General features: G+C 39.5%; 1 protein-coding gene across 1 annotated transcript; it reads left to right on the plus strand.

Moving 5' to 3' along the window:
- The first annotated feature begins 14092 nt into the window (after positions 1-14092).
- On the plus strand, positions 14093-55791 carry LOC143272064 (uncharacterized). Its single transcript, XM_076565657.1, has 21 exons — positions 14093-14540; positions 18155-18269; positions 19014-19187; positions 19908-20014; positions 22057-22118; positions 24566-24602; positions 26297-26358; positions 29408-29441; positions 31291-31357; positions 32963-33049; positions 35442-35527; positions 37526-37592; positions 39211-39297; positions 41697-41782; positions 43775-43841; positions 45458-45544; positions 47935-48020; positions 50016-50082; positions 51699-51785; positions 54191-54276; positions 55612-55791. The coding sequence occupies exons 1-21, from the start codon at positions 14284-14286 to the stop codon at positions 55619-55621; spliced, it is 1818 nt and encodes a 605-aa protein (XP_076421772.1). The 5' UTR covers positions 14093-14283; the 3' UTR covers positions 55622-55791.
- Positions 55792-72089: the final 16298 nt, after the last annotated feature.

Here is a 72089-nt window from a genome sequence, read left to right on the forward strand (position 1 = left end):
AGAAACAAGATCAGTTGAGGACTTGACAAATGAACAAAACGTGACCTGGGAACACAGAAGAAGGTGCTACCCAGCCACCAAACCAGATCACCAGAATCATAAGTATATAATTCACCGATTGAAATCTGCTGCCCCTGAAGAAATAGCCCAATAGCACCAATTTAACCAAGAACCCCCACTAAACCAAGACTAAAAATTAGAACAAGAGAGGCACTCTCAGACACAGACACCATCTGCACTGCACAGAGGAAGAGATGAGTAGACGCCAGTGCAAAAATACAGGCAACAACATAAAGACCTATATGGCAACATCAGAACCTAGTGATTCTACACCTGCAAGACCTAAACATACCATGACAGAAGAAACAGAAGAAATCAACCCTAAAAATGACTTTAAGAAGATGATAGAGGCCCTTAAAGAAGAAATAAAACATTCCCTCAAAGAGGAAATAAAAGCTTTCCTTAAAGAGGAAATGAAAACCTACCTTAAAGAGGAAATAAAAACTTCCCTTAAAGAGGAAATGAAAAACTCCATTAAAGAGGAAATAAAAAACTCCCTTAAAGAAATGGAAGAAAAAACGAACCAAAAATGGGAAGAAATCAAATCAAGCCAAGAAAAAGCAATTAAACAGATGAAAGAAACATTCCAAGACCTGAAAAATGAATTTGAGACAATAAAGAAAACACAGGGTGAGGGAATACTGGAAATAGAAATCCAAACTAAATGAACAGGAACTACAGAAACAAGCATAACCAACCGATTGCAAGAGATGGAACAGAGAATCTCTGACACTGAAGACACGATAGAGAAAATAGATTCGTCAGTCAAAGAAAACACTAAAGACAAAAAAGTCGTAACACAAAATGTCCAGGAAATTTGGGACACCATGAAAAGACCAAACCTAAGAATAATAGGGATAGAAGAAGGAGAAGAATACCAACTCAAAGGCACAGAAAGTATATTCAACAAAATCATAGAAGAAAACTTTCCTAACCTAAAGAAAGAAATACCTATGAAGATACAAGAAGCTTACAGAACACTGAATAGGCTGGATCCAAAAAAAAGTCCCCTTGCCACATAATAATCAAAACACTAAACACACAGAACAAAGAAAAAATATTAAGAGCCGCAAAGGAAAAAGACCAAGTAACATATAAAGGCAAACCCATCAGAATAACACCAGACTACTCAATAGAGACTATGAAAGCTAGAAGATCATGGACAAATCTCATGCAGACACTAAGAGACCACGGATGCCAACCCAGACTATTATACCCAGCAAAACTCTCAATCACCATAGGCGGAGTAAACAAAATATTCCAGGATAAAACCAGATTTAATCAATACCTGTCCACAAACCCAGCCCTACAGAAAGCACTAGAAGGGAAAATTCAACCCAAAGAAGCTAAACACATCCATGAAAAATCAAGCAATAGATAATCCCACACCAACAAACACCACAGAAGGACAACACAACACAACCAAAAAAAAAATAACAGGAATTAACAATCACTGGTCATTAATATCCATCAATATCAATGGTCTCAACTCACCTATAAAAAGACACAGGCTAACAGAATGGATAAGAAAACAGGACCCATCCATTTGCTGCATACAAGAAACATACCTTAACTCCAAAGATAGACACTACCTCCAAGTAAAGGGCTGGGAAAAGGTTTTCCAAGCAAATGGACCTAAGAAACAAGCTGGTATAGCTATGCTAATATCTAATAAAATAGACTTCAAACTAAAATCAATCAAAAGAGACCAGGATGGACATTACATATTCATCACGGGAAAAATCCACCAAGATGAAGTCTCGATTCTAAACATTTATGCTCCAAATACAAAAGCACCCACATTCATAAAAGAAACACTACTAAAGTTTAAAACGCACATCAAACCCCACACATTAGTAGTGGGAGATTTTAACACACCACTCTCACCAAAAGATAGATCTAGCAGACTGAAGCTTAACAAAGAAATAAAGGACCTAACAGATGTTATGACTCAAATGGACCTAATAGATATCTACAGAATATTCCATCCTAACACAAAAGAATATACCTTCTTCTCAGCGCCCCATGGAACCTTCTCAAAAATTGACCACATGCTTGGACACAAAACAAATCTCAACAGATACAAAAAAATTGGAATAACCTCCTGTATCTTATCAGACCACCATGCCTTAAAGTTAGACCTCAATAACAACAAAAATTATAGAAAACCCACAAACTCATGGAAACTGAATAATGCCCACCTGAAACATCAATGGGTCAAGGAAGAAATAAAGACAGAAATTAAAGAGTTCCTAGAATTCAATGAAAATGAAAGTACAACATACCCAAACTTATGGGACACTATGAAAGCAGTGCTAAGAGGAAAATTCATAGCTCTAAATGCACACATAAAGAAAATGGAGCAATCCTATACCAATGAATTAACAGCACAACTGAAAGCTCTATAACAAAAAGAAACAAACTCACCCAGGAGAAACAGACGCCAGGAAATAATTAAATTGAGGGCTGAAATCAACGAAATAGAAAACAAGAGAACAATACAAAAAAATCAATGAAACAAAGAGTTGGTTCTTTGAAAAAATCAACAAGATAGACAAACCCCTAGCCAAATTAACCAAAAGGCAAAGAGAGAGCACCCAAATTCACAAAATCAGAATTGAAAAGGGAGACATAACAACAGACAACGAGGAAATCCAGAGAATCATCAGATCATACTTTAAAAACCTGTACTCCACAAAAATGGAAAACCAGGAAAAATGGACAATTTTCTGGATAAATACCACATACCAAAATTAAATCAAGACCAGATAAACCATTTAAATAGACCAATAACCCCTAAAGAAATAGAAACAGTCATCAAAAGTCTCCCAACCAAAAAAAGCCCAGGACCAGATGGTTTCAGTGCAGAATTCTACCAGACTTTCAAAGAAGAACTAATACCAATCCTCTTCAAAGTGTTCCACACAATAGAAACAGAAGGAACACCACCAAACTCTTTTTATGAGGCTACAATTACCCTGATACCCAAACCACACAAAGATGCAACAAAGAAAGAGAACTACAGACCAATTTCCCTCATGAACATTGATGCAAAAATACTCAACAAAATATTGGCAAACCGAATCCAAGAATACATCAAAACAATCATCCATCACGACCAAGTAGGATTCATCCCAGGGATGCAAGAATGGTTCAACATATGAAAATCAGTCAATGTAATACACCATCTAAACAAACTGAAAGAAAAAACCACATGATCATCTCCTTAGATGCTGAAAAAGCCTTTGACAAAATCCAACACCCCTTCATGATAAAGGTCTTAGAAAGATTAGGAATACAAGGAACATTTCTAAACATAATAAAAGCAATTTATAGCAAGCCAACAGCAAACATCAAATTAAATGGAGAGAAACTCAACACGATACCACTAAATTCAGGAACAAGACAAGGCTGTCCACTCTCCCCATATTTATTCAAAGGGATACAAATTGGCAAGGAAGAAGTCAAACTTTCACTATTTGCAGATGATATGATAGTATACATAAGTGACCCCAAAAACTCTACCAGGGAACTCCTACAGCTGATAAACTCCTTCAGTAAAGTGGCAGGATACAAGATCAACTCAAAAAAATCAGTAGCCCTCCTATACACAAATGATAAAAGGGCTGAGAAAGAAGTCAGAGAAACATCACCCTTTACAATAGCCACAAATAATATAAAATACCTTGGGATAACACTAACTAAACAAGTGAAAGACCTTTTTGATAAGAACTTTAAATCTCTAAAGAAAGAAATTGAAGAAGATATCAGAAAATGGAAGGATCTCCCATGCTCATGGATAGGTAGGATTAACATAGTAAAAATGGCAATCTTACCAAAAGCAATCTACAGATTCAATGCAATCCCCATCAAAATCCCAACACAATTCTTCACAGACTTGGAAAGAAAAATACTCAACTTTATATGGAAAAACAAAAGACCCAGGATAGCTAAAAGAATCCAATACGATAAAGCAAATGTTGGAGGCATCACCATCCCTGACCTCATACTCTACTATAGAGCTATAGTAAAAAAAACAGCTTGGTACTAGTATAAAAACCGACATACGGACCAATGGAATCGAAGTGAAGACCCTGACATTAATCCATGCACATATGAACACCTGGTTTTTGACAAAGGAGCCAAAACTATACAATGGAACAAAGAAAGTATCTTCAACAAATGGTGCTGGCATAACTGGATCTCAATATGCAAAAGATTACAAATAGATCCATATCTGTCACCATGCACAAAACTCAAGTCCAAGTGGATCAAAGACCTAAACATAAATCCAGTTACACTAAACTTAATAGAAAAGAAAATAGGAAGCACTCTTGAACGCATTGGCACCGGAGACCATTTCCTAAATAAAACACCAATAGCACAGACCCTGAACACAGCAATTAATAAATGGGACCTCTCGAAACTGAGAAGCTTTTGCAGGGCAAAAGACACAGTCAATAAGACAAAAAGACAACCAACAGATTGGGAAAAGATCTTCACCAACCCCACATCTGACAGAGGATTGATATCCAGAATATATAAAGAACTCAAGAAACTAGACATCAAAGTACTGAACAGTCCAATTAAAAAATGGGCTAAAGAGCTAAACAGAGAATTCACAAAACAAGAACTACAAATGGCTGAAAGACATTTAAAGAAATGCTCAACATCCTTAATCAGCAGAGAAATGCAAATCAAAATGACTCTGACATACCACCTTACACCTGTTAGAATGGCTATGATCAAAAACACCAATGACAACCAATGTTGGAGAGGATGTGGAGCAAAGGGAACACTCCTCCACTGTTGGTGGGAATGTAAACTTGTACAACCACTACGGAAATCAGTATGGCGGTTTCTCAGAAAATTAGGAATCGAACTACCTCAAGACCCAGCCATCCCACTCTTGGGCATATACCCAAGGAATGCTGATTCATACCATAAAGATACATGCTCAGCTATGTTCATAGCAGCACTATTTGTAATAGCCAGAACCTGGAAACAACCTAGATGCCCATCAACGGAAGAATGGATGAAAAAAATGTGGTACATATACACAATGGAGTACTACTCAGCAGAGAAAAACAATGAAAGCATGAAATTTGCAGGCAAATGGATGGAACTAGAAAAAAATCATCCTGAGTGAGGTAACCGAAACCCAGAAAGACAGTTATGGTATGTACTCACTCATAGGTGGATTCTAGATATAAAATAAAGAACAATCAGACCACAACCCATAGAACCATAGAGGCTATATATATAGCATGGAGGTCCCTAGGACGACTGTGGCATATAATAAATTTCAGTTTTACTCAATTATTAAAAAAATAGCCAAATGAATGGAAACACATAAACTCTGAACCAAAGGCTGAGGGGCCCCCAACTGGATCAGGCCCTCTGAATAGGTGAGACAGTTGATTGGCTTGATCTGTTTGGGAGGCAAGTAGGCAGTGGGACCAAGTCCTGTGCTCATTGCATGAGTTGGCTGTTTGAAACCTGGAACTTATGCAGGGACACTTGGCTCAGTCTGGGAGGAAGGGGCTGGACCTCCCTGGACTGAGTCTACCAAATTGATCGCAATCCTCTGGGGAGGACTTGTCCTGGAGGAGGTGGGAATGGAGGGTGGGCTGGGGGTAAGGGGAGGGGGTGGGAGGGGGGAGAATAGGGGAACCCATGGCTGATATGTAGAACTGAATGGTATTGTAAAATAAAAAAATATATATATATATAAAGAAGGAAATGCCGATGAAGATACAAGGAGCCTATAGAACATCAAACAGACTAAACCCCCGAAAAAGTCCCCTCAACACATAATAATTAAACAACTAAATGTACAGAATAAAGAAAGAATATTAAGAGCAGCAAAGGAAAAAGGCCAAGTGACTTATAAAGGCAAATCCATCAGAATGACACCCGATTTCTCAATGGAGACTTTGAAAGCCAGAAGGACCTGGACAGATGTAATGCAGACACCAAGAGCCCATAGATGTCAGCCCAGACTAATATACCCAGCAAAACTTTCAATCATCATAGATGGAATGAACAAAACATTACCAGTCAAAGCCAGATTTAAACAATACTTATCCACAAACCCAGCCCTACAGAAAGCACTAGAAGGAAAATTCCAACCTAAGGAAGTCATATACACACTCGAAAACCCAGGCAATAGATAAAGCCATAGCAGTAAACCCCAAAGAAGAGGAGTACACATAAACTACCACCAAAAATAACAGGGATGAACAATCACTGGTCATTAATATCTCTTAATATCAACAGACTTAATTCACCTATAAAAAGACACAGGCTTACAGAATGGATATGAAAGCAGGACCCATTTTTCTGCTGCATACAAGAAACACATCTCAAATTCAAAGATAGACACTACCTAAGTATAAAAGGCTGGGAAAAGACTTTCCAATCAAATGGTCTTAAGAAACAAGTGAGTGTAGCCATCCTGATATCCAACAAAATAGACTTCAAACTAAAATCAATCAAAAGAGATCAAGAAGGGCATTACATACTCATCACAGGAAAGAGCCACCAAGATGAAGTTTCAATTCTGAACATTTATGCCCCAAACACAAGGGCACCCACATATGTAAAAGAAGCATTACTAAAGCTTAAACCACAAATAAAACCCCACACATTAATAGTGGGAGATCTCAACACCCCACTTTCACCACTGGACAGATCACCCAAATCGAAACTTAACAGAGAAATAAAGGACTTAACTGATGTTATGACTCAAATGGACTTAATTGATAACTACAGAACATTCCATCCTAACAAAAAAGAATATACCTTCTCAGCACCCCATGGAACTTTCTCTAAAATCGACCACATACTTGGCTACAAAGCAAATCTTAACAGATACAAAACAATTGGAATAACCTCCTGTGTTCTATCAGACCACCATGGTTTAAAGTTAGATTTCAACAACAAAAACTACAATCAGAAAACTACACAGAAAACCTACAATCTCATAGAAACTGAATAATGCTCAACTGAATCACCAATGGACTAAGGAAGAAATAAAGAAAACAATTAAAGACTTCCTAGAGATCAGCAAAAATGAAGACACCACACACCCAAACTTATGGGACGCTATGAAAGCAGTGCTAAGAGGGAAATTCATAGCACTAAATGCCCACATAAAGAAGTTGGAGAAATCTCACACTCGTGACTTAACAGCACACCTAAAAGCTCTAGAACAAGAAGAAGCAAAGTCTTCCAGGAAGAATAGACGCCAAGAAATTATCAAAGTGAGAGGTGAAATTAATAAAATAGAAACTAAGAGAATAATACAAAAAATTAATGAAACAGAGAGTTGTTTCTTTGAGAAAATCAACAAGATAGACAAGCCCTTATCCAAACTAACCAAAAGACAGAGAGAGAGAGAATCCAAATTAACAAAATCAGAAATGAAAATGGGGACAATAACAACAGACATTGAGGAAATCCAGAGAATTATCAGGTCATATGTCAAAAACCTCTACTCCACAAAACTGCAAAACCTAAAAGAAATGGATAATTTTCTAGATAGGTACCACATACCTAAGTTAAATCAAGACCAGATGAACTATTTAAATAGTCCAATAACCCCTAAGGAAATAGAAACGGTCATTAAAAGTCTCCCAACCAAAAAAAGCCCAGGACCAGATGGTTTCAGCGCCGAATTCAACCAGATCTTCAAAGAAGAGTTAATACCAATACTCTCTATATTGTTCCACATAATAGAAACAGAAGGAACATTACCAAACTCCTTCTATGAGGCTACAATTACCCTGATTCCTAAACCAAACAAGGATACAACAAAGAAAGAGAACTACAGACCGATCTCCCTCATGAACATTGATGCAAAAATACTCAATAAAATGCTGGCAAATAGACTCCAAGAACACATCAACACAATTATCCACCATGATCAAGTAGGCTACATCCCAGGGATGCAAGGGCGGTTCAACATATGTAAGTCCATCAATGTAATACACCATATAAACAAACTCAAAGAAAAAAAACCACCTGATCATCTCACTAGATGCAGAAAAGGCATTTGACAAAATCAAACACCCCTTCATGATAAAAGTCTTGGAACAATCCGGAATACAGGGAACATACCTAAACATAATAAAGGCAATTTACAGCAAGCCAACAGCCAACATCAAATTAAATGGAGAGAAACTCAAAGCAATTCCACTAAAATCAGGAACGAGGCAAGGCTGTCCACTCTCCCCATACTTATTCAATATAGTACTTGAAGTTCTAGCCAGAGCAATAAGACAACATAAGGAGATTAAGGGGATACAAATTGGAAAGGAAGAAGTCAAGCTTTCCCTATTTGCAGATGACATAATAGTATACTTGAGTGACCCCAAAGATTCCACCCAGGAACTGATAAAGCTTATAAACACCTTCAGCAATATAGCAGGATACAAAATCAACTCAAAAATATCAGTAGCCCTCTTCTATACAATGGACAAAGAAGCTGAGAAGGAAATCAGAGATACATCACCCTTTACAACAGCCAAAAATGACATAAAATACCTTGGAGTAACACTAACCAAGCAAGTTAAGGACCTATATGACAAGAACTTTAAGTCCCTGAAAAAAGAAATTGAAGAAGATGTCAGAAAATGGAAAGATCTCCCATGTTCATGGATAGGCAGGACCAACATAGTAGAAATGGCAATTTTACCAAAAGCAATCTACAGATTCAATGCAATCCCCATCAAAATACCAACACAATTCTTCACAGACCTGGAAAGAATAATACTCAACTTCATATGGAAAAACAAAAAACCCAGGATAGCCAAAAGAATCCTGTACAATAAAACAACCTCTGGAGGCATCACAATCCCTGACTTCAAGCTCTACTATAGAGCTACAGTAATAAAAACAGCTTGGCATAAAAACCGACATGGGGACCAATAGAATCGAATTGAAGACCCTGACATTAATCCACACACATATAAACATGTGATTTTTTACAAAGAAGCCAAAATTGTACAATGGAAAAAAGAAAGCATCTTCAACAAATGGTGCTGGCATAACTGGATATCAACATGTAGAAGACTGCAAATAGATCCATATCTGTCACTGTGCACAAAACTTAAGTCCAAGTGGATCAAGGACCTCAACATAAATCCAGCTACTCTGAACCTGCTAGAAGAGAAAGTAGGAAGTGGTCTTGAACGCATTGGCATAGAAGATCGCTTCCTAAATATAACACCAGTAGCACAGGCACTGAGAGAAACAATCAATCAATGGGACCTCTTGAAACTGAGAAGCTTTTGTAGAGCAAAGTGCTGTAGGATGGTCTGTATATCAAATCTGTTGCTCTGATTGGTCAATAAATAAAACACTGAATGGCCAGTGGCCAGGCAGGAAGTAGGTGGGACAAGGAGAGAGGAGAATTCTGGGAAGCAGAAGGCTGAGGCGGAGAGACACTGCCAGCCACAGCCATGACCAGCAGCATGTGAAGATGCCGGTAAGCCACCAGCCATGTGGCAAGGTCTAGATTTATAGAAATGGATTAATTTAAGCTATAAGAACAGTTAGCAAGAAGCCTGCCACGGCCATACAGTTTGTAAGCAATATAAGTCTCTGTGTTTACTTGGTTGGGTCTGAGCGGCTGTGGGACTGGCGGGTGACAAAGATTTGTCCTGACTGTGGGCAAGGCAGGAAAACTCTAGCTACAGCAAAGGATACGGTCAACAAGGCAAAGCGACAGCCTACAGAATGGGAAAAGATCTTCACCAACCCCACATCTGACAGAGGACTGATATCCAGAATATATAAGGAACTCAAGAAATTAGACATTAAAACGACCAACAGTCCAATTAAGAAATGGGCTATAGAACTAAAGAGAGAATTCTCAACAGAGGAAACTCAAATGGCTGAAAGACATTTAAGGAATTGCTCAACATCCCTAATCATCAGGAAAATGCAAATCAAAACAACTCTGAGATACCACCTTATACCTGTCAGAATGGCTCTAAGATCAAAAACACTGAAGACACTTTATGCTGGAGAGGATGTGGAACTAGGGGAACTCTCCTCCACTGTTGGTGGGAATGCAAGCTTGTACAACCACTTTGGAAATCAATATGGCGCTTTCTTAGAAAATTGGGAATCAATCTCCCCCAAGATCCAGCTATACCACTCTTGGGCATATCCCCAAGAAATGCTCAATCATACCACAAGAGAACTTGCTTAGCTATGTTCATATCAGCATTGTTTGTAATAGCCAAAACCTGGAAACAACCTAGATGCCCTTCAACTGAAGAATGGATAAATAAATTGTGGCACATATACACAATGGAATACTACTCAGCAGAGAAAAACAATGACATCATGAGGTTTGCAGACAAATGGATGGATCTAGAGAAAATCATCCTGAGTGAGGTAACCCAGACTCAGAAAGACAAATATGGTATGTACTCACTCATAGGAAGATGCTAGATGTGGAACAAGAATGACTGGACTGCTACTCACATCACCAGTGAGGCTACCTGGAAAATGGGACCCCAAGAAAGACATGGAGAAATGGATGAGATCTAAATGAAAAGCCTGGACATGAGTGGGAGCAATGAAGGGCGAGAGTCGAGGGAAAGAGATCGGGAGATCCTAGCTGGATCAAGAAAAGAGAGGGAGAACAACGAATAGGAGACCATGGTAAATGAAGACCACATGAGAAAAGGAAGAAACAAAGAGCAAAAGAGGCCCACAAAAATCCACAAGGATACCCCCACAAAAGACTGCTGGCAATGGTCGAGAGACAGCTGGGACTGACCTACTCTGGTGATGGGATGGCCAAACACCCTAATAGGTGTGCCATAAAACCCATCCAAGGACTGAGGAATCTGGATGCAGACATCCATGGCTAGGCCCCTGGTGGAGCGCTGGGAGTCTAATTAGTGAGAAAGAGGAGGGTTTATATGAGCGAGAATTGTTGAAACCAAGGTTGGATAAAGCACAGGGACAAATAAACAAATGAATGGAAACACATGAACTATGAACCAAAGGCTGAGGGTCCCCAACTGGATCAGGCCCTCTGAACAGGTGAGACAGTTGATTGGCTTGATCTGTTTGGGAGGCATCTAGGCAGTGGTACCAGGCCCTGGGCTCGTTGCATGAGTTAGCTGTTTGAAACCTGGGACTTATGCAGGGACGCTTGGCTCAATCTGGGAGGAGGGGACTGGACCTGCCTGGACTGAGTCTATCAGGTTGATCCCAGTCCGCAGGGGAGACCTTGATCTGGAGCAGGTGGGAATTGGGGTTGGGCTGGGGGGGAAGGGGAAGGGGACAGGAAGGGAGAGAACAAGGGAATCTGTGGCTATTATGTAGAACTGAATAGTATTGTAAAATAAAAAAATAATATAAAATAAAAAAACAAAAACAAAACAAACAAACAAACAAACAAAAAAAAAGAAGACTAAAAAAAAAAAAAATCCCAGCACTCAGGAGGCAGAGCCAGGCGGATCTCTGTAAGTTCGAGGCCAGCCTGGTCTACATAGCGAGTTCCAGGAAAGGCACAAAGCTACACAGAGAAACCTTGTCTTGAAAAAACAAAACAAAACAAAAAACAAAAAAAAGAAAATCTGTAATTAACACTCAACACACTTCAAAATTGTTTTAGTTCCCTTGCAATATAACATTCTTAGTGGATTCCTAAATCACTTTTTCCACCTTACATGCACCCTGCAAATTCCTTGTTATTTATGAACACAAAATGCTTTCTAAATGCATGTATCCCTGACTGGGATAAATCTCAAATTTAAGTGAAGATGGTCTTGAACAGATGATGCTCCTGCCTCTACCCGCTGCGTGCTAGGATTACAGGAAATGTACCACCACTTCTGGCTGCATATTCTGAATTTTAAATATCTTTATAAATTACAGTAAATGTAAAACTAAGCAAGTGAAATTAATTTTGCTAGTATTTTACTTTCATTTAATGTAATTGTCACTTCAATATGTAATCATTGTAAAATAATGGGGAAAAAAGAAAAATTGAAATGTACATGTTGCATGCTGAGGATATAGGTGAGGGGTAGAGCACTTGTCTAGCATGTACAGGTGCTGGGGCACATGTGAGAGTGTAAAGGAACCGAGATACAGGAACCTGCTACATTACTGCTGGAACTGTAGCCATAAAATGATGCAGCCACTAGCACCAGAGTATGCACAGCATTTATAATAGAGAAAAGGTAGAAACCCCAAATACCTACTGCTTGATGAATGGGTGAACAAAGTGTGCAGTGTTAATACAATGGTCAAGTGTCTAGCCATGAAAAGGGGTAGAGTACTGCTACATCCTACAACATGAAAAAACATGACAGACATTAAACTCAGTGAAAGAAGCAAAATGACAGAAGCATAGGACAGTTCTCAATGAGATGGCTTGATTTCTTTTAAACACCCAGAATGAGAAACCTGAAGCAGAAAGTTAGATTGGTAGCTGATAGGGGGTGGGGTCTGGAGGAACGAAGAATAACTACTAATAAATAAATGGTTTCTTTTCAAATAACAAAAATATTTTAAAATCAAATAGAGTGATGGTTGCATAATTTTAAGAACATACTAAGAAAACCCTACTGGATTGTATGCTTTAATAGAGAGAACCTACTACATAAGTGTCTTACATTATTATCTAAAGATTACACTTAGTTCATGTGTATTATGTTTTGCCTACATGTATGTAGTACATTGTACGCATGTCTGGTGCCTGTGAAGATACAAGAGGGTGCTGGATCCCCTAGAACTGCATTTACAGATGGTTGTGAGCTTCCATGTGGGTGCTGTTGTGGGTCACATGGTTTGTAGCTGAGAGATATTGAGGATTACCTTTCTCCTCCAGTAGTGCACAGACTGCCTTCCAGTACCATGAACTCTGGTTAGTAGGTGAAGAATCTAGTTAGACATCAGTTCAACTTCTCAGTGTTCAATGATAGAAATGTCACCTTCAGAAAAAAGACCTTAACATCAGCTTTGCAGAGCCCCCAACAGCCTTGGAAATAGCCTGTGCTATTTGGGGGTTCTGTGGGTCCCTTTGGTTAGGGACTCAAGAGGCTGTACCCTGTTCCTGGCACAGGAGGTTTAAGATGGTGGCATAAGATGTCTAATTGGAGCCTTGTCAAACCTGTTATGTTTTGAGCCCGTTTAGATCCCTTTCACAAATGTATGGTAAGCTTCTGGGGTAGTCAGTTTCCATATAGTTATTCAAAGGGTTTGCAGTGTTGACTGTCCCTGCCCATATTTCTCCTTTACCTTTCTATCCCATCCTTCTCTCATTAAATCCTTCTAATCTAGTGTTCATTTATATCTTCATAACACTATACACTCTCCCCTTCCTTGAGAGATACTCTTCTCCCTTCTGGTCCTTTACCAGGTACCAAACATCTGTGGTTATTCAGATTGTAGTTCCCATTGCAGAACCTTTAAAGAAAACAAAACAAAAACAAACAAACAAACAAACAAACCAAGCCGGGCAGTGGTGGCACATGCCTTTAATTCCAGCACTGGGGAGTCAGAGGCAAGCAGATTTTTGTGAGTTTGAGGCCAGCCTGTGCTACAGAGTGAGTTCTAGGAAAAGATGAAAGCTACACAGAGAAACCCTGTCTCGAAAGACAAAAAAAAAAAAAAAAGAAAAAGAAAAAGAAAAAAAAAGAAAAAAAAAAACCAATATTTGTCTTTTTGGGTCTGGCTTGGCCCCATCAGGATGAATTTTTTTCTAGCTCCATCAGGCCAGTCTTAGGGAGGTATTTTCTCATGGCTGCAGGACTGTAAGGACCCAACCCATTCCCCAGTGTTTTGTTATGGAGGCCCTGCAGGTAGCTCTACCCCAAAATTCCGTTTGACAGTGCTTTGCACAGGGGCTGGGCATGGTAGGCTTTTGCCACTGGAGTCTGACATGGGCATGGGCGGAGCACGCGCACACGGTTCACAGCTGCTGAGCACCATTGTGTGCTCACAGCACATCACAATGCCAGGGCAGCTGTGTTGCTAAGGGTGAAGCAGAGTTTTGCTCACACTGAACCAAGGACCTGCGCTAGCAGGACGGTCCTGTGTGTCAGTGGCGAGACTTTAACCGAATTTCAAAATTTTAGTGTACCAGTGTTCTATTTTTTACTTTAGGGTTTGGGAGGGAGTGGGTGGCTAAAGGGGAGGGTGGGTAGGGCAGGGAGGGCGGGGAGGGCCTGCGGAGCCTTAAGGCTCAACATGCAGGAGGACATAGACTACGATGCCCCTGCTATTCAAGCCCCAAAGAGGGCTCGCTGGTACAGCCGCCTGTGGCCCTCATGCCTGGGTCATGGGTGCTCGTGTCGGAAACGACAACCGAAATTTACCCTCTACTCCATCGGGTACGACCCTGTTGGGGAACTCCAAAGGGCGGCCAGCGTGGGGGACGTGACATCAATAGAGCGATTTATCGACTGCCACCAACACTATGTGAATGAACAGGACACAAGGCGCAGGTAATGGGGCCCGGGGGAGAGAGAGGGCCAGGAGGGACAGGAAGTGTTGGCGACAGTCAGGGCCAACTAAGGAGAAACACACCTTCCAGGACTGAGCCCAGTGGGGTTTGTGCCTGCTTTAGGCTTCTAGGCATCTGGGACCAGCACACCTTGGAAGGACAGCACAGGCCTTCTTTAAGAGAAGCAAAAGAAAGAATTTCAGTTAATTTACAAATCCTTTTACATTGTCTCTTTTAGAGCACTTTATTGGGCGCTTTAAAGCGATTTAGCTAATGAAACTACATACATTTTATTTTTATGTGTATATTTAAATTTGTTTTAGATTTATGTATATAATCTTTTTGCCTGCATGTATTTCCAAAGCACTACATGCATCAGAAGGTGTTGGGTCTCCTGGAACTGGAGTTACTGACAGCCGTGTGTGCTAGAAATCTAACTCAGGTCCTCTACAGGTGAAACTGGAGCTTGTAAACACCAAGCCATCTCTCCAGCCGTTAATGTTTATGTTTTTAGTACTATGTTATATACAACACAGAAAATGGTAACATGAGATAAATTTTCACATAAAATGTCAACTTTGAGCCAAAGAAAGAATCACCAAGAAATCTTACATCATTGGGACACATGTTTGCTGAGGGATCTTATAAGGACATTTTTAACTGGAACTATGTGTACATGGTGTGTGTGTATGTGTGTGTGTGTGTGTGTGTGTGTGTGTGTGTGTGTGTGTGTGTTTATATATATGTGAAGGCTACAGGTTGACATTATCTTCCTCAATTGCTTTTCACCTTATTAAAAAATTGTAGGGGTGTGTGTGTGTGTGTGTTTGTGTGTGTGTGTGTGTGTGCACATGTACCCCACATACCTGCAGGTAAGTGTATGAAGGTCAGAAGAAAGCTATATTTGAGAGTTGTGTGTTCTGCCATATTGTGGGTTCTGGGGGGTTGAACCCAGGCCATGATGTCTGCTGGCAGGTCCCACCACCTGATGAACCACCTTGTGGTCCCTACACCTCATTTTTTGAGGCTGTTTCTCTCACCCAAATCTCTACTAGATTGTCAAGGTGCTGGGGGTTCTGAACTCAGGCCCTCAGGCTTGCATGGCAAGTGCTTTACCAACTGAGCTCTTCCAGCCACCCCAGCCCTTCTTTCCTATTTCTTATTTCACACTGTGTTCTAAAGGGGAACCAATGACACTCAACAGTAGAATTTCCATAGCCATAACGCATATGCTTCTTGATAATTTCTGTAGTTCTGAGTGGTTATTTAGTCTTCTAAATGAGAGCTTTCTACAAATAATGAAAATAAAGTATATTTTCAAAGTATTCTTTGCTTAACAAACGCATTCTTTAAAAACACTGAATTTTCAACTGTATTTGTCCATTCTGTCAATCCATTTATTCCCCACATGGAACTTAGTTATTATCTACTATACAGAAAACACATCCTACTACCTCTCAAGATTCTCTCATTCTTAAAATCTTTGTTTCTCTGCCCAGTTAGCTTTCCTTACATTCTATAAATTTAAATATTGAATACAATGAACCATGCTCATTTGAATCTCAGGTTTCTTTTGGTTTAAAGCTTTTTGAAAATCAAAGCAAGGGAGCTATGATGCAATGGGTTATCTCCTTATAGAGACATTTGCCCAATTTTGGTGTGAGTCCATGGACACACTGGGGGTGCAAGGCAAAGCACAATGGCCTGCTTTGCTACCATTTGGTGTCTGAATTATCATGGGCACTCTATTTTCTGAAGACTAGGTTGTGTCCCTGTTGGCAGCAATATAGAAATATTACTTTTGGGTATTGAGAAATGAAAAAAAAATTCAAAGTACTGATAACTGAGGATTTAGATTTTTGTTTGTTGTTACTGCTATTTTAAACCTATTTGCCTTTCATAGTCTTTTTTTTTTTTATTTTTCGAGACAGGGTTTCTCTGTGTAGCTTTGCGCCTTTCCTGGGACTCACTTGGTAGCCCAGGCTGGCCTCGAACTCACAGAGATCCGCCTGGCTCTGCCTCCCGAGTGCTGGGATTAAAGGCGTGTGCCACTACCGCCCGGCTTTCATAGTCTTAAGAGCTAAAATTTACATAGATACAAGTGGCCTGTAGAATTGCCATGGGTCTGTGGATTGTATCATATTTCACTTAATGTAAGCTACAGTGGAATGCATGATAACCTTTTATTTTGTATAGTAGCAAAGTTAAAAATATTGTTGTTAGCATCCTGCCCTCACTCCTCTACATGTGCAGCTTGGGGTCTTGTGTCTTATGTCATCGAGACATTGGCGACTACGTGCATGCCTTAAAACGCCAGATGTAGACCCCATGCTGCTTCTTTGCTCTCTCTCTGTTCTCCACTCTCCTCCTGCCATCTCTCTCTCTCTCTCTCTCTCTCTCTCTCTCTCTCTCTCTCTCTCTCTCTCCCCTCTAGACCTGGCTATCCTCTTTCCTATCCCCTTCCTCCTTCCAATAAAGCTCTCTGTAACTCTGGTAGTTGTGGCCCTGGCTCGTGACTTTTCCACTGGCAATCAGCTGCACCAACAGTGCCATTGATCCTTTCATTTGGTGCTGTTACTTGGATCCTCCTGCCTCTGCCTTCTTCAGCAAATCCTACTGGCGTGCACCACCCATGGGCCTGAGATCGTATCATATTTCATTTAATGTAAGGCACAGTGAACTACATGATAACCTTTTATGTTGTATAGTATCAAAGTTAAAAATATTGCCAATTATAGTCATAAAATATCATGGCATAGATTTTAGCAATGCTAAAATGTAAAATAAAGAGTAAGGTCGGCACAGTGGCACTGACCTGCAATCCTACCTACTGGGAGAATTACCAAGTTCAAGGTCATCTTGGGGAATATAGTTTTAAAATTTGGAAATATATTTGAATAAAAAAATTTTGTGTCTGCACATTAAGTAGAATTCTGTTATTTCTCTTCATTGAAATATTGTGTTTGTTATCAGTAGGAAGACTAATCATTATTGTATCCGCCAAACACTGACTGTCAGGTGCTAGAAGCACTTGTCCATCCTCTTGAAGACATGAATTGAAGCATCACAGTAGCACGATGTAAGATAGCTACAGTGTTGAACCTCTATCCTGTGAATGGGGAAATTGAGTTATGGAGCACATAGAAAGCCTAATATATAACATAATATTGCCAATTATAGTCATAAAGTATCATGAATTGTAAGTGGTAGAGATGTCAGTGATGCTAAAATGTAAAATAAAGAGCAAGATAGGCACAGCAGCACTGGCCTGCAATCCTACCTACAGGATACTAATAATATATACCTAGTTTATAACAGCAATTAGAGTAGGATTTAAATCCGAGCTGAGTTAAATCTATTGGGTGTTCTGTTATGCAGACGGGCTACTCTGAGGAAGGATGAAACTTGTGCTAGAGCACTTACCTGAAATGGGACGGCCATGCACTGTATCCCTAGCATATCAAATGAACACTTGAGTAGAAAAATAAGTACATAATAAAATCCCAGTTACTTCTCTTACATTAGAAGGAAATGAAGTTTGCTATCTAGTATTTAGAGTTGAATGTGCCTTCTATGATAATCTGTAATTTCCTAAAATGTCCTCTCAATTTGTAGGACGTCACTCCATTACGCGTGTGCCCACAACCACCCAGACGTGGTAAAACTGCTGTTAAGCAAAAAGGCCTTAATAGATGTCCGGGATGATGAAGGCTGCACACCTTTGATTAAGGTAGCTATAGGACAGCAGTTTGGGTATAAATTGGATTAGATCTTGTTCTTGTTTGTTTTTTTGTTGCTGTGATAAAACACTGACCAAAACCAACTTGGAAGAGGAAATGTTTATTTGGCCTACAATTCCACATCAAAGTCCAGTCCATCATGAAGGGAAAGCAGGGCAGGAGCTCAAATCAGGAACCAGAGGCAGGAACAGAAACAGAGATCATGGGGGGAATGCTGCTTTTCCATGGCTTTTTCCAAGGCTTGCTCAGCTTTCTTATACTACTCTGGACTACCTGCCCAGTTGTGCCACCACCTATAGGAAGATGTACCCTCCCACATGAGCCTCAATCAAGAAAATGTTCCACAGACTTTCCCACAGTCCAATCTGATAGAGGTAATTCCTCAAACAAGGATCCGTCTTTCCAGGAGTCTTCAGACTGTGTCAAGTTAGCAAAACAAATGAACAAGCAACCACCCTCACTACAACAATAACCAACTAGTACTAATGAGATACTTTAATATCTAGGTGTTGTGGCATAGCCCTGAAATTCTACCACTTGAAAAACTTTGGTGGGGAGATTATGAGTTTAGGCAAGCCTGGCGTTCTTAAGAAGACCTGTCTCAAAAACAGAGGGATAATATGCATAACCTAAGCAATTTGTCTGATCTAAGGGTTAATATTCAATGAAATTTTAGAAATATCTATCTTGACTTTCTTGAACTGAAGATCTCTTTCTTTATACAATACCCACAGGCCACACAGAGGGACAACGTGGAGTGTATGTCCATATTACTCTTTGAGGGTGCAGATCCCCACCTGCGTGATTCCAATGGGAACACAGCCCTGCACCACGCTGTTTCAAGGGGCAACAAGTCAAGTGTAAGAACACTTTTGGATTTCAAGTCAGACATAGAAGCAAAAACCGAGGTAAACATCATTCAACGACATCCCCAGTATGCTTCGAGCAATGACACTCAGATTCACCGATCACATGCCAAAGCTCAAGCAGTGTCAATGAATCTGTTCAGAGTAAAACATTTCTCCAAATATGTTTTTTATATTTTTATACGTAGTTTAAAGGAGCACAGCACAGCCTATTTTGTTTTAGAATAGGGCTTAATTTTAAAATCCTTTAAACAGATAAAGGATTTGGGCCCACACATACTACACACACACACACACACACACACACACACACACACACACACACACTAAAAATAAATTAATTTTAAAGAAAATGTCTGTAGAATAAACAGATAGTAATTCTCAGTTTAGGGAAGAAATAATTTGGAAAAACAGATTAACCAAGTGCTCCAGAGAGGCCACTTGTATCACTCATTGAACAAAGGCAAACCAAACCTAGATGCCACATGATGGGGTTGGGGCAATGGAGTCACATCTCCATGGAGCTAAGAATCTTGGAACCAGTGAGTGTTTGTGGAGAGTTCTGGAAAGAGGGGTACTCACAGGCAGTGTTGGACAGGGCAATGGTGTGTCAACAGGAAGAGGCCAGCGGTGTGTGTGTGTGTCAATGTGCAGCAAGGGATGAAGGAAAATCTGTCCTTTGTGACTGATTGTTTGCAGAATCTGTGATAAATTTTCAGTTGAGAAGCATGTTGATTTATAAAGTGTAATTTTTTTTTACAGTATGGCTTGACACCATTGAAAATAGCATTATTTGAACAACAAGAGGAAATGGCACAATTCTTAATACTGAATGGAGCAAATGAACCTTTGGAGCTTCAGTCATATAGGTAATGTTTCTTCTTGTTTACAATCTTAGTCCTGTTCTTGAGAGTGACAATTCTTTAAGTAAGGAATACTAAAGTGATAGGAGGAAGATTGGGTTCAACTCAGAGGCACATAGTGAGTGGGAGCTAGAAAAAGGGACTGTTCCAACTGAAACAAAAGAAGAGTGTGCATCAGGGCTCAGCTTCCCATTTAAAAACAACAGTTCATCATTCAAAATCTGATTTGATTGGTGATTTTCTATTAGTTAAGGAAACCACATTGATGTTGTTTATTTTGAAAAGTTTCACCTTTAATTATTTTTAACAGTGAAATTTGTCATCATTTTAGTATTTTCATTGTTTCTTATATATTTTCCTTTAAAATGTTTATGTTTAACATAGTTTTTGAAAATCATGTTGTCTCTTTGATCACTCACTCTGCTTTAAATGGCTTTTGAACAATCATGACAGTTAGATGCTATTACCCCATTCCATTCATTTTTTTTGTCCTGTCTGAAATGTCTTGAAACTGTGTTGGTCAGATGTGAATCTGTGAACCCACACTCCTGAAACAGCAGTCATGGTTAGGGACAGTTGTCCACAATGAGTATAAAGAAATAAGAATCAAGGTTGGCTCTGCTGGGGATCCCATCAGCAGTACCTTTGGACATGTTTCTGTAGAGAAGGTTCACACAACTGGGTGAGCCCAACATGGACGCAAGAAAAGCACAGCTATTGCATCAGAGTTCACCAACTACAAACCCCAGGTACCTAGATCTTAGCCTTAGCCAGGAAGGAAAGGAGACAGAGAGACTGTGCTCCCCTCCCATGAGTTTTGAAACAGGCTGTGACTTTACATTACACGGCAACATTTGGTGATGATTTGGCACCTACTAGCACACAGGTAACAACAACAACAACAATTACAAGGCCACCTATAACCTGTCAACCATATGTTGGCTTGTGAGAGTAAAGGCAAGAGTTGCTGTCCTGTTCCACCAAATCCATCTCTTGGGAGAACTGTGGTGGTATTGTATTCCCGAAAATATTGTGCCCACTAATAAACTTATCTGGGGTCAGAGAAGAGAACAGCCACAACATTAAACATAGAGGATAGGCAGTGGTAGCCCACGTCTTTAATCCTAGCATTCTAGAGGCAGAAATCCATGTGTTCAAGGATACAGCCAAGCATGGTGACTCACGCCTTTAATCCCAGAAAGTGAGCCTTTAATCCCAAGGAGTGATGGCAGAAAGCAGAAAGGTATATAAGGCGTGAGGACCAGAAACTAGAAGCTTTTAGCTGGTTAAGCTTCAGGCTTTTGTGCAGCAGTTCAGCTGAGATCCATTCGGATGAGGACTCAGAGGCTTCCAGTCTGAGGAAAAAGAATCAGCTGAGGAATTGGCAAGTTGAGGTGGCTGTGGTTTGTTCTGCTTCTCTGATCTTCCAGCTTTCACCCTAATAACTGGCCTCAGGTTTGATTTTATTACTAAGGCCTGTTAAGATTCATGCTACAGAGAACAGAGAAGGGACTGTGTGCTGTAGGTTCAGGAGAGGAGGGATGAACTAGGAGTAATAATTGAACTGGTCATGTACATATGGAACTATAAAATATACTTACTTACTGCCACCATTAGAACAAAGAATGTGGAAGAACCCCCTCTCCCTGTCCCTGTGTGCATGCCTGTGTGGTGGTGGTGATTTAATTGGGGCCCGAGTTTTTGCAAAAGAGAAAAGGTAGAAGGACAGCAGTCACTAATCATAATCAAGTGCTGAAGAATAAATTCAAAGTCATTTGGCTAGGCCTGTTTTCTCATGCCTTTAATTCCACAACTTGGGAGGCAGGAGACAGAGAGATCTCTGTTATTTCAAGGCCAACATAGTTCATATAGTAGGTGTAAAGTCAGCTGGGCTCCAGAGCGAGATCTTGTTTCAAAAAATAAAATGTTATTTGTAAATATCTAATGTAAGGTATCTTAGGAACTCAAAAATAAAGAATTTGGAAAACATGCTAAGTGTTCTTCATACAAACAATAAAATAATGATCGCTTTTAAACATATGTCACAGTGAACACGCATCTTCAGAGAGGGCAAAACACAATAAGAAAAAGCGCGTCAAGTTCAATCAAGGTAAGATTTGTGTAGTGAACTACTCTATCTGGTCCTGTCAACCCTGAATAAAATAAGTAAGAGTAAGGATTTTAGCTCCCCCAAATGAGTTAAGGAAATCAAGTATAAATGCGTTTACACGGTTTTCATATTCATTTCCTAATATTTGGGAAAGTGAGAATTAAGGAATTATTTCTCAGTACTTTTAACTGTGAAAATATATTGTCAAAACGTTGCTTATTTGATTTTAATATTGATCCATGTACTGTTTTTGGATAAATGAGAATAAAACTTATGAACCTGGCACATGTCCTCCATGTCACATTGTAGTAAATTGGAATGTCGGAAATATGGCTTTTCATTTTGTTTTTATAACAAAAAATGCCTTGTGTTTTCTACCTCACACGGTTCCATAGTTCAGTACCACTAACATGCAATTGTGCACAAACAAAACTTCAATAACCAATCACTTTCATTAATTAATTTCTGACCTAATGATGTAATTAAAACCGTCTGACTTTTTAAATTTCTTTGCAATTTCTTTCTCGATTTAGAGAGTTTTCACCTACCCCCTGTTGTTTTTTTTTTTTTTTTTTTTTTTTTAGTAATCTCCTGTTTTAGGATGGAAGTGTTGTGCTATAGTGAATGTAATACATTTTAGGAAAACTTGTCAATCCTGACATGTTTTTCTTTTCTTTCCCTTTCCTTCTTTCTCTTCTTTTCTTTTGTTTCTTTTCTTTTCTTTTTTGTTTGTTTTGTTGGTTGATGGTTTTAGTTTTCTGGGGTGGTAGGGGTTGAACACAAGGCTTTGTGAGCATTCTAGGCAAGCACCCTACCTATTAACTCTACCTCTAGTACTTTTTCCCTTTAGTTTTTGTTAAATAGATCTGAGTAAGATGATACATCACTTACCTGCTGCAACACATGGTTTCCAGAAAAAAACAATAGACACAAAAAGAGAGTTGAGAAAATGACATTGTTCTATATTTCAGAGAATTAGCTGCTCTTCCATGGAGTCTAGAGAGACTCTGTTGCAATGGAAGGGGCACTATGCTGAGTTTGTGCATCAGCAACTGTTTCATGCTGTCTTTTATACCTAACTTGCAATTGACAATCACACTAGGTACTGAATCCAAATGACCTTCTTCTCTCTAGAGGTAAGATGAAGAGAGTCGATATTATTGTAATGCAGGCAACATTTGTATCACTTTAGTATGAAATTTGACTTTCCTGTCATTTGTGGTGGTGAGGACTGACTGAGGGCTCCTGCCTGATAAGCATAGGCTTTACTACTGAGCCACAATTGCAGCCCACTAGTTGGTGGGACAAATGCCCTTCCTAAGTCATGGGGAATGCAAAGAAGATGCACTAAGTTTCTCTTAATTTAAACAAGACCAAAAAATGAAAGTTTTATTAAAATAAAAGCAAAGTGCAGGTGTACAGTGAGGGCATGAGTGAGTTCATAGTTCATGTATGTAAACATGCACAATGACTCCATGTCAGAAGATGACCCACGGAATCTGCTGCTCCAGCCCCACAGGTGCTTCTCTGCTGCCCTCTCACCTGAGGCAGAGCTCAGGATGCATAACTACCAAGGGAGGGATCTTTCCAATCATTCTTTTCAGGAGAGATGATGGATGTTTTCATGGGCATCCTTGAAGCTGCACATAAGGCTGAGAACACAACTAGATCTGAGGAGCTTCTTCTCTCAGAGGGTTGAGGAGAGTAAGGATGTTGTCCTCACTCATGCTGCTCCTTGAAGATCTTTGTCCATCTTCTGTTTCTTTCTGTGAGGTTTCATTATGATACAAAGGACAGTAGCCAACATCTAGTCCTAGTGGTAGGAATTTGCATCCTAACATGAACAGTTCCAACTAAAAAGCTGAACAAGATACTTTGTTTTCCTGAAGAAAAAGTATGTATAGGCTCATAGATATTTTTTCCTTTTTGGCTCTCTATTTTGTTTGTTGTTTTATTTTTGAGACACAATCTCACTATTACATTCTGGCTGTCCTGGAAGTCATAAGGATCCACCTGCCTTTGCCTCTCAAATGCTGGGATTAAAGTTGGGTGCCACCACACCCAGTCTAGACATTTTTTCTAGTATCATTAGCCCAAAGTCAAACAAGAACTCCAAGAAGCTATTTTGTGACACAGTCAATTGGTGATACTTTTACTGGTAAGGATGCTGCTCCCCATCAGTCTGAGAGAGCTCATTAAGATCATCACAGTTGTGTATGGGTGTTTATTTTTAGGTATTATGCTTGATGAATTTATGTCTTCTTTGATGTGAAATATACAGAAAATGGAAGAATTCTACCTGAAGTAATTGCCTAGAGATGAATATTTTCTCTAGAATAATCTCTAGATTGGTCTTGAAGAAATTGATGCTAACAATGAGTCTAATCATTTTTATATGCTATATTTTTCTAGAGTTGAAATAAAATGCATTTTGTTTTTATTTTTAGAAATACATTATAATACTGACCCACGGCCTCTTTGCAGGTAAGGTTTAACAATACACTAATCCTAGGGAAATCCAAAAATAACTAAGTTATTTCTTGGATGTACTCTCAGATAGACACAATTTTATATACTGAATTTTTGCTTTGTGTTACAGTACCCACAGTATTATCACTATATTTTAGACTAAAAAGTTGTTCTTTTTAGTTCATATGGCCATGAGGTTTATACTCAACCAGCATTTCCCAAGTAGCAACTCTGTGTATTAGAAAATGAGGCTCCTTGTGTTATCCATACACACTGATGTCCATTTGATGCCCCTTACCTTTTCAAAACCTTTCTGAAATCAACTTTTGAACTAGACCTTCATTAGGAGGTCTAGTTTGAGGCCTTTATCTTTTCTGAGAGCTTACAGAATTGGGGATCATTCTGAGTTTTCAGAAAGTATTACATGGAGCCCACAAATTACTTTCCTCTTTGGACACCATCTCCACGTGCAGAGGCACTTTTTGTCAGGTGTAGCACCCTTTCCCGGACGGCGGAAGACCCCAGGCCTTCCGTCTTCCAGAGTGCCCAGCAATGAAGTCTCTGAATCTCAAGAGATGATCTGAACGTAGAGAGCCACACCACAGATGACTGTTATTTATCTCTCTATAAAGGGGGTTTTGTCTTCCGTATCGGTTGGACATGAACATAGAGTTGAAAGCCCATTCCTGTTGATGATCTGCTGTCTCAGACACTTGGGTTTTGCAGACATTTAAAGGTTGTATTTCAAGCCAGTTCTCTGTTCCTTTTGATTGATTCCTTCCATACTAGAGGGCAATTATGTCATCTTCTTTAGTGGGGCTATGTATCAATAAAACATTTCCTACACATTATTGAATAGCTTGTTTACTCCAAGTTAAAAGATCCCCAATTGTCACAGCTAATGTCCAAAGTGCAGATTCATAATGTTCCAGTAGCTACAACTGTTTAAAGACACACCTTGCAAAAACCACATGTTACATTCTACTGGGACTTCTAAACAGTTCCACAGTAAAAAACCTGAAATTATCCAGTAAGTTTTATTGTTGTTTGCTCATGTTATTATCTTGGTAAGTTCATAGAATTGCTTGTTTGGCAAAGAAACAGCAGATTGTGGTTTCAGGATTCACTCATGAATGGGCTGCTAAGGAACAGCTTGAATATACCCAAGGCCATGGTAGCTTGTAAGATTAACTAGCAGAAGAAGGAATCTATTCCGTGGTCCACAAACCAACCTCTTGAGAGATAACATCACAGTCAGTGAAAATTCCACAAAGTATGGTGACAGAGAAGGTGCTGTGGTACTCTAAGTGCACAGAATGACATGACAAATGAAATCACTAATTACACTGAGCACATGAATATAAAACCATGAGTTACTGCAGCCATAAAAAAGGGCTGGGGAGGAACTAGTGTTTTCTTTCGTGTGTGTGTGTGTGTGTGTGTGTGTGTGTGTGTGTGTGTGTGTGTGTGCCTCTATGTGTGTTTTTATTGGGCTAATTTTTGTGGACTAAATTCTCCCTTTCTTTCACATGAGACTAAGTTGTAAGGAAAGTGTCACCAAATAATTAACCGCTTGAAAGACAAATTAAAAGGTGTGGGTAAATCTCAAATGCAATGTATATTAGGAAATTAAGCAACAAATAATTCAAAGAATTTGGTAAATGTTTTTATATGGATATTAAAATATCACTTTTTAAAATATGCCACAGTGGAGAAAGACCATCACAACCGTTAAAATCAATACTGAAGACATCTGTTCCAATCCATTCAGGTAAGATTGAAGGTGAATAATCCACTGCTATTACCCTAATTGCAAAAAAAAAAATGCTTTGTTCTTTCAAAGAAGGAACTAAGGATATGAGATATAAATGTAGTTATATCCTTTTTGAACATGCCTTTAATGGTTTGGAATTCAGAATTATTTAACTAATAGTTTATGAGAAATTTCAAATCTCAAATTATATCATCTGAAACATGTTTATTTTACATGAGTCTCTGATGCATGTAGTATCTTTATATAAATAAAAAGGTTTCTAAGCTGGGCAGTGGTGGTGCAAGCCTTTAATCCCAGCACTCAGGAGGCAGAGCCAGGCGGATCTATGTGAGTTCAAGGCCAGCCTGGTCTACAGAGCGAGATCCAGGACAGGCACCAAAACTACACAGAGATACCCTGTCTTAAACAAACAAACAAACAAACAAAAAAGATTTCTAACCTAGTCCGCAGTATGTGTTATCTATAGTCATGTGACAGCCATGTAACATGTTATAAAATGGATTTTTCTTTCATTTTTTTATAATAAATACACTGTATTTATGTTACATAAAGATTTTTAACCTAGTCCGCAGTATGTGTTATCTATAGTCATGTGACAGTCATGTGACATGCTATAAAATGGATTTTTCTTTCATTTTTTTAAATAAATACACTGTATTTATGTTACATATTTTATATACATCAGGGTCAATAAAATGTGATCATGTAAAAAGAAAACAAAAAATACAGTATTCAGTTACTTTCATTAAGTTTTTTGGGACTAAATATAACTTTTTCTGGTTTTTTCCTTCCTATAATTTCTCAATTTAGACATATTAGACAATTCACATATGGTTTTATATTTATCTTTAATTTGCCTCCATTTAATGTAAATATACCTTGCCATAAGAAATAATAGGCTTATCAATAACTTTTTAAACCATGAATGGATTTTGAGTTCTAGACACAGTGCTGGGGATCCAACACTACCATTAGAAGCATTCTAGGCTGGTGCTCTCCCTATTGGCTACACTGCCAACACCTCTTCCCTTTAGTTTTGTCAGTTAGTGTAGTATATGTTGCTTCTTGGTTTTTATGCTACAAGACATAATTTCCAGAAAAATTTGCCAGAGTGGGAGGGAGGCTGAGAAAAGAACACTGTTCTGTAGTAGACGGCACTGACTGGTCCATCAAGTCTGGATGAGATTCTAAGAGGGAGAAACACTACAGGGTTTGGGCTTTCAGCAACTGTCACCATGGACACTTCCACACCTGCCTTGCCTTGGGAAAGCACAGCAACAAGTGAACAGTGTAGAGGAATCGGAATGACCCTCTTTACATAAGTGGTGAGGTAAAAAGAGTCAGTATTATTGTAATGTGGGTGAGTTTCTTCATTATTTCAGCATTGGAATTTTCTTTGTGGTGAGGAGGGTTGATGCAGGCCTCCCACATGCCAAGCATAGGCTCTACCATAGAGCCACAATCTCAGCACATTTGTTGGTGGGACAAATGCTCTGCCTCAGCCATGGGCAATGCTAAGATGTTTACACTCCAGTTTTACATACTGTAACTGAAAAAAAGAAATAAGAATTGTTTTTATTCCTTTGTAGAGGGCAAACTGTTAGCATAGAGTGAAAGCTTGACTCGCTAGAAGTTTTAAATGTGGAAACAAATAAAATTGTTTCCTCATAGAAGGAGTTTGGTAATGTTCCTTCTGTTTCTATTATGTGGAAAAATTTAGAGAGTATTGGAATTAACTCTTCTTTGAAAATCTGGTAGAATTCTGCGCTGAAACCATCTGGTCCTGGGCTTTTTTTTTGGTCGGGAGACTTTTAATGACTGTTTCTATTTCCTTAGGGGTTATTGGACTATTTAAATAGTTTATCTGGTCTTGTTTTAACTTAGGTATGTGGTACCTATCCAGAAAATTGTTCATTTCTTTTAGGTCTTGCAGTTTTGTGGAGTAGAGGTTTTTGAAATATGACCTGATAATTCCCTGGATTTCCTCAATGTCTGTTGTTATGTCCCCCCTTTCATTTCTGATTTTGTTGATTTGGATTCTCTCTCTCTGTCTTTTGATTAGTTTGGATAAGGGCTTGTCTATCTTGTTGATTTTCTCAAAGAACCAACTCTTTGTTTCATTAATTTTTTGTATTATTCTCTTAGTTTCTATTTTATTAATTTCACCTCTCACTTTGATATTTTCCTGGCGTCTATTTTTCCTGGGAGACTGTGAGGTTCTACTCCCTTGGAATTGGTGCTCTGGCCCCACGTTTCTTCTATGCTTCTCTTCCTGGAGGTAGAGTCCAGGTGCATAACTACTGCAGAAGTCTTTCCAATGGCTCTTACCATGGAAGGCGATAGCAGCTGAGAGTGAACTTCTTTGCATTGAACATGAGCAAGAGACCAGAGCTGGAACCCAGAGGCTTCAGCATCCTCCTTGGAAGCAGTTGAGGAGAGTATACACACTGACCTCTGTGTGTATATATTTGGCCACACTGGCAGCTGGAAATTCTTTGCAAAGGTCGTTGTCCTTGGTCTGTTTGTGTTTCTTATGTTCTGCTGTGCTGCAAAGAGCAGTCACTGTAGACTGAGCTTCCTTGTGTCTGGAATTTTCATCTTCAATGGAACAAGTTCAACTGAATCCTTGAAAAATCTCTTTTCACTTCTATACAGGATGTGTGTACTCACTAACAGTTCTCCTAGCACCACTAGTCCAAAGACTAATCCAGCAGCAGCAACACTGTGCTATCCCTTTAACACTTCAGTTTGTGATGTTGATTCTGGTTAAGATGCCAGTTTCTCTGTCTGATAGTACTCAAGGTCAAAGGAATTTCACACAACAGTTTATTTTAAGTAGTAACTTGTGATAAATTCATCTTCTGTATTTGAATATACAAGGAAGTGGGAATTAAGAGTTCTCCATGTATTTATTGTTTATCAATCAATATCCACTTTAAAGGGTATACAGAATTGGTGTCAAGTAGTAATAAAATATTGGCCTTGACATTTAATACCCATATTTTCTGCAGTTGCTTCTACCATATTTTGCCTTTTTCTTTTGCAGTTACTGGAAGAGTTAAAGAAAGACTTTCACTGTGGTAAGAGAGTCTGCATTTTAAAATACACTGAGTAATTAGAGAATATAAAATTCAGAAACTGTAACCATGTTTTCCTCTGTGTAAGACAATTTCAGCTTCTTTATTTTTTTGTTAATCAAAGCTGAATAATTATTTGTGGAGCACTCATACTGAAATGACTGATTATACCTCTGATACAGTATGAAATGCTGTTAATAAGCCATGGCTAGGGAAATGATTCAGTGGATAAGGTGCTTACTGTGCATATGTGAGAATGGGAGTTTGGATGCCCAGAATCCACATGAGGCTTGATGGTCTTGTGTGCATCTATAATCCTGGGGAGCTCATGGTGAGATTGGAGGTGGAGACAGAGAATCCCCTGAAGTTTCATGAATAAATAGCCTGGGGTTTGGATTTGTTAATGAGAGACCCAGTCACAAAAATAAGGTTGAAGGTGAGTGTCAACCCTCATGTGTGTATTCCAGTCAACACACCAGCACACTGGCATGTATGTACCTGAAATCACACATACATACAAACACACTGCACATCACATGCCATGCACATATGTGTAACAATATTAGTTTGCAGGGCATTAATTTGGTTCACTGTTACATTTGGGTGAGCTGTCTGCTGGAGAGAGTGTGAGTAAATGGGCAAGGTTCAAGACTCTCCCAGGCTTTGCTGAAGATCGCCTCAGAGTGGGCTTATTGATATGCTTCTGTACAGAAGGTTAATAGTCCCCTCAATGAGTTCCACAACTGGGGTGAAGCCCAAGGGACGTGTCAGGTAGGAAAAAAAAGTGGTTGCCCCAGAACTTATAAACCATAAGCCCTGAAACGTGGAGATCCTCAGTGTAGTTTGGATGGAGTAGAACTGAGGGGACAGTGTTGCTCTCCACTGCCTTATAAAGACTAAGCATTAAACAGAAACACTTGTAGAATATAAGAATAGTCCTGTGACAGTTTCATAATATGCTTGTGAATGGACTATCAAAAAGCAATTCCAAGCACCAAAAATGTAGTGAAGTCTGAATTGGTTGGCAGCTGGGTGCTTCAAGATAGAGTATACTTCACATTCTACCAAACCAATTTCTTGGGAGAGAGCATGACACACAATGATATTCCTAAAATGCCTAAAAATTTTCTTGACAGAGAAGGGGCCATGGTGCTTTAGGGGTAGAAGAAGAAGAATGAAATAAGAGCTTTAAGTGCTTTGAGCAACAAGAAAGTCATCAGTTACTGCAATCATCAGAAAAACGTGTGTGGAAAAACCACCGTCCTCCCTCTAGTGTTTCTAGATGTGTGTGTGTGTGTGTGTGTGTGTGTGTGTGTGTGTGTGTGTGTGTATTGTATGTTGTACATTTTGCATATGTCTGTGTGAAGACATGAAGAGAAGAGGAGGATATTGGTTTCTTGTGTCATTCTCTCACTTACCCACTTGACATAAGGTCTCTGACTGAACCTGGAGCAGCTCTAGCAGCCAACAAGCCCAAATGATACCCTGTCTCTTCCACCCACAGAATGGGTTACAAGTGCATGTGTCCATGCCCAGCTTTTTATGCGGTTGATGATCATTCAAACTCAGTTTGTTATGTGTGGGCATCAAGCACTCTTATTGACTGAGGCCTCTACCAGGCCACTGACAGTTTTGATTTTGATTTTTAAATAGAACTAAGAGTGAGTCTTCACTGAATGTTTTATAGATTGAGTTAAGTTGAAATTCACAAAAGCAACACAAAACTGTAAAATTCGGGTGTATGTTGAAATACGTAATGCAAAAATGTTGCTTAATATGCAGGTAACCAATCTTTCAACAGAGTCGGTCAAAGGACCAAATCCACCCATTATTGCATGTTTTTATCCTAAAGGCTCCCTGAAAAATGTGATGCTCTCACACCTGTCCCAGAGGATAATGGAACTCCATCCCTTCCTATGGTAAAGTGATCCTTTGTGAAATTCATTTTCTTATGAATGTTGTTAAAATGCAGCAGAAGTCTACCTGCCTCAGTTTTGTATGAAAATTTGGCCAGAGAAAAATATTTTGTTGGTGTGAACCATCACTTGATCAATTGTAAGTGAGCAATAAGTCCTTGTAGGGAGTGGTGACCCCATAAAGGAATGGACTGGAAAGACAGTGATAAGAAGACAAAGGTCAGTCCTCACGGATTAGATGTTTCATGTTTGACCAAGGATGTTGTGCAGAAATAAATACACCTTAGAGTGATTTGAAAACACGACTGTGGTAACACACCTGCATACATTTTAATGGGTCCAGTTGTTTCAGTGATCTAGGAATCATCCAGGTGCTTTTACCTTTGGCATAAAGGCAGGTAGCTTCTATCTTCCCTTGGACACTCCTACTTCAGGATCACATATGAGAGCCTCTCCTCTCTTTCTCTCTTTGCTTCTGTATTGACACTAGCAGGAAATAGTGCAAATTTAGCCACGTGTAATTGGCTCATCAAAACTTTTCATTATGAAGAGATTACAGCATGTTTTCTATTTGAATCCCTACGAGTATGTTGACAACTTCCCCTAGTTACATAATAGGAATCCTTGCCCCACTTACCAGCGTTGTAGAAGGGAAGATTCAATTACCATATAGTACCACTCTAACTTCCGGATTTTTTGTTCTGTGTTTTAAAACAACATAACCGTACATTCTTTGTGCCACATGCAAACATTTAAAATACTGGAGGGTTGTAATTAGATACTTATCTATTCATATTAAAGCGACATCATCACCTTGAGCTGCTGGAGGTTAGGAAACTTGTTTGCTTGTACCAGGAGCACTAGAGTGAGGGTTTGTGTGAATCAGAAGTTGCATATTTATGGCTTTTGAATGTCAATCAATGGACAAAAGCAGTTTCCTAGGTACTATGATATGGAAGACACTAGTAATTACATCAGAGTTTATTTCTAAATGGAAAATAACATGTACTTTTGCCTCCCCACCATGATAGAGAAACACTGAGGGAAGAGGCCAAATTAAAATTAATAATCATGTCATATAAGATCAGAAACTCTAAAACCAAGGGAATTCAGTTTAATCTCAGCAACAGGGCAAGACCAAGTTTCTCAGTTCATGATTTTCTCTTACTCTAGGCTAGCATAATTACGTTTTGGTTTTTTTTTTCTTTTTCTTCTTGGTTTTTCTGAGACAGGGTTTCTCTGTGTAGCTTATCACCTTTCCTGGAACTCACTTGGTAGCCCAGGCTGACCCGGAACTCACTTGGTAGCCCAGGCTGACCTCGAACTCACAGATATCATCGGACTGGCTCTGTCTCCCCAGTGCTGGGAATAAAGGCGTGAGCCACGACTGCCCGGCTACCTTTTAGTTCTTGATGAGGTTGTAGTAATTTGTAAATACATGAGCATATTTGAAGATATTTCACTTTTCAGTGAGAGTTTCTACTTTCCATGTTTCAATTTTAGGTACCTGCTAAGGAATAAAGTAGTTTCAAAATTGTGCACTCCAAAACAAAAGAATTAATTTCAGACCCAAACCAAGAAAGTTAATCCTCTACCTTTCCATTGCAGAAAACAGAAAAACATCTTTCTGATGATAGCAAGACCTGGGCATTAAAGAAGTTTAAAACTGAAGTCAACCTCCTTTCTCTGGGAGAGGTAATAACTGAGAGCTTTAAAATAAAAAAAAAAAATACTTAGTGGTAATTCCCACTAATTTGAAAACTAACATATTTGCTTGTGAGAGGAATGATGCTTCTGTGTTCCTATGTCTACATTATTGCAAATAGTGTCAGAGAAGAAGAACCCAGCCTGGAACATGTCCTTCACCACCTTTATACCCTCACTTCTGGGAACACCCGAACTAATGACCTTCAAAGGCTACAGTTCTCAGCCTTTCTAATGCTGTGACCATTTGATGCAGTTCCTCATGTTGTGGTGACCCTCACCATAAAATTATTTTCGTTGCTACTTCATAAGTGTAATTTTGCTAAGGTTATGTCTCATAAGGTCAATATCTGTATTTTCAGAAGGTCTTAGGTGACCTCTGTGAATAAGAGTCCTATGATTACCAAATGGGTCTGACCCACAGGTTGAAAATCACTGTTTTAAGGGGTAAGTGATAGTAAATTAGACTATGGAGAAAAAAATCAAAAGTTGAGCATCTTGCAACACCAAGAGAAGATCTCATAGAAATGAAGAGTATAAATAATGGAGACTCGGGTAGCTCATGTCAACATGAATGTACCCAACATACCTGTATATTTTAAATTGATTTATTTTATGTGTTTTAAAGTTTTGCATACATTCTCTCTGTGCACCTTGTGTGTGTGTGCTGCCCACAGACATCCAAGAGGGCATTTGATCCCGGGGAATTGCAGTTCTGCATGGTTGTCAGACAAGAAGTGGGTGCTGTGAATCAAACCCAGGCCCTCTGCAAGAGTAACAAGGGTTTTACAAGAATGAAACAAAAGCAATAAGTGTTTATACTACTGAGCCATCTTTCCAGACCCCAGAATGAATGTGATTGTAATGCAGATGATGAGAGTGTAAGCCAAGATATCATAAGTTGTTATAAGTAGCCAGCATCAACATGTCTGCTACTCCCTAGACAACAGTCCTCATCAGCCTGCCAGTTTGACACATTGAAACCCAGAGAACATATAGGCAGGAAGAACATCAATAGCAGGCTGGGCATGGTGATGCCCACCTTTAATCCCTGCACTCATGAAGCAGAGGCAAGCTGGTCTTTGTCAATTCGAGGACACCCTGGTCCTGAGTTATTTGGTGGATGAGGGAAGGCAAGAAACCTGTGTGCCATAGCAGAAGTGTGGAGGTCAAAGGATAATTTATAGCAGTCAGTTCTCTCCTCTCACCATTTCAGTCTCAGGGATCAAATTCCAATTGTCAGTCATCCTGGCAAGTGCCTTTATCACCTTAGCCCTCTCACTGGCCCTCTGATTTATACATTCACTGTAAATATTTTAGTATTCATACAAACACACACACACACACACACACACACGTACACAAACACACACACTCACACATACTCGAGTGTCAGCAGTGCATTCTCCTTGCAAGAATAGTGACGAGGGATCATCCCAGGAAACACAAGAATTGACAGCAAACCGCTTGACTACAATGCATATATTGAAGCAAAAACCAAGGTAAACAGCATTCAACGACATCCCCAGTATATACCCAGCAATGACACTCAGGTCCACCCATCACATGCCAAAGATCAAGCAGTCTCAATGAATCTGTTCAGAGTGAAACATTTTTCTCCAAATATGTTTTTTATATTTTTATACATAGTTAAAAGTAACACAGCACACAGCCTACTTGGTTTCAGAATTGGGCTTAATTTTAAAATTAAACCAAGGAAAAAGGCCCCCCCACCATTCCCATACATACACAATAAAAATGAATTAGTTTTAAAGATAAATATCTGTAGAATAAACAGAAGTCTGTTGCAATTACGAAGTTACTGATGGGGCTTGATTCTCAGAGATAAGGCTGGAGTGGAAAATGAGAAAGGTCACTGGCACACAGGCAAGTTTGGAAATTGATCATTGAAGAAGACATACCAAGAAGACATTTTTTATTTAATTTGTTCAAATTTTCTATGTGTATAGGAAATGCTGCTCAGGTTGGGAGATAATAATTCACAGTTTAGGGAAGACATAGTTTGGAAAAATAGGTTAACAAACTGCTCCAGAGAGGCCACTTGAGCTCTCTTACCGAACAAAGGCACACCAAACCTAGATGCCACATAATGGGGTTGGGGCAATTGAGTCACATCTCCATGGAGCTAAGAAGCTTGGAACCAGTGAGTGTTTGTGGAGAGTTCTGGAGAGGAGGGGTGCTCACAGGCAATGTTGGACAGGGCAATGGTGTGTCCAAAGGAAGGGTCCAGCTGTGTGTGTGTGAACTTGCAGCAAGGGATGAAGGACAATCTGTCCTTTGTGACTGATTCTTTACAGATTCTCTGATAAATTTTCAGTTGAGAAGCATGTTGATATATAAAGTGTAATTTTTTTCTTTACAGTGTGGGTTGACAGCAATTAAAATGGCTTCTAAAGGAAAACAAGAGATGGCCCAGTTTTCAATGGAGGACCAGGTTGAGTCAAATAGGTAATGTGTCCTGTTTTTTACAATCTTAGTCCTGTTCTTGAGAGTGACAATTCTTTAAGTAAGGAATACTAAAATGAGAGGAGGAAGATTGGCTTCAACTCAGAGGCACATAGCCTGAGCTGGCAAAGGGACTGTTCCAACCAAGACAAAACAAAACAAAACAAAACAAAAACAAAACAAAACAAAACAAAACAAAACAAAACAAAACAAAACAAAACAAAACAAAACAAAACAAGAGAACAGTGTGCGTAGGGCTCAGCTCCCATTTAAAAACAACAGTTCATCATTCGAAATCTGATTTGATTGGTGATTTTCTACTAGTTAGGGAAACCACATTAATGTTGTTTACTTTGAAAAGTTTCAACTTAATTTATCACAGTGAAATCTGTGATCATTTTGGTATTTTTTAGTGAAGGTTAAATGCTATTACCAGACACTATTCTTTTTTTTTTAATCGCTACTTCTTTTCTTTTTGCGGGGGAGTGGATTCTGTCTGAAATGTCTCAATGCTGTGTTGGTCAGATGTGAATCTGTGCACCCACACTCCTGAAACATCAGTCATGGTTAGGCACAGTTATCCACAATGAGTATAAACAACTATGACTCAAAGTTTTTGGCTCTGCTGGGGATCCCATCAGCAGTAGGCTTCAGACATGGTTCTGTAGAGAAGGTTCACTCAACTGGGTGAAGCGCAACATGGAAGCAAGAAAAACACAGCTATTGCATCAGAGTTCTCCAACTACAAACCCCAGGCACCTAGAGCTTAGACATAGCCAGGAAGGACAGGAGACAGAGAGACTGTGCTCCCCTCCCATGAGTTTTAGAACAGGCTGTTACTTAACAGTCCAAGGCAACATTTGGTGATGGTCTGGCTTCTACTAGCAAACAGGTAACAACAACAACAAATACAAGGCCACCTATAACCTGTCAGCCATATGTTGGCTTGTGAGAGTAAAGGCAAGGGTTGCTCTCCTGTTGCACCAAGTCTATCTCTTAGATAACAGAGAACAGAGAAGGGAATTTGTGCTATAGGATCAGGACAGGAGGGATGAACCAGGAGTAATAAAGGAACTGTTCATGTACATATACAACTATAAAATATACCTACTGCATCAAATAGAACAAAGGATGTAGAAGAACCCCACTTCCTTGTCCCTGTGTGCCTGTCTGTGTGGGGGTGGCGGTGGTGGAAAAAGCAGCTTCAAAGCACCAAAAAAAGGAGTGACTTCTGAGATTGTTGGCAGCTTGTTGCTTAGAGATAGAGTGTATTTCATTTTCTACCAAACTATCCTGGGAGAGATGATTAGACTCAATGAAATGCCTAAAAGTTTCTTGACAGAAAAGAGGCCGTGGTACTTTAGAGGTAGAGGGAAAAGAATGAAATAGGAGCATTCAGTGCTAGAGCACACAACCACAAAGCCATCAGTTAGTTACTGCAACCATCAGAACAAAGTGTGTGCAAAAACCACCATCCTGTCTCTAGTGTGCATAGATGTGTGTTGCCTGGTTTGCCTATGTCTGTGTGCGACATGAAGAGAAGAGGAGGATATTGGTTTCTTGTGTCATTCTCTCACTTACCCACTTGACATGAGGTCTCTGACTGAACCTGGAGCAGCTCTAGCAGCCAACAAGCCCAAATGATACCCTGTCTCTTCCACCCAAAGACTGGGTTACAAGTGCATGTGTCCATGCCCAGCTTTTTATGCGGTTGATGATCATTCAAACTCAGTTTGTTATGTGTGGGCATCAAGCACTCTTATTGACTGAGGCCTCTACCAGGCCACTGACTGTTTTGATTTTGATTTTTAAATAGAACTAAGAGTGAGTCTTCACTGAATGTTTTATAGATTGAGTTAAGTTGAAATTCACAAAAGCAACACAAAATTTATGTTGAAATACGTAATGCAAAATTGCTGCTTAATATGCAGGTAACCAATCTTTCAACAGAGTCGGTCAAAGGACCAAATCCACCCATTATTGCATGTTTTTATCCTAAAGGCTCTCTGAAAAACGTGATGCTCTCACACCTGTCCCAGAGGATAATGGAACTCCATCTCTCCCTATGGTAAAGTGATCCTTTGTGAAATTCATTTTCTTATGAATGTTGTTAAAATGCAGCAGTAGTAGTCTACCTACCTCAGTTTTGTATGAAAATATGGCCAGAGAAAAATATTTTGTTGGTGTGAACCATCACTTGATCAACTGTAAGTGAGCAATAAGTCCTTGTAGGGAGTGGTGAGCCAATAAAGGAATGGACTGGAAAGACAGTGATAAGAAGACAAAGGTCAGTCCTCACGGATTAGATGTTTCATGTTTGACCAAGGATGTTGTGCAGAAATAAATACACCTTAGAGTGATTTGAAAACACGACTGTGGTAACACACCTGCATACATTTTAATGGGTCCAGTTGTTTCAGTGATCTAGGAATCGTCCAGGTGCTTTTACCTTTGGCATAAAGGCAGGTAGCTTCTATCTTCCCATGGACACTCCTACTTCAGGATCACATATGAGAGCCTCTCCTCTCTTTCTCTCTTTGCTTCTGTATTGACACTAGCAGGAAATAGTGCAAATTTAGCCACGTGTAATTGGCTCATCAAAACTTTTCATTATGAAGAGATTACAGCATGTTTTCTATTTGAATCCCTACCAGTATGTTGACAACTTCCCCTAGTTACATAATAGGAATCCTTGCCCCACTTACCAGCAGTTGTAGAAGGGAAGATTCAATTACCATATAGTACCACTCTAACTTCCGGATTTTTTGTTCTGTGTTTTAAAATAACATAACCTTACATTCTTTGTGCCACATGCAAACATTTAAAATACTGGAGGGTTGTAATTAGATACTTATCTATTCATATTAAAGCGACATCATCACCTTGAGCTGCTGGAGGTTAGGAAACTTGTTTGCTTGTACCAGGAGCACTAGAGTGAGGGTTTGTGTGAATCAGAAGTTGCATATTTATGGCTTTTGAATGTCAATCAATGGACAAAAGCAGTTTCATAGGTACTATGATATGGAAGACACTAGTAATTACATCAGAGTTTATTTCTAAATGGAAAATAATATGTACTTTTGCCTCCCCACCATGATAGAGAAACACTGAGGGAAGAGGCCAAATTAAAATTAATAATCATGTCATATAAGATCAGAAACTCTAAAACCAAGGGAATTCAGTTTAATCTCAGCAACAGGGCAAGACCAAGTTTCTCAGCTCATGATTTCTCTTACTCTAGGCTAGCATAATTACGTTTTGGTTTTTGGTTTTATTTTTTTTTTTCTTTTTCTTCTTGGTTTTTCTGAGACAGGGTTTCTCTGTGTAGCTTATCACCTTTCCTGGAACTCACTTGGTAGCCCAGGCTGACCCGGAACTCACTTGGTAGCCCAGGCTGACCTCGAACTCACAGATATCGGACTGGCTCTGTCTCCCGAGTGCTGGGAATAAAGGCGTGAGCCACGACCGCCCGGCTACCTTTTAGTTCTTGATGAGGTTGTAGTAATTTGTAAATACATGAGCATATTTGAAGATATTTCACTTTTCAGTGAGAGTTTCTACTTTCCATGTTTCAATTTTCAGTACCTGCTAAGGAATAAAGTAGTTTCACAATTGTGCACTCCAAAACAAAAGAATTAATTTCAGACCCAAACCAAGAAAGTTAATCCTCTACCTTTCCATTGCAGAAAACAGAAAAACATCTTTCTGATGATAGCAAGACCTGGGCATTAAAGAAGTTTAAAACTGAAGTCAACCTCCTTTCTCTGGGAGAGGTAATAACTGATAGCTTTAAAATAAAAAAAAAAAAATACTTAGTGGTAATTCCCACTAATTTGAAAACTAACATATTTGCTTGTGAGAGGAATGATGCTTCTGTGTTCCTATGTCTACATTATTGCAAATAGTGTCAGAGAAGAAGAACCCAGCCTGGAACATGTCCTTCACGTCCTTTCTACCCTCACTTCTGGGAACACCCAACCTAATGACCTTCTAAGACAGTAGTTCTCACCCTTCCTAATGCTGTGACCATTTCATGCAGTTCTTCATGTTGTGGTGACCGTCACCATAAAATTATTTTCGTTGCTACTTCATAAGTGTAATTTTGCTAAGGTTATGTCTCATAAGGTCAATATCTGTATTTTCAGAAGGTCTTAGGTGACCTCTGTGAATAAGAGTCCTATGATTACCAAATGGGTCTGACCCACAGGTTGAAAATCACTGTTTTAACGGGGAAGTGATAGTAAATTAGACTATGGAGAAAAAAAATCAAAAGTTGAGCAACTTGCAACACCGAGAGAAGATCTCATAGAAATGAAGAGTATAAATAATGGAGACTCGGGTAGCTCATGTCAACATGAATGTACCCAACATACCTGTATATTTTAAATTGATTTATTTTATGTGTTTTAAAGTTTTGCATACATTCTCTCTGTGCACCTTGTGTGTGTGTGCTGCCCACAGACATCCAAGAGGGCATTTGATCCCCGGGAATTGCAGTTCTGCATGGTTGTCAGACAAGAAGTGGGTGCTGTGAATCAAACCCAGGCCCTCTGCAAGAGTAACAAGGGTTTTACAAGAATGAAACAAAAGCAATAAGTGTTTATACTACTGAGCCATCTTTCCAGACCCCAGAATGAATATGATTGTAATGCAGATGATGAGAGTGTAAGCCAAGATATCATAAGTTGTTATAAGTAGCCAGCACCAACATGTCTGCTACTCCCTAGACAACAGTCCTCATCAGCCTGCCAGTTTGACACATTGAAACCCAGAGAACATATAGGCAGGAAGAACATCAATAGCAGGCTGGGCATGGTGATGCCCACCTTTAATCCCTGCACTCATGAAGCAGAGGCAAGCTGGTCTTTGTCAATTCGAGGACACCCTGGTCCTGAGTTATTTGGTGGATGAGGGAAGGCAAGAAACCTGTGTGCCATAGCAGAAGTGTGGAGGTCAAAGGATAATTTATAGCAGTCAGTTCTCTCCTCTCACCATTTCAGTCTCAGGGATCAAATTCCAATTGTCAGTCATCCTGGCAAGTGCCTTTATCACCTTAGCCCTCTCACTGGCCCTCTGATTTATACATTCACTGTAAATATTTTAGTATTCATACACACACACACACACACACACACACACACACACACACGTACACAAACACACACACTCACACATACTCGAGTGTCAGCAGTGCATTCTCCTTGCAAGAATAGTGACGAGGGATCATCCCAGGAAACACAAGAATTGACAGCAAACTGCTTGACTACAATGCATATATTGAAGCAAAAACTAAGGTAAACAGCATTCAACGACATCCCCAGTATATACCCAGCAATGACACTCAGGTCCACCCATCACATGCCAAAGATCAAGCAGTCTCAATGAATCTGTTCAGAGTGAAACATTTTTCTCCAAATATGTTTTTTATATTTTTATACATAGTTAAAAGTAACACAGCACACAGCCTACTTGGTTTCAGAATTGGGCTTAATTTTAAAATTAAACCAAGGAAAAAGACCCCCCCAAAATTCCCATACATACACAATAAAAATGAATTAGTTTTAAAGATAAATATCTGTAGAATAAACAGAAGTCTGTTGCAATTACGAAGTTACTGATGGGGCTTGATTCTCAGAGATAAGGCTGGAGTGGAAAATGAGAAAGGTCACTGGCACACAGGCAAGTTTGGAAATTGATCATTGAAGAAGACATACCAAGAAGACATTTTTTATTTAATTTGTTCAAATTTTCTATGTGTATAGGAAATGCTGTTCAGGTTGGGAGATAATTCACAGTTTAGGGAAGACATAGTTTGGAAAAATAGGTTAACAAACTGCTCCAGAGAGGCCACTTGAGCTCTCTTACCGAACAAAGGAACACCAAACCTAGATGCCACATAATGGGGTTGGGGCAATAGAGTCACATCTCCATGGAGCTAAGAAGCTTGGAACCAGTGAGTGTTTGTGGAGAGTTCTGGAGAGGAGGGGTGCTCACAGGCAATGTTGGACAGGGCAATGGTGTGTCCAAAGGAAGGGTCCAGCTGTGTGTGTGTGAACTTGCAGCAAGGGATGAAGGACAATCTGTCCTTTGTGACTGATTCTTTACAGATTCTCTGATAAATTTTCAGTTGAGAAGCATGTTGATATATAAAGTGTAATTTTTTTCTTTACAGTGTGGGTTGACAGCAATTAAAATGGCTTCTAAAGGAAAACAAGAGATGGCCCAGTTTTCAATGGAGGACCAGGTTGAGTCAAATAGGTAATGTGTCCTGTTTTTTTACAGTCTTAGTCCTGTTCTTGAGAGTGACAATTCTTTAAGTAAGGAATACTAAAATGAGAGGAGGAAGATTGGCTTCAACTCAGAGGCACATAGCCTGAGCTGGCAAAGGGACTGTTCCAACCAAGACAAAACAAAACAAAACAAAACAAAAACAAAACAAAACAAAACAAAACAAAACAAAACAAAACAAAACAAACAAAACAAAACAAGAGAACAGTGTGCGTAGGGCTCAGCTCCCATTTAAAAACAACAGTTCATCATTCGAAATCTGATTTGATTGGTGATTTTCTACTAGTTAGGGAAACCACATTAATGTTGTTTACTTTGAAAAGTTTCAACTTAATTTATCACAGTGAAATCTGTGATCATTTTAGTATTTTTTAGTGAAGGTTAAATGCTATTACCAGACACTATTCTTTTTTTTTTAATCGCTACTTCTTTTCTTTTTGCGGGGGAGTGGATTCTGTCTGAAATATCTCAATGCTGTGTTGGTCAGATGTGAATCTGTGCACCCACACTCCTGAAACATCAGTCATGGTTAGGCACAGTTATCCACAATGAGTATAAACAACTATGACTCAAAGTTTTTGGCTCTGCTGGGGATCCCATCAGCAGTAGGCTTCAGACATGGTTCTGTAGAGAAGGTTCACTCAACTGGGTGAAGCGCAACATGGAAGCAAGAAAAACACAGCTATTGCATCAGAGTTCTCCAACTACAAACCCCAGGCACCTAGAGCTTAGACATAGCCAGGAAGGACAGGAGACAGAGAGACTGTGCTCCCCTCCCATGAGTTTTAGAACAGGCTGTTACTTAACAGTCCAAGGCAACATTTGGTGATGGTCTGGCTTCTACTAGCAAACAGGTAACAACAACAACAAATACAAGGCCACCTATAACCTGTCAACCATATGTTGGCTTGTGAGAGTAAAGGCAAGGGTTGCTCTCCTGTTGCACCAAGTCTATCTCTTAGATAACAGAGAACAGAGAAGGGAATTTGTGCTATAGGATCAGGACAGGAGGGATGAACCAGGAGTAATAAAGGAACTGTTCATGTACATATACAACTATAAAATATACCTACTGCATCAAATAGAACAAAGGATGTAGAAGAACCCCACTTCCTTGTCCCTGTGTGCCTGTCTGTGTGGGGTTGGGGGTGGTGGAAAAAGCAGCTTCAAAGCACCAAAAAAGGAGTGACTTCTGAGATTGTTGGCAGCTTGTTGCTTAGAGATAGAGTGTATTTCATTTTCTACCAAACTATCCTGGGAGAGATGATTAGACTCAATGAAATGCCTAAAAGTTTCTTGACAGAAAAGAGGCCGTGGTACTTTAGAGGTAGAGGGAAAAGAATGAAATAGGAGCATTCAGTGCTAGAGCACACAACCACAAAGCCATCAGTTAGTTACTGCAACCATCAGAACAAAGTGTGTGCAAAAACCACCATCCTGTCTCTAGTGTGCATAGATGTGTGTTGCCTGGTTTGCCTATGTCTGTGTGCGACATGAAGAGAAGAGGAGGATATTGGTTTCTTGTGTCATTCTCTCACTTACCCACTTGACATAAGGTCTCTGACTGAACCTGGAGCAGCTCTAGCAGCCAACAAGCCCAAATGATACCCTGTCTCTTCCACCCAAAGACTGGGTTACAAGTGCATGTGTCCATGCCCAGCTTTTTATGCGGTTGATGATCATTCAAACTCAGTTTGTTATGTGTGGGCATCAAGCACTCTTATTGACTGAGGCCTCTACCAGGCCACTGACTGTTTTGATTTTGATTTTTAAATAGAACTAAGAGTGAGTCTTCACTGAATGTTTTATAGATTGAGTTAAGTTGAAATTCACAAAAGCAACACAAAATTTATGTTGAAATACGTAATGCAAAATTGCTGCTTAATATGCAGGTAACCAATCTTTCAACAGAGTCGGTCAAAGGACCAAATCCACCCATTATTGCATGTTTTTATCCTAAAGGCTCTCTGAAAAACGTGATGCTCTCACACCTGTCCCAGAGGATAATGGAACTCCATCTCTCCCTATGGTAAAGTGATCCTTTGTGAAATTCATTTTCTTATGAATGTTGTTAAAATGCAGCAGTAGTAGTCTACCTACCTCAGTTTTGTATGAAAATATGGCCAGAGAAAAATATTTTGTTGGTGTGAACCATCACTTGATCAACTGTAAGTGAGCAATAAGTCCTTGTAGGGAGTGGTGAGCCAATAAAGGAATGGACTGGAAAGACAGTGATAAGAAGACAAAGGTCAGTCCTCACGGATTAGATGTTTCATGTTTGACCAAGGATGTTGTGCAGAAATAAATACACCTTAGAGTGATTTGAAAACACGACTGTGGTAACACACCTGCATACATTTTAATGGGTCCAGTTGTTTCAGTGATCTAGGAATCGTCCAGGTGCTTTTACCTTTGGCATAAAGGCAGGTAGCTTCTATCTTCCCATGGACACTCCTACTTCAGGATCACATATGAGAGCCTCTCCTCTCTTTCTCTCTTTGCTTCTGTATTGACACTAGCAGGAAATAGTGCAAATTTAGCCACGTGTAATTGGCTCATCAAAACTTTTCATTATGAAGAGATTACAGCATGTTTTCTATTTGAATCCCTACGAGTATGTTGACAACTTCCCCTAGTTACATAATAGGAATCCTTGCCCCACTTACCAGCAGTTGTAGAAGGGAAGATTCAATTACCATATAGTACCACTCTAACTTCCGGATTTTTTGTTCTGTGTTTTAAAATAACATAACCTTACATTCTTTGTGCCACATGCAAACATTTAAAATACTGGAGGGTTGTAATTAGATACTTATCTATTCATATTAAAGCGACATCATCACCTTGAGCTGCTGGAGGTTAGGAAACTTGTTTGCTTGTACCAGGAGCACTAGAGTGAGGGTTTGTGTGAATCAGAAGTTGCATATTTATGGCTTTTGAATGTCAATCAATGGACAAAAGCAGTTTCATAGGTACTATGATATGGAAGACACTAGTAATTACATCAGAGTTTATTTCTAAATGGAAAATAACATGTACTTTTGCCTCCCCACCATGATAGAGAAACACTGAGGGAAGAGGCCAAATTAAAATTAATAATCATGTCATATAAGATCAGAAACTCTAAAACCAAGGGAATTCAGTTTAATCTCAGCAACAGGGCAAGACCAAGTTTCTCAGCTCATGATTTCTCTTACTCTAGGCTAGCATAATTACGTTTTGGTTTTTGGTTTTATTTCTTTTTCTTTTTCTTCTTGGTTTTTCTGAGACAGGGTTTCTCTGTGTAGCTTATCACCTTTCCTGCAACTCACTTGGTAGCCCAGGCTGACCCGGAACTCACTTGGTAGCCCAGGCTGACCTCGAACTCACAGATATCGGACTGGCTCTGTCTCCCGAGTGCTGGGAATAAAGGCGTGAGCCACGACCGCCCGGCTACCTTTTAGTTCTTGATGAGGTTGTAGTAATTTGTAAATACATGAGCATATTTGAAGATATTTCACTTTTCAGTGAGAGTTTCTACTTTCCATGTTTCAATTTTCAGTACCTGCTAAGGAATAAAGTAGTTTCACAATTGTGCACTCCAAAACAAAAGAATTAATTTCAGACCCAAACCAAGAAAGTTAATCCTCTACCTTTCCATTGCAGAAAACAGAAAAACATCTTTCTGATGATAGCAAGACCTGGGCATTAAAGAAGTTTAAAACTGAAGTCAACCTCCTTTCTCTGGGAGAGGTAATAACTGATAGCTTTAAAATAAAAAAAAAAATACTTAGTGGTAATTCCCACTAATTTGAAAACTAACATATTTGCTTGTGAGAGGAATGATGCTTCTGTGTTCCTATGTCTACATTATTGCAAATAGTGTCAGAGAAGAAGAACCCAGCCTGGAACATGTCCTTCACGTCCTTTCTACCCTCACTTCTGGGAACACCCAACCTAATGACCTTCTAAGACAGTAGTTCTCACCCTTCCTAATGCTGTGACCATTTCATGCAGTTCTTCATGTTGTGGTGACCGTCACCATAAAATTATTTTCGTTGCTACTTCATAAGTGTAATTTTGCTAAGGTTATGTCTCATAAGGTCAATATCTGTATTTTCAGAAGGTCTTAGGTGACCTCTGTGAATAAGAGTCCTATGATTACCAAATGGGTCTGACCCACAGGTTGAAAATCACTGTTTTAACGGGGAAGTGATAGTAAATTAGACTATGGAGAAAAAAAATCAAAAGTTGAGCAACTTGCAACACCGAGAGAAGATCTCATAGAAATGAAGAGTATAAATAATGGAGACTCGGGTAGCTCATGTCAACATGAATGTACCCAACATACCTGTATATTTTAAATTGATTTATTTTATGTGTTTTAAAGTTTTGCATACATTCTCTCTGTGCACCTTGTGTGTGTGTGCTGCCCACAGACATCCAAGAGGGCATTTGATCCCCGGGAATTGCAGTTCTGCATGGTTGTCAGACAAGAAGTGGGTGCTGTGAATCAAACCCAGGCCCTCTGCAAGAGTAACAAGGGTTTTACAAGAATGAAACAAAAGCAATAAGTGTTTATACTACTGAGCCATCTTTCCAGACCCCAGAATGAATATGATTGTAATGCAGATGATGAGAGTGTAAGCCAAGATATCATAAGTTGTTATAAGTAGCCAGCATCAACATGTCTGCTACTCCCTAGACAACAGTCCTCATCAGCCTGCCAGTTTGACACATTGAAACCCAGAGAACATATAGGCAGGAAGAACATCAATAGCAGGCTGGGCATGGTGATGCCCACCTTTAATCCCTGCACTCATGAAGCAGAGGCAAGCTGGTCTTTGTCAATTCGAGGACACCCTGGTCCTGAGTTATTTGGTGGATGAGGGAAGGCAAGAAACCTGTGTGCCATAGCAGAAGTGTGGAGGTCAAAGGATAATTTATAGCAGTCAGTTCTCTCCTCTCACCATTTCAGTCTCAGGGATCAAATTCCAATTGTCAGTCATCCTGGCAAGTGCCTTTATCACCTTAGCCCTCTCACTGGCCCTCTGATTTATACATTCACTGTAAATATTTTAGTATTCATACACACACACACACACACACACACACACGTACACAAACACACACACTCACACATACTCGAGTGTCAGCAGTGCATTCTCCTTGCAAGAATAGTGACGAGGGATCATCCCAGGAAACACAAGAATTGACAGCAAACTGCTTGACTACAATGCAGATATTGAAGCAAAAACTAAGGTAAACAGCATTCAACGACATCCCCAGTATATACCCAGCAATGACACTCAGGTCCACCCATCACATGCCAAAGATCAAGCAGTCTCAATGAATCTGTTCAGAGTGAAACATTTTTCTCCAAATATGTTTTTTATATTTTTATACATAGTTAAAAGTAACACAGCACACAGCCTACTTGGTTTCAGAATTGGGCTTAATTTTAAAATTAAACCAAGGAAAAAGACCCCCCCAAAATTCCCATACATACACAATAAAAATGAATTAGTTTTAAAGATAAATATCTGTAGAATAAACAGAAGTCTGTTGCAATTACGAAGTTACTGATGGGGCTTGATTCTCAGAGATAAGGCTGGAGTGGAAAATGAGAAAGGTCACTGGCACACAGGCAAGTTTGGAAATTGATCATTGAAGAAGACATACCAAGAAGACATTTTTTATTTAATTTGTTCAAATTTTCTATGTGTATAGGAAATGCTGTTCAGGTTGGGAGATAATAATTCACAGTTTAGGGAAGACATAGTTTGGAAAAATAGGTTAACAAACTGCTCCAGAGAGGCCACTTGAGCTCTCTTACCGAACAAAGGCACACCAAACCTAGATGCCACATAATGGGGTTGGGGCAATAGAGTCACATCTCCATGGAGCTAAGAAGCTTGGAACCAGTGAGTGTTTGTGGAGAGTTCTGGAGAGGAGGGGTGCTCACAGGCAATGTTGGACAGGGCAATGGTGTGTCCAAAGGAAGGGTCCAGCTGTGTGTGTGTGAACTTGCAGCAAGGGATGAAGGAAAATCTGTCCTTTGTGACTGATTCTTTACAGATTCTCTGATAAATTTTCAGTTGAGAAGCATGTTGATATATAAAGTGTAATTTTTTTCTTTACAGTGTGGGTTGACAGCAATTAAAATGGCTTCTAAAGGAAAACAAGAGATGGCCCAGTTTTCAATGGAGGACCAGGTTGAGTCAAATAGGTAATGTGTCCTGTTTTTTTACAGTCTTAGTCCTGTTCTTGAGAGTGACAATTCTTTAAGTAAGGAATACTAAAATGAGAGGAGGAAGATTGGCTTCAACTCAGAGGCACATAGCCTGAGCTGGCAAAGGGACTGTTCCAACCAAGACAAAACAAAACAAAACAAAACAAAACAAAACAAAACAAAACAAAACAAAACAAAACAAAACAAAACAAAACAAACAAAACAAAACAAGAGAACAGTGTGCGTAGGGCTCAGCTCCCATTTAAAAACAACAGTTCATCATTCGAAATCTGATTTGATTGGTGATTTTCTACTAGTTAGGGAAACCACATTAATGTTGTTTACTTTGAAAAGTTTCAACTTAATTTATCACAGTGAAATCTGTGATCATTTTAGTATTTTTTAGTGAAGGTTAAATGCTATTACCAGACACTATTCTTTTTTTTTAATCGCTACTTCTTTTCTTTTTGCGGGGGAGTGGATTCTGTCTGAAATATCTCAATGCTGTGTTGGTCAGATGTGAATCTGTGCACCCACACTCCTGAAACATCAGTCATGGTTAGGCACAGTTATCCACAATGAGTATAAACAACTATGACTCAAAGTTTTTGGCTCTGCTGGGGATCCCATCAGCAGTAGGCTTCAGACATGGTTCTGTAGAGAAGGTTCACTCAACTGGGTGAAGCGCAACATGGAAGCAAGAAAAACACAGCTATTGCATCAGAGTTCTCCAACTACAAACCCCAGGCACCTAGAGCTTAGACATAGCCAGGAAGGACAGGAGACAGAGAGACTGTGCTCCCCTCCCATGAGTTTTAGAACAGGCTGTTACTTAACAGTCCAAGGCAACATTTGGTGATGGTCTGGCTTCTACTAGCAAACAGGTAACAACAACAACAAATACAAGGCCACCTATAACCTGTCAACCATATGTTGGCTTGTGAGAGTAAAGGCAAGGGTTGCTCTCCTGTTGCACCAAGTCTATCTCTTAGATAACAGAGAACAGAGAAGGGAATTTGTGCTATAGGATCAGGACAGGAGGGATGAACCAGGAGTAATAAAGGAACTGTTCATGTACATATACAACTATAAAATATACCTACTGCATCAAATAGAACAAAGGATGTAGAAGAACCCCACTTCCTTGTCCCTGTGTGCCTGTCTGTGTGGGGTTGGGGGTGGTGGAAAAAGCAGCTTCAAAGCACCAAAAAAGGAGTGACTTCTGAGATTGTTGGCAGCTTGTTGCTTAGAGATAGAGTGTATTTTATTTTCTACCAAACTATCCTGGGAGAGATGATTAGACTCAATGAAATGCCTAAAAGTTTCTTGACAGAAAAGAGGCCGTGGTACTTTAGAGGTAGAGGGAAAAGAATGAAATAGGAGCATTCAGTGCTAGAGCACACAACCACAAAGCCATCAGTTAGTTACTGCAACCATCAGAACAAAGTGTGTGCAAAAACCACCATCCTGTCTCTAGTGTGCATAGATGTGTGTTGCCTGGTTTGCCTATGTCTGTGTGCGACATGAAGAGAAGAGGAGGATATTGGTTTCTTGTGTCATTCTCTCACTTACCCACTTGACATAAGGTCTCTGACTGAACCTGGAGCAGCTCTAGCAGCCAACAAGCCCAAATGATACCCTGTCTCTTCCACCCAAAGACTGGGTTACAAGTGCATGTGTCCATGCCCAGCTTTTTATGCGGTTGATGATCATTCAAACTCAGTTTGTTATGTGTGGGCATCAAGCACTCTTATTGACTGAGGCCTCTACCAGGCCACTGACTGTTTTGATTTTGATTTTTAAATAGAACTAAGAGTGAGTCTTCACTGAATGTTTTATAGATTGAGTTAAGTTGAAATTCACAAAAGCAACACAAAATTTATGTTGAAATACGTAATGCAAAATTGCTGCTTAATATGCAGGTAACCAATCTTTCAACAGAGTCGGTCAAAGGACCAAATCCACCCATTATTGCATGTTTTTATCCTAAAGGCTCTCTGAAAAACGTGATGCTCTCACACCTGTCCCAGAGGATAATGGAACTCCATCTCTCCCTATGGTAAAGTGATCCTTTGTGAAATTCATTTTCTTATGAATGTTGTTAAAATGCAGCAGTAGTAGTCTACCTACCTCAGTTTTGTATGAAAATATGGCCAGAGAAAAATATTTTGTTGGTGTGAACCATCACTTGATCAACTGTAAGTGAGCAATAAGTCCTTGTAGGGAGTGGTGAGCCAATAAAGGAATGGACTGGAAAGACAGTGATAAGAAGACAAAGGTCAGTCCTCACGGATTAGATGTTTCATGTTTGACCAAGGATGTTGTGCAGAAATAAATACACCTTAGAGTGATTTGAAAACACGACTGTGGTAACACACCTGCATACATTTTAATGGGTCCAGTTGTTTCAGTGATCTAGGAATCGTCCAGGTGCTTTTACCTTTGGCATAAAGGCAGGTAGCTTCTATCTTCCCATGGACACTCCTACTTCAGGATCACATATGAGAGCCTCTCCTCTCTTTCTCTCTTTGCTTCTGTATTGACACTAGCAGGAAATAGTGCAAATTTAGCCACGTGTAATTGGCTCATCAAAACTTTTCATTATGAAGAGATTACAGCATGTTTTCTATTTGAATCCCTACGAGTATGTTGACAACTTCCCCTAGTTACATAATAGGAATCCTTGCCCCACTTACCAGCAGTTGTAGAAGGGAAGATTCAATTACCATATAGTACCACTCTAACTTCCGGATTTTTTGTTCTGTGTTTTAAAATAACATAACCTTACATTCTTTGTGCCACATGCAAACATTTAAAATACTGGAGGGTTGTAATTAGATACTTATCTATTCATATTAAAGCGACATCATCACCTTGAGCTGCTGGAGGTTAGGAAACTTGTTTGCTTGTACCAGGAGCACTAGAGTGAGGGTTTGTGTGAATCAGAAGTTGCATATTTATGGCTTTTGAATGTCAATCAATGGACAAAAGCAGTTTCATAGGTACTATGATATGGAAGACACTAGTAATTACATCAGAGTTTATTTCTAAATGGAAAATAACATGTACTTTTGCCTCCCCACCATGATAGAGAAACACTGAGGGAAGAGGCCAAATTAAAATTAATAATCATGTCATATAAGATCAGAAACTCTAAAACCAAGGGAATTCAGTTTAATCTCAGCAACAGGGCAAGACCAAGTTTCTCAGCTCATGATTTCTCTTACTCTAGGCTAGCATAATTACGTTTTGGTTTTTGGTTTTATTTTTTTTTCTTTTTCTTCTTGGTTTTTCTGAGACAGGGTTTCTCTGTGTAGCTTATCACCTTTCCTGCAACTCACTTGGTAGCCCAGGCTGACCCGGAACTCACTTGGTAGCCCAGGCTGACCTCGAACTCACAGATATCGGACTGGCTCTGTCTCCCGAGTGCTGGGAATAAAGGCGTGAGCCACGACCGCCCGGCTACCTTTTAGTTCTTGATGAGGTTGTAGTAATTTGTAAATACATGAGCATATTTGAAGATATTTCACTTTTCAGTGAGAGTTTCTACTTTCCATGTTTCAATTTTCAGTACCTGCTAAGGAATAAAGTAGTTTCACAATTGTGCACTCCAAAACAAAAGAATTAATTTCAGACCCAAACCAAGAAAGTTAATCCTCTACCTTTCCATTGCAGAAAACAGAAAAACATCTTTCTGATGATAGCAAGACCTGGGCATTAAAGAAGTTTAAAACTGAAGTCAACCTCCTTTCTCTGGGAGAGGTAATAACTGATAGCTTTAAAATAAAAAAAAAAAATACTTAGTGGTAATTCCCACTAATTTGAAAACTAACATATTTGCTTGTGAGAGGAATGATGCTTCTGTGTTCCTATGTCTACATTATTGCAAATAGTGTCAGAGAAGAAGAACCCAGCCTGGAACATGTCCTTCACGTCCTTTCTACCCTCACTTCTGGGAACACCCAACCTAATGACCTTCTAAGACAGTAGTTCTCACCCTTCCTAATGCTGTGACCATTTCATGCAGTTCTTCATGTTGTGGTGACCGTCACCATAAAATTATTTTCGTTGCTACTTCATAAGTGTAATTTTGCTAAGGTTATGTCTCATAAGGTCAATATCTGTATTTTCAGAAGGTCTTAGGTGACCTCTGTGAATAAGAGTCCTATGATTACCAAATGGGTCTGACCCACAGGTTGAAAATCACTGTTTTAACGGGGAAGTGATAGTAAATTAGACTATGGAGAAAAAAAATCAAAAGTTGAGCAACTTGCAACACCGAGAGAAGATCTCATAGAAATGAAGAGTATAAATAATGGAGACTCGGGTAGCTCATGTCAACATGAATGTACCCAACATACCTGTATATTTTAAATTGATTTATTTTATGTGTTTTAAAGTTTTGCATACATTCTCTCTGTGCACCTTGTGTGTGTGTGCTGCCCACAGACATCCAAGAGGGCATTTGATCCCCGGGAATTGCAGTTCTGCATGGTTGTCAGACAAGAAGTGGGTGCTGTGAATCAAACCCAGGCCCTCTGCAAGAGTAACAAGGGTTTTATAAGAATGAAACAAAAGCAATAAGTGTTTATACTACTGAGCCATCTTTCCAGACCCCAGAATGAATATGATTGTAATGCAGATGATGAGAGTGTAAGCCAAGATATCATAAGTTGTTATAAGTAGCCAGCATCAACATGTCTGCTACTCCCTAGACAACAGTCCTCATCAGCCTGCCAGTTTGACACATTGAAACCCAGAGAACATATAGGCAGGAAGAACATCAATAGCAGGCTGGGCATGGTGATGCCCACCTTTAATCCCTGCACTCATGAAGCAGAGGCAAGCTGGTCTTTGTCAATTCGAGGACACCCTGGTCCTGAGTTATTTGGTGGATGAGGGAAGGCAAGAAACCTGTGTGCCATAGCAGAAGTGTGGAGGTCAAAGGATAATTTATAGCAGTCAGTTCTCTCCTCTCACCATTTCAGTCTCAGGGATCAAATTCCAATTGTCAGTCATCCTGGCAAGTGCCTTTATCACCTTAGCCCTCTCACTAGCCCTCTGATTTATACATTCACTGTAAATATTTTAGTATTCATACACACACACACACACACACACACACACACACACACACACACGTACACAAACACACACACTCACATACTCGAGTGTCAGCAGTGCATTCTCCTTGCAAGAATAGTGACGAGGGATCATCCCAGGAAACACAAGAATTGACAGCAAACCGCTTGACTACAATGCAGATATTGAAGCAAAAACCAAGGTAAACAGCATTCAACGACATCCCCAGTATATACCCAGCAATGACACTCAGGTCCACCCATCACATGCCAAAGATCAAGCAGTCTCAATGAATCTGTTCAGAGTGAAACATTTTTCTCCAAATATGTTTTTTATATTTTTATACATAGTTAAAAGTAACACAGTACACAGCCTACTTGGTTTCAGAATTGGACTTAATTTTAAAATTAAACCAAGGAAAAAGACCCCCACACAATTCCCATACATACACAATAAAAATGAATTAGTTTTAAAGATAAATATCTGTAGAATAAACAGAAGTCTGTTGCAATTACGAAGTTACTGATGGGGCTTGATTCTCAGAGATAAGGCTGGAGTGGAAAATGAGAAAGGTCACTGGCACACAGGCAAGTTTGGAAATTGATCATTGAAGAAGACATACCAAGAAGACATTTTTTATTTAATTTGTTCAAATTTTCTATGTGTATAGGAAATGCTGTTCAGGTTGGGAGATAATAATTCACAGTTTAGGGAAGACATAGTTTGGAAAAATAGGTTAACAAACTGCTCCAGAGAGGCCACTTGAGCTCTCTTACCGAACAAAGGCACACCAAACCTAGATGCCACATAATGGGGTTGGGGCAATAGAGTCACATCTCCATGGAGCTAAGAAGCTTGGAACCAGTGAGTGTTTGTGGAGAGTTCTGGAGAGGAGGGGTGCTCACAGGCAATGTTGGACAGGGCAATGGTGTGTCCAAAGGAAGGGTCCAGCTGTGTGTGTGTGTGAACTTGCAGCAAGGGATGAAGGACAATCTGTCCTTTGTGACTGATTCTTTACAGATTCTCTGATAAATTTTCAGTTGAGAAGCATGTTGATATATAAAGTGTAATTTTTTTCTTTACAGTGTGGGTTGACAGCAATTAAAATGGCTTCTAAAGGAAAACAAGAGATGGCCCAGTTTTCAATGGAGGACCAGGTTGAGTCAAATAGGTAATGTGTCCTGCTTTTTACAATCTTAGTCCTGTTCTTGAGAGTGACAATTCTTTAAGTAAGGAATACTAAAATGAGAGGAGGAAGATTGGCTTCAACTCAGAGGCACATAGCCTGAGCTGGCAAAGGGACTGTTCCAACCAAGACAAAACAAACCAAAACAAGAGAACAGTGTGTGTCAGGGCTCAGCTTCCCATTTAGAAACAACAGTTCATCATTCGAAATCTGATTTGATTGGTGATTTTCTACTAGTTAGGGAAACCACATTAATGTTGTTTACTTTGAAAAGTTTCAACTTAATTTATCACAGTGAAATCTGTGATCATTTTAGTATTTTTTAGTGAAGGTTAAATGCTATTATCAGACACTATTCCTCCACCCCCCCCCCGCTACTTCTTTTCTTTTTTTGATGGGGAGTGGATTCTGTCTGAAATGTCTCAATGCTGTGTTGGTCAGATGTGAATCTGTGCACCCACACTCCTGAAACAGCAGTCATGGTTTGGAACGGTTATCCACAATGAGTATAAAGAACTAAGACTCAAGGTTTTTTGCTCATGCAATGAGCACAGTACTTGGTCCCACTGCCTTGTTGCCTCCCAAACTCATCAAGCCAATCAACTGTCTCACCTATTCAGAGGGTCTGTTCCAGCTGGGGGCCCCTCAACCAAATTCACCGAGTGTTCCAAAGAGCTCCCAGCAACTAAAAGAATGAGAAATGTAAGTTAGACCACAGAAATTGTTTAAAATATTTGAAGATTTTTGGACTCGAAATCTCATAATCTTTGGCACTAGTATATATGATTAATAAATTTCATGCTTTATAATGAACTTTTAGGCATTTCCTAGCACCAGAAAAAAAATGATTCTTTTTTTCCAATAATATTGAAAATACATCACATAAAAATAACAGTTGAAAAAAAATAAAATAAAAAAAAATAACCGTTTAGTCCAATAAAACTGCCCAAGTAAAGTTGGTAGGTTCATGGTTGTCTCCTATTCTAGAATGAGGGAATTACTTTCACTCCTAATGTGAATCTTGTGTTTTCTGAATGGCTAAGCAGAGAAATATAACTGTTAAATATTAGTTTCTATTTTTGTTTCCATACACTGTGACTTATGAGGAGGGCATCTTCTTGGAAACAAACACTCCAAAAGAAGCCACATTTGAGAATAAAACCAACAAAATAAGGCTCTACATTCTCACACCTTCTCCAACACAATGATACTAATGTCACTATATAAGATTCTACTGATGATGCCACTGCTCCTGCTGATCCTGACCATGTCACCAGGGTTGTTCTTTATGCAACTGATAATTCTTGCTTTTCTTTGTAGTTGCTGCTGAAGCAGAACATTAATTCTTTAAAAGAAGAACACATCAAGTATCAATCTGTCAGGAAGATTTCATAAAAAATAGAAATTGTAAATTTAAATATTTATCTGAAAGGTGACACAGTATATATTGAATTCTGTAAGTGTTTGTAATATTTCCCATTAAAATGCATTATGCAAATATTTTAAGCTGTTTCTTGGTATTGTACAAACTGATCACCTGACCTCTCAGTTATGTGTTTAAGGGGGAGGATTTTATTATAGATACAGAGATAGAACAGACAGAGTCATCTGGAATGTCCAAAGCAGAAGAAGATGGTTGTACATAGTCAGCTAACTGGACCTGGCTAATGATAGACAGAAACAGATCAGAGAGGAAGAGAGAGAGAAAGAAACAGAGGAGGAGACAGAGAGAGAGAAGGAGAGGAACATGGAGATAGGAGGAGACAGAGACACAAAGACACTGAGAAGCTGTGAGAAGGGATGCATGTGATCTAGAGGGAGTTTAGGGGAGGGGAGGAGGGAAGAGGACCTAGGACACTAGCATAGACTTTGAAATGCATAACAAGTACTTGTGACGCTGAAGGAGCCTGGAGGCTAGCATGTGCCTCATTATGGTAATACGTACCACAGGCAGCCATTTTCTCTACTGCCAGTCATAAGAGAAATGACATCTTTCGGTAGAGCTTCACAAGTTTTTGAGGAATGTTGGCTTCTAGCTACCTTCCAGAAATCCTCCTAAAGTCCAGGTTGGGGCTGCCCTTAGAATTTTGGGAACTGGAGTTTTCTTTGGACATAACAGGTATCAATGAATCTTAATGGATTTTCCAAGTCACAAACCAGCCTTGTTGAGGTTTACATATTCAAACTGCTCAAACACAAGTAAAAACACCCCCCAAAGTGCCATATTGTCCTTAACATCCATAGAGTTCAAGTGTGGTTGCATACCTGCATTTCCTTTTCCTTTAATTTGATGACATCCCATCCCCCAGCATACATTCACTGCACAAAGTCCCTCACTGAGGGGAGGGGCCTTATGAGCCCCTCACTGTATGAAGATCATAGTGTCCTGGACACCCTTGCACAGAAATCATCTACAACCTCTGCCTCCCTCTTCCAAAGTAGTCCCTGATCCTTGGAGTGTGTGACTCAGACATCCTGTTGAGGTCTGAGCACTTCATAGTTTTGCATTCTCTAAAGTTTGGCCAGGTGTGAGTCTGCGCATTCACCACAGCCCACTGCATAAATAAATGTCTCTGATGAGGGATGATAGTTGCCCTAATGGACAGGTATAAGCCTGAGTATTTAGAAGGCAGCTTGATGCCATGTAGTTTGAACAAAACAACAATAGAGAGCCTGCTGTATGGACTCAACGCATCAGCCATTAACTCAGATTACAATAGTGCATCAGTGCTGTGTTAAGGAAAGAAAGACACGCACTTCCACTTGGAGTCCTTCAACCAAAAATGAGTCCAGGTTTGGATTTTCTACTTCATGCTCCCTGTCTTCCCTCATCTGTCTGGTACATGACTCTGAGTCTGTGCCTGTCTGAAGAAGTCTGTCTGTCCCTGTCTCTGTTTTTTAACAGAGTCTGTGCCTGTCCCTATGTCTGTCAGTGTCTGTCTGTCCCTGCGGCTGTCCCTGTGTGAATGTGAGTGTCTGTCCCTTTTGTTGTGCTCTCTTTTATTGACTTCTCAGGAAGAATCACATGGGGAAGGAGTGGGATACTTTACAGAAATCATTCGTGGAGTCTTACAAGAAATTAAGCCAATAACTTCAACTGACCCCAACTCACCCAGACAACAAACAGTATTATAAACTCCATTGTTTACCCAGCAATGCTACTGTGTTCAACAGTTTTGGTGGATATTCATTGAAGAAGAGTGTTTTCAACTTCTATGTTTGCTATTTTCTGCAAATGATACACATGCATTGTTCTGGATGGGGGCATAGAAGAGAATATAACAAGATTACAGTTATGTATTAGTTTAGGTTGTAAAAATTGATTATGTGGGAAGTCCAAGGACAGTAATGGTATTTGATGCATTGTTCTATAAAAAGTGGGTTCAATAGTCAGTTTGAGTACACAGTAGGGCTCACAGTCACTGGAAGGTGTGGGTGAAGATGCATCTGCTTAACTGGCATCCTGGAGCCCTCAGGCATCTGTTTCTTGAGGGAGCAGAGAAGTCAAGTTCCTAGGGAAAAAATATATTATTAAAACCTGCCCTATGACTGCCAGAAAGATTCCTGGTTGTACTGACAAAGTCAAATGCACAAGACAGAAGAGCAGATAGGCCCTTTATTGGGATATCTTGGGAAACTGGAGGGTAGGGAGTCCCAGCTGCTGAACAGATCATGTATGCTGAATAGGTGTCCGCTTGAGCCTGGAGAGATATACCAGCTTTAGTGCCGAGGAGCTTGGCAGTCAAAGGGGCGCTGAGGATCACGGTGTAGGGTTCTGTCCATCTGGGCTCCAGAAACTTAAGTGCTAGGTGTTTGAGGAGTACTTGGTCCCCCAGGGAGAGTGGGGCAGGTTCAGGGGGCAGTTAATTCTATTGGTGTGGGGTCAGGGAGATAGCTATCAGCATGTGAATGGAGAAGGGACCCCAGAAGGGAGAGGTAGGGGAGGCACCCAGCCAGTGAAGGAGTTTAGGCTGGAAGGTAGGTGACTGAGGAAGAAGGACCTTCCATAAAAGGATCTCAAAGGGCTTAGGCCTGTAAGAGAGCATGCGATGGCTCAGAGGCAGGTAAGGGCAATGAGGAGATGGGAGGGCCGAGATAACCTAAGTTCAATGGAGAGCTTTGGTGAGGGGTTGTTTGATGAGTCCATTGGCCCTCTTAACCTTTCCTGAAGATTGTGGATGGTAGGCGATGTGGAGCTTCCAGGAAATGTTGAGAGTTTCCAACATGAGCTCCATGACCCTAGAAGGGAAGGCTGTCCCATTGTCCATATGTATGGTCTTGGCAGGCCAAATCAAGGGATGATGTGGTCCAGGAGTATTTGAGCCACATCTGCTGTTTCCCTGGATGTAGAGAAGACTTCTATCTATCCTGTGAAGATGTCAACAAGAGTTAGGAAATAATGGAGTTTTTTATGAGTGGGCATGGGGCTGAAATCAATCTACCAATTGTCACCCCATTGGTGTCCTCGAAGCTGGGGCAGATGATGACATATCTGGAGGGGCACCTGGGGGTTGGCCTCACCACAACTCTGGCAGGAGGAGTGAACCTGTGAAATATAAGCTTAAATATGGGTGAGGTCGGGCCAGGCAGTGGTGGCACACGCCTTTAATCCCAGTACTTGGGAGGCAGAGGCAGACGGATCTCTGTGAGTTCGAGGCCAGCCTGGGCTACCAAGTGAGTTCCAGGAAAGGCGCAAAGCTACACAAGAGAAACCCTGTCTCGAAGAAAATTTCTTAATAAAAAAAATGAAAAAAATAAATGATGACCAGTGCCTGGTCCTGGGGAAGGATGAGACAGTTATTTAAGTAAAACCATCCATTCTTTTCTGCATGGCCCCATTTTTTTCAGGAGTTCATCAGTCTCCTCTGGTTGACAACAGGGCTGATAGGAGGGTACCAAAAACAAAATATGTTCTGTTGATCCAGAGATGCTAAAGGCCAGGCCCTGGGCTACTTAGTTTGCTTTGGCATTGCCTAAGGCTACTGGTTCCTTGGAGGACTGATGTCCTCAGCAGTGGATTCTATTTCTGCAGTGGTAGAGGGCCTCCAAAACTTGGTTATAAGGGGACTATTAACTATGGGAGTACCCTTGGTAGTGAGAAAGTCCCTTTCTCTCCAAAGAGCAGATGGATATGGTCTATTAAAAAGGCATGTTTAGAATTGGTATATATGTTAGCCCATTGACCCTTGGCTTCTTGGAGTGCTCTATTGAAGGTCAATAATTTGGCCTTTTGTGAAGAGGTTCCCATTGGCGGGTGGGTTGCTTCAACTGTTTTAATAGAAGTGACCACTGCATGTCCTGCCTGGCAGTTTCCTATCTGTCTATAAGAGAGCTTCCATCAACAAAGATGGAGAGTTGGGCATTTGTGAGGGGTTAATGTAAGAGACTAGACCGGGATAAGCATAAAGCCTCCAGAGCCTCTGGGCAAGAGTGAGAGGGAGTACCAGAGGAAGAAGCGACAGAAAGGGGGATTGCAGGTTTTAGGGCAAGGATGAAGGTCAGGGTAATTTGGGGGTTTTCTAGAAACAGTAAGTAAAAGACTTGAACTTGTGATTGCCCAAGGAGGAAGAGACAGGAGTGACTCAGAACGTCTGAGAGGCAGTAGGTAGAGTATACCATGATTGGCTGGAACAGAGGAGAGAGTGTGGAAAATGGCAAATTTCAAAAAGTGTGTCAAAACCTGGTCAATTTCAAGTTTTACAGAAAATAGGAATGTAACCAGAAGTTTTCCTGTATCCTGCCCATTCTTTCAGCCACTAGGTCCCAAGTAAACACACAGAGACTTATATTAATTTCAAACCAAATGGCCTATGGCTCAGCTTCTTGCTAGCTACCTCTTACAACTTAACTCAACCCATTCAAATTAAGCTGTTTTGCCATGTGTCTTTGTGGTATTACCTATGTTCCATTACATCTTGCTTCCATGGCCGTGGTCAGCATCCCTTTGACTCCACCAATTTTCTCCTTGTCTCTATGCTTGGATTCCATACCTGGCTCTATTTTGCCTTGCCATTGGGCATAGCATCTTCTTAATTAAGCAATGGTAGCAACACATATTCACAGCATACAGAAAGACCATCCCACAGCTCTTCCCCTTTTCTGTCTAATCAAAAGGAAACTTTTTCATTGTATCATAGTAAAATTACATATAACAAAACAGTTATCCAACAAGAATTACTCTTACAATATCTAGTCTATTTGTATTTGACGAAATTAAAGAAAATATTCTATCATTTATCCTATATTTGTGAGTCTCAAGTTTCATATCTAATTTACCTTTTATCCTAACCAAGGAAAACTATAATTATTAACTATCTAGTCTTCAACTCAATCAAAGACCTCAGAAGGATATAACATTATCTGAATAAAAAGGAAGCGCATTGTATGCAACTTTCAAAATTCTAGAAATAACAGAGATATCTGACTGCCTAGAAGGTCACCCAAAGTTCTTATGCAATGTTGGGGAATCTATCTTCAGTTCACAGGCCTAGAGTCTCTGGCATACTTTTCAGTGAAGCAGGAAATTTCAAGGACTGTTCTGCCTAATGGCAAAGTTCATCAGTCACTTTTCTCTGTGTTCTGCAGTTTATACAACATACTGTCAAGCTGTCCAGGCAAGAGCAGTTTCTTGCCCCAATGGGTAGTCTTTTCCATTTTGTAAATGAACTTCATAATGAGTTCCTTAATGATGCCCAGCAACCTCTTTGAAGTAATTGGTTCTGCCAGGAGCAGACTTGTCTTACTGTCCAAAAAAGTCTAAATTCTTAAATATTTCAAATGCCATATTCTGTAGATTTTGAAGTGTTTGAAGATTACCTATGTAATTGAAATATATGTTTGTATATCTAGAAAACCTAACATGACTAAACGTTTGATTATTACACATGACTATTAATTTGTATTTCTTAACTGTACATTATATTTTTAAATGAACTGCAGAAAACATAATACCTTAAATGAGAGTAGAAATATACATACAGTATAACAAAATTAACATTAAATTTGCATAAATAAACCAAAATTCATATTAATGTAAAATATCTAAGATTAATTGTTGGTTTTTTGAATTAAAGTAGATTCAATAATCTACCCATTTATCCTATGATTTCTATATCATATCCTCCTTTCTTCTTTTAGATAGAGAACTCTGAATTTAAGTCCTTTATTTAGCCTTTTTTTTAAACTATGACCAATAACAATTTGTACCCCTTAAATGAAAACAAATATTTATAAAGAATACTTTGGTAGTTTGGTCATAGTGTTCTATACTACTTCCTGCTAATTAAGGGCACATTTTCATTTAATTCTGGAAAGTCCTTAATTTCTTTATTTCTTCCTTGATCCATTGGTGATTCATTTGAGCATTTTTCAGTTTCCATGAAATTGTAGGCTTTCTGTAATTTTTGATGTTGTTGAAATCTAACTTTAAGCCATGGTGGTCTTGGTAGAGGGGGTTATTAAAAACTGGAGCATTGACCCACACCACCAATCACACAAGAATCAAAACTTCCAGGCCAGAAGAATTTAAGGTCATGGGAACAGGAAGAAAATTTTTCCCAAAGGGTCAATAGGGGTGATAGTGATTGGAACTATTTCCTTTTCTACCACCTGGTGCCTTGACCCCTGGATCTGGACTATGGAGAAACCTGCCTCCTGACTAATCCTACACCAAACCTCCAGGTTGTGGCCACTTCATTGGCTCTGTAACTTTCTCTTCCAAAGTTCATAACAGCTGCTCCAGGAAGTCTGTGAACCTGGTACAACCAGTGGAATGCATGATTGTGGGCCAGAGTTGCACCTCCCTGTCTGAGAATTTAGTATCTTGTTCAGAAGCTATACTGTGTGGAACACCATGATAATTGAGAAGGCATACAGTTAGACCTTGAGTGGTAGTTTGGGTAAAATCATTACAGGCGGGAAATGCAAATATATAACTAGAATAAGTATCTACTCCAGGATGGACATAGTGTTGTCTATTCCACAGAGAAAGTAGTCCAATGTATTCATCCTTTCATGGCCTTGTTAGCTAGTCAGACCAGGAAATGGTGACATATCTGGTGCTCTGTGTTGGTCTCTGTTGTTGGAAGTCCTGGCATTCAGCAGCAGTTATAACCAGGTCACTCTTGAGGAGTGGATATCCAGGTTGTTAATTCCATTCATAAACCCCATCTCTGATGCAATAGCTACTTTGAACTTGGGCCCATTGGGCAATAATGAGGATGGCTAGTTAAAGAGTCTGACTGTCTGCATAGTGGGTCATCTTATCTACTTGATTATTGACTTAATCCTCCTCTGATAAAGGTGTCTTTTATCAGCACAAACAAGGGACAGGGATTTTCACATTCTTTGCTGATTTGCAGATCTGTCCTAATACTTCTTCCCCAAATGTCTTTCCAATTTTTCTTTATTTCCTTTTTCGTTTGTATTTTTTCTTGTCTCATACAGTCCCAAATGACCACAGTCTCCCCTCCCTCTACTTCACAGAGATGTACTACTCCTGTATTTCCCTACAGAAAAGCACAGGTCTTTTGGGGATATCAACTGAATACAACAAAACAAAATGTAATAATAGTGGGCAAAAACCTGTAGCATGAATCTTAGAGGTCTTATTAATAAAATCAAGCCTGAGGCCAGTTATTGGGGTGAATGCTGGAAGATCAGAGAGACAGAACAAGGCACAGCTTCCTCACCTCGCCAGTTCCTCAGCTGATACTGTTTCCTCAAACTGGAAGCCTCTGAGTCCTCATCCAGAATGAATCTCAGCTGAACTGTTGCTCAAAAGCCTAAAAGCTTAACCAGCCAAAAACCTTCTAGTTTCTGCTCTTTACATCTTATATACCTTTCTGCTTTCTACCATCACTCCCTGGGATTAAAGGTGTGAATTACCATGCTTGGCTGTATCCTTGAACACATGAATTTCTGCCTCTGCAATGCTAGGATTAAAGGCATGTGCTACCACTGCCTATTCTCTATGTTCAATATTGTGCCTATTCTGTTTCTGACCCCAGATAATATTTTTTCGGGTGCACAATATTTTGGGGAACACAATACCACCACAAATCCCCTCATATCAAGGCTAGAGAAGCCAACCCAGAAGGAAGAAAAGGTTTTCAAGTTCAGACAAACAGGTCAGAGGCTTCCTTACACTCACCCTGTTTGGACTCCCACAAAACCCTTGAGATCAATAACCACAGTATGTACACAAAGGACTACGTACAGATGCATGCATGCTCTGTGATGGCCTCTTCAGGCTCTGAGCCCCTATGAGCCCCTATTTAGTTGACACTGTGAGTTCTGTTCCCCTTGTGTCTTTGATGTCTCCTAAAATCCTGTCTTCCCCTCTTCCTTGAGGTTCACTGAGTTCTGCTTAATATTTGGCTGTGGATCTTAGTATCTGTTCCCAACAGCTGTTGGAGAAATCCCAAGTGATATCCACTGAACTAGACTACAATCTCTGAGTGTATCAGGATTTCATTAGGTATTGTCTCATTGATTTGTGTGTGTGTGTGTGTGTGTGTGTGTGTGTGTGTGTGTGTGGTATTGAAGACACTCTATAAACTTCCACAGCTGAGCACAGGTGGTTGGACTAAAATGGTCATATTCTAACAAGAAACACCACTGGAATCTACAAGCTGATTTTAACATTTTTATTCATTTGGTATTTTATTTGGGTATATATTGTTTACAGAGATGGATGTGACCATGGAGACAAGAGGAGGACTGAACAAGGGTCCTCTGCAAGAGCAAAAATTGCTTTTGCAACTGACTCATCTCTTTAGTCCCACAAACTGAGTTAGGAGAAAAAATGTCTTCATTCTCTTTCACTTCTCTTGTAAGCAAACATTCATGTTTATTTTCTCCTTTCCAGAGTCCTTGACTGTAGATGTAACCAATTGTATTATTAAAATATGAAACACAGAGCCAAGGTAAAAGAGAAAAGCCGAGAGGTCAGAGCTCAGAGATAAAATCTTACCTCCTGCAGTGCTCCTAGCTTCCCCGAGGGAGGGAGGTACTTCCTGTGTCCCTGTTTAAATAATCTTTCTGTTCTGCCTTCTCATTGGTTGTAAACCCAACCACATGACTGCCTCATCACTGCCTGTAAGTACCGCCCTCCAGGTCTTAAAGGCGTATGTCTCCAATACTGGCTGTATCCCTGAACACACAGAAATCTACCTAGCTCTTCTAACCACCACGCTCTCACTATGGCTCTAATAGCTCTGACCCCAGGGCAACTTTATTTATTAACATAAAATTAAAATAACATTTCAGTACAAATAAAATATCACCACATTTCCCCTTTTCTATTTTAATAAAAAGAAAAAAGGCAAAAGGTTATAACTAACAAAAGAAAAACTATATACAAAAGTACAATAACTATATACAATATATACAAGTAACAAATACCTAAACGATGTCTAGTCCATTTGTATTTGACAAATCAGAGAAAATAATTCCCTTATCTATCCTATTTTAGTAAGTTCAAAATGTATCTAATTCACTTTCTATCCTAATTAATCTTCAACTATAACTAACTAATCTTCAACTCCCTCAGAGACCCAAGAAGGAAATAATATTAGCTAACAAAAATAAAAACAGGAAGTGCACAAAAGCAACTTCCAAAAATTTTGTGAGTTGACAGAAACAGCCAGCTGCCTGGACAGTCACCTGAGGTTTCTCCACAGTGTTGGGGCATCATCTTCAGCCTATAGGCTTAGCGTATCTGACAGACTCATTTGTGAAGTAGATTGTACACAAAGTCAACAGTTCAACCTCACATTGGGTGAGAGCAGTCCATGTACCAGAAACACCTGAATTCCACTAGTGTCATGTCATGATTCAGGATTTTAAATTCTGGAAATTGTTGATGGTTTTTGAATTCAGCTGTCCATTCTTCTTGGCTGTGTATATATGGCTTCATCTAAGCATGCCCTTCTCCACATCCCTCTATTAAATGCCAGTCTACTATTGAGAGGCGTGAGCTTTCAGTTGCTGTTCCATTGCACAACAGAAGCCATCGGCCCACTGCCTGTTCAGCTGCCTTCGAAGAAAAGGGCACTGTACCTTTTCCAGATTGTGAAGGCCACTTCAGGGATGGTGCCATATTGTCCTGGCCTCAGAAGATGCCTTCTGATAAAGCCATAACCATACTTGTTTTGGCAGGAATCGGTAGTCCTTTGTTTCGTGTTCTGTCTGTCCATTTTGTCCTGTTGATACGAGGATACTTTGTTGTCCAGTGGCTAACTTTTGCCACAATGAAAATTAACTCCATATGCAGTTTCTTCAATGCCCATATTTTCTCTGAAGTAGATTGGTACTGCCAGGAGCCGACATGTCTCAAAAAAGAAAAATTTCTAAGTTATTAAAATATTTTAAATGCCATATTCGTTAGATCTCTGAAGGGTTTGAAGATGACCTGTCTAAAATATATCTGCTCAATTTTTAAAACATATCTAATATGACTACAATTTCTATTGTAATGTCTAACTACTAACTTTCATTTCTTTATATCCTAATAGTTGGTAATAATGTAAAGTATTTAAAACTAGTAATTGTCTTTTTCTTTTCTTTCTTTTTTTTTTTTTTTAAACAAGAACCTTAAATCTAATCTCCTTTGCTTAGCCTTTTTCCTAACCCTTGACAACAACTTGTAACCAACCCCCCTAAATAATGAAAATTATCCCAGACCCAAAACCCATTAAAAGAACCAAAAAAAAAAAACCACCCGCCCCACACCACCTCTTTGGGAATGTGGGCGTCATATTCTTAAAATTGCTTCCTGCTGGGTATGGGCGAAGTTATCTTTATCCTGAAAGAAAAATTTAGGTTAATTGTCAAATTCTAGGAAAGGTAACTATATCCTTCATTATTATCCAGTCTGTGTATAAAGCCAAAGTTCAGGGTTTATCTCAAGTCCTTATTCAAGTAGTCTTTGAGACTGGATCATCTCAGCTAGTCATCTCAAAATTGCTCTGAGCACCTTGTAGTTCAAAGCTGATCTGTAGATGATGTTTGTCAGCTTAGTGATATTATTATTGTCCACGTGGAATTGTTGTTGTTGTTGTTGTTGTGGGGCCCCATCTTCTTTCCGGAGACTTCAGTTGATGTTAGGCCTGGCCATGATTTCCTGTAGAAAACTGATAAGAGACTCGAACACAAAGACATATATATGCAGCTAACTGAAGCCTTTTTTCTAGAATTAGTTAGTACTCTATATGACCATTCATACCTTAACAAAGTTTAAAATGTATATATATATTAATCTTGTAAATTTTGATATAAAATTTATACTTTAAGAAAAGTTTAAAGAATCAGAATAGAATCAAAGAGTTGAGATTAGTAATAGAATAGTCCCTTAATTAATTTGGCTTTTGTCCTGTCCCATAGCAGAAAATGGCTCTTTTATTCTGTCATGATACAGGGAGTTTGTATTTTCATTTTAACAACATGCTTGAGTTTAAAGAAGGAGAGAGCCATTCTCCAACTCCAAAGTCAGCTTTAAATTTTAATTGAACTGGGACTATTAGAAAACCAATAGTGTTAAATCTTTAGAGAAAAGCAGAAACAAACATTTAAGAAGACATAAAATTTTTTAGATAATATATACCCATATGCCATATACTCCAATATACTCTGTTTCCTGGGATAGATGATTTGTCCCTTTTCTTCAGTTGTCTCATTTGTCTTGTGTTCTTCAGATTCCTTAACCTTCATTCTCCTAAAAGACAAAAACAAAAACCTTCCCCCAAGACTAATTTTGGGGATGTTCCTTTTTGGCAAGTTATTATCTGATTAAATGAAAAGACATGTGTTACAGGTACAAGTTAGTTTAAATTGGATGTTCATGCTGATTGATGAACTATCACCTCCTCTAATTAAGAGGTTTTTCTTGTTCAAATCGAACCTTTATCAATTTTGATGGTATCCACAGCTTATCTTCTCCTGTAGAAACAAAAGCAAAACCTCGTCCCCAACGTAATACATACCCTGGCTTCCATTCTGAGGTCAGCACATCCTTAAAGTATATAGGCTGATTTAATTCTGTAGTTTTTTCTATTACCCAATGTCTCTCTGCAGCTGTTGTTCCTTTCTCATTGGCATTCAGAAAATTCAAAGTTAATAGAGCATTATGCAGTCTATTTCTGGGGGTTTTTGTTACTCCTTTCTGTTTATTTAGCATATCCTTTAGAGTTCTGTTTGACCTTTCTATAACTGCTTGACCTGTAGGATTATGTGGTATACCTGTAATATGCTTTATATTGTAATAAGCAAAAAACTGTTTCATTTTAACAGAGACATATGATGGAGCATTGTCAGTTTTGATTTGTGCAGGTATACCCATGATGGCCATAACTTCTAGCAAATGAGTGATTACAGAATCAGCTTTTTCAGAACTCAAAGCAGTTGCCCATTGAAATCCTGAATAAGTATCAATGGTGTGGTGTACATATTTCAATTTTCCAAATTCTGCAAAGTGAAACACGTCCATCTGCCAGATTTCATTCCTCTGAGTACCCTTTGGGTTACATCCTGCTGGTAATGGTGTTTGATTATAGAAGGAACAAGTAGGACATTTCTTTACTATTTCTTTGGCTTGTTGCCAGGTTATGGAAAAATCTTTTTTTAAACCTTTACTATTGACATGATGTTTTTTATGAAATTCTGAGGCCTCCAGCACATTTCCTATCAATAATTTATCAATCTCATCATTGCCTTGTGCTAGAGGACCTGGCAGACCAGTATGAGATCGGATGTGAGTTATATATAAAGGATGACTCCTTTTCCTGATTGTATTTTGTAATTGAATAAATAGTGAAGTTAATTCTGAAGCATCAGGGATAAATTCTGCAGTCTCAATATGTAATACCACTCTTTCAGCATACTGAGAGTCAGTTACTATGTTGAGAGGTTCTGAAAAATCCATTAATACCAACAGAATAGCATACAATTCTGATTTTTGCACTGAATTATAAGGACTTTGTACCACTTTACTTAAATTTTCTGATTTGTAACCTGCCTTTCCTTGTTTGTTGGCATCTGTATAAAATGTACGAACTCCAGATATGGGTTTTTGCCGTACAATTCGAGGCAAGATCCAATCAGCTCTCTTTATAAAATCAATTCTGTTGCTTTTGGGATATTTGCTGTTAATTTCTCCCAAAAAATTACTGCAAGCTCTTTGCCAAGGTTCACTTTCTGTCCATAATTTTTCAATGTCCTCCTTAGTTAAAGGTACGACAATTTCTGCTGGGTCTATTCCTGCTAATTGACGAAGTCTCAATTTTCCTTTCCAAATCAAGTCAGAGATTTTTTCCCCATAAGTTTTTAATTTTTTATTTGGTTTATTTGGTAAAAATATCCATTCCAATATAATATCTTCCCTCTGCATTAATATTCCAGTAGGGGAATGCCTAGAGGGTAAAATAACCAAAATGCAATCCAGCTTTGGATCAATACGATCCACGTGCCCTTCATGTACTTTCTTTTCTACCAAGGCCAATTCTTTCTCATCTTCAGGTGATAATTCTCTTGGACTATTTAAGTCCTTGTCACCTTCTAAGGTTTTGAACAAATTAGTCAGTTCATCATTTTTTACCCCAACAATAGTTCGTAGATGAGAAATATCTCCAAATAATCTTTGAAAGTCATTAAGAGTCTGTAGTCTATCTCTCCTAATTTGCACCTTTTGGGGTCTAATTTTTTGTAGCTCTATTTTATATCCTAAATAATTAATAGAATCTCCTCTTTGTATTTTTTCAGGAGCAATTTGTAATCCCCAGCAAGGCAAAATTTTCTTTACTTCTTCAAACATTCTTTCTAAAGTATCTGCATTTGAGTCAGCTAGTAAAATATCATCCATATAATGATAAATTATAGATTTAGGAAATTTTTTACGTATCACTTCCAATGGCTGTTGTACAAAATATTGGCACAGAGTTGGGCTATTTAACATTCCCTGTGGGAGGACCCTCCATTGAAATCTTTTAACCGGTTGAGAATTATTATAAGTAGGCACTGTGAAAGCAAATCTTTCTCTGTCTTTTTCTTGTAAGGGTATTGAAAAGAAACAGTCTTTTAAATCAATAACTATGAGAGGCCATCCTTTTGGTAACAGAGTAGGCAAAGGAATTCCAGATTGTAGAGAGCCCATCGGCTGAATTACTTTGTTAATTGCTCTAAGGTCTGTTACCATTCTCCATTTACCAGATTTCTTTTTAATAACAAATACAGGAGAATTCCAAGGGCTGGTTGACTGTTCAATATGCTGAGCATTTAACTGTTCTTCTACCAGCTCTTCTAAAGCCTGGAGTTTCTCTGTTGTTAAAGGCCATTGCTGAACCCATACAGGCTTGTCTGTTAACCATTTTAAAGGTAGAGCTGTTGGTATTTTTGGAAGATTATCAGTTGTTGTGCCCTGTTCCTGTATAATATGGATGGCTGGTGACCACTCAAAATAATGCCTTCTAATATTTCTCTCAGAAACATGTGCTAGTTTATGATTTGTTTCTGAGATTGGAGGGATTTTAATCTGAGTATTCCATTGTTGCAACAAGTCTCGACCCCACAGGTTCATAGCTATGTTAGCGACATATGGTTTTAATTTTCCTCTGTGTCCTTCTGGACCTATACATTCCAGCCATCTTGCACTCTGTTTCACTCCAGATAATGTCCCAATTCCTAACAGTTGAACGTTTACCTCCTGAAGAGGCCAAGCTGGATGCCAAAATTCTGGTGCAATTATGGTAATGTCCGCACCTGTGTCTACCAGACCAGACAACAAAACACCATTTATTTTTATCGTTAATTTTGGTCTCTGTTCATTAATAGAAGTTTGCCAAAAAATTTTCTTTATGTTTTCTCCTGAATTTTCTATTCTCTCTGTTTCATCATCCTGACCAGCATGATTTATTCCAATAGTCATTTGGGTATTTAATCGCTCAGAGCAGGGATTTCCTCTACAGCTGCAGGAAAGGTTTGAACTGGTTTTGCTATGGGGGCCTGCGCGAGGCCCCTCTGGGAGTTTCCCGAAAACTGAGGCAAAGGATTACCCTGTCTGTCCTTTGTTGATCTACATTCGTTGGTCCAGTGTTTTCCCTTACCACACCTTCTGCATACTCCAGAAGGAAGGGGCATTCTGTTGCCATTGTTCCTTGAAGAAACATTGCTTCTAGGAATGACCTGTTTACAGTCCCTTTTAAAATGTCCTTGCTTTCCACACCCAAAACATCTAACACTCCTCAAACCTTTTGAAATTACTTCTCCTACCCACGTATCATCATGCTCATCAACCTCAACATTAATTGTTTCTCTAATCCAATCTTCCAAAGGTGCAGATCTTGCCCTTAACGGCCTGATTATTCTTTTGCATGCTGCATTCGCATTCTCAAATGCCAAAGCTTCAATTATTGCCTTACTAGCTTCTGATCCTGAGACCATTCTGTGTACTGCTGAAGCCAGTCTTTCTAAAAAATCTGTGAAAGATTCTTTAGGGCCTTGCATAACCTTTGTGAATGACCCATGTTTTTTTCCTGGTTCATCAACTCTGTCCCATGCATTCAAGGCTGCCATTCGACATAAAATTACGGTTTGAACATCATATAAACATTGTGTTTGTATTGAAGCATATTGACCTTCTCCAATAAGCTGATCCTGACAAACTTGTATTCCTTTATCCCTCCATTGTGTTTCTACGTTTCTAGCTTCCTCCTTAAACCAAGTCAGAAATTGAATTCTCTGGCTGGGTTCCAGAACAGCTTGTGCAAGGTCCCGCCAGTCCTGTGGTATAATCCTATTATATGTTGACCAAGAGTTTAACATTTGCTTTACATATGGGGAATGCATGCCATAAGATACTATTGCCTCCTTAAACCTTTTAAAATCCATCAGTTCAATTGGAGCCCAGATATTTTGTGTAGCCATTTGATCAGGCATCTGCTGTACAGTTACAGGATAAATTAAGGATGACTGTGTGAAAACAGGCTTTCTTTCTGTAACCTTATGATCCAAACTTGAACCAACTTCACTGTTAAAATTAACAGGTTTTTCTAAAGCTGTTATCCTGGCACTTAAATCGACTATCTTTTTAAATAGTAAAATGAGAATAAGCATGGTGATAAACTGCATAATTCCCATAATACTAATCTTTTCATATAGTTGTTCCATTGTCAGACTGCCTAAAATTTCAAACAAAACCCAATTTTCTTCCAATGTACACAGGAAACCCATTTTTTTAAATGTGGAAAAAATTTGTCTTTTAAATAGTTTCCTTTATGACTTACCAAATCTGCGTAGAACAGTAGAAATCCGAGCGAATTTCAAAACAGCCACCTAGAGTCCTAGGTGTAAATCCAGAGAGAGAGAGAGAGAGAGAGAGAGAGAAAGCAAGAGAGAAAGCAAAAGCGAAAGCGAAAGTGAAAGTGAAAGTGAAAGCGAAGGGGTAGCCGGCTAAAGCTTAAAGCCAGCCACTTGTTCCCTCTTGAGGCGAGTCAAGGCTTGGCTTTACAGCCAGGGGCCCTGTTTAGCAGGGCAGGCCTGAGCTGTTTGTAGCACTGGCTTTAAGCAAGCAGCTCACAGTCCAGCCTGAGCCCAGACCTGGGCCGGGGCTAGGGAGCCGGCTGCTCCGGCTAGGGAGCCGGCCCCAAGCAGTTTTTAATGGATTCTTGTCACGTTGGGCGCCAGATGTAGATGTAACCAATTGTATTATTAAAATATGAAACACAGAGCCAAGGTAAAAGAGAAAAGCCGAGAGGTCAGAGCTCAGAGATAAAATCTTACCTCCTGCAGTGCTCCTAGCTTCCCCG

Source organism: Peromyscus maniculatus, chromosome 1, assembly GCF_049852395.1.
Source record: "Peromyscus maniculatus bairdii isolate BWxNUB_F1_BW_parent chromosome 1, HU_Pman_BW_mat_3.1, whole genome shotgun sequence".
Taxonomy (NCBI): domain Eukaryota; kingdom Metazoa; phylum Chordata; class Mammalia; order Rodentia; family Cricetidae; genus Peromyscus; species Peromyscus maniculatus.

Bases quoted from the DNA above. Each gene is read 5' to 3' on its own strand.
- LOC143272064 (XM_076565657.1), top strand. From the start codon at position 14,284: ATGCAGGAGGACATAGACTACGATGCCCCTGCTATTCAAGCCCCAAAG. The intron at 20,015-22,056 runs GTAATGTTTCTT...CATATGTCACAG, and splicing joins TTGGAGCTTCAGTCATATAG to TGAACACGCATCTTCAGAGA. The intron at 41,783-43,774 runs GTAATGTGTCCT...TTTATCCTAAAG, and splicing joins GACCAGGTTGAGTCAAATAG to GCTCTCTGAAAAACGTGATG.